At 38.6% G+C, this 72,089-nt stretch overlaps 3 protein-coding genes across 3 annotated transcripts in view; all 3 read left to right on the top strand.

The window, feature by feature from the left end:
• Window positions 1–41,095: 41,095 nt before the first annotated feature.
• LOC145140379 (uncharacterized) lies at window positions 41,096–41,638 on the top strand. The gene has a single exon (XM_079073890.1). The coding sequence runs from the start codon at window positions 41,096–41,098 to the stop codon at window positions 41,636–41,638; it is 543 nt and encodes a 180-aa protein (XP_078930016.1).
• A 24,862-nt stretch (window positions 41,639–66,500) lies between these two features.
• LOC145140378 (uncharacterized) lies at window positions 66,501–66,893 on the top strand. The gene has a single exon (XM_079073889.1). It carries the CDS (start codon window positions 66,501–66,503, stop codon window positions 66,891–66,893), a length of 393 nt encoding a protein of 130 aa, XP_078930015.1.
• A 5,172-nt stretch (window positions 66,894–72,065) lies between these two features.
• Window positions 72,066–72,089, top strand: part of LOC145137597 (zinc finger (Ran-binding) family protein) — a 3,350-nt gene continuing 3,326 nt past the window's right edge. The window contains exon 1 of the mRNA XM_079071725.1: window positions 72,066–72,089. This exon is cut by the window's right edge and continues 867 nt beyond it. The gene's annotated coding sequence lies outside the window, so the exon portion shown is untranslated.

Here is a 72,089-nt window from a genome sequence, read left to right as displayed (position 1 = left end):
ATGAATTGATAGCCCTGTTTGATGAAACGGTATGTTGTCGTTGCTAGTATTGTTGTTGCTGCAACCGTTGTTGTTGCAACCCCGTATAGAGAAAAGGAAATGCCATATCGACAATTTAATAACACCAAACCTCTCGATTTTGTTGGTATTAGGGATCCAATTGTTTCCATGAGGTGAATATCGGATATGAAAGGATGATTTTACACTTGTGCTTATCCGGCGAACCTAAAGTTAATATATGCACAAAATCTTCTAAGTTTAGGAGCAAAGGACCGGTGGAACTTCTTCACTAAGAACTATTCACCGGTTGAGAAGAGTGCGGTGACTTGGGAGCAGTTTGTTGAGAAGTTCAAGGTAGAGTATGTTCTACTAGTAGAGAGGGAGCGACTCACTCAAAAATATCTGTCACTCAAACAAACCACTAAATCAGTAATTGGGATTACCAAAATATTCACTGAAAGGGCCATGTTTTTCCCAGAGTATGCTCAAGACTGATATCAGGGAGTCTGTATCAAACAATTTATACAAGAACCTATCAGAGATGCAGGAGCATGCTAGAAGAAGAGAAATTGAGTTGGAAACTCAGCAGAAGGAAAAGAGGCAGAACCCATCTTCGTCTCATCCAACATCCAAGAGATCCAAGCACGACAAATCATGGTATGTGGGACAGAGGGGTCCTCGATGTAACAAATATAGGAAGTCCCACAGGGGAGTTTTTCATGCTTTTATATGCTACAAGTGTGGCCAGGAGGGACATTACACAGAGACTGTAAGAAGGGAGTTCAAGGAGAGCGTATATGTTTCCATTGCAACCACATGGGACACATCAAGGCCAATTGTCCTCTTCTGAATCTAACAGGTGCAATACAAGCTCCAGCACCTGCAACTTTAAGGATAACTGAAGGAAAACTGGTCTTAGTTGAAGCTTCAAGGGCCAAAGGGTGAGCCTTTCAACTCACAGAAGAGGAAGTAAGGGAAGCACCAGAGTTCATATCTAGTTGTTCTTTTGATCGGGGAGAAGCTCTAGCATAAATGTTATCACGTCGAAGAAATTAATAAGTACTTTTAGACTCTAATTAAAACCCTATGTAATAAATGTATGACGATGATAAAGTTATAATAAACGGGAATGTTAACTTTATGTTGTTGCTAGTATTAAGTTAGTACATTTCAAGACAACATTGTGCTTATCACGATCTTATCTTGTTTTAGTCGTGCTATGTGAAAATCACTTGCATTGGGGACAAGTAAGTAGTACTTCGATAGGAATATCGAAGGTCAATGGATATGACAAACATGAGTTTCTCCAAAGTAAAAAAAAAAAGCTATAGATTGCATAGGCAAAGCCAGCTTGGGATTTGATTAGTGACAAGTAGCAACAAATAATGATCAAACCTAGGTGGGGTAGAACCGACCCATAAGACGAAAGTGCAAAGAGAAGTTCGAATTTTGGTCTCTACGTTGAAGACCAGGAGGGTGCAAAACAAGTAGATAGAAGTTCTTCGTTTAGTTTTAGTTATTCAGGGTAAAAGAAGAAGAAAGTCTTATGCTAAGATTACATATAGGCTATGAGTTTCTTGATTCTCAAGGAAAGGTTGGTCTCCCCCCCCCCCAAGCGTCTGATGGGGTTGAGAAATTGACCGAATTCCCGGGTGCGACTCAGGTAGCCAAGAGAACCCAATAGGTTGATACCCTCAATTATATGGGATTTATCTTGGCAACATAGGAACTGCTAGACAAGGAATCCAATAGGTTGCATAGTTCGCAAATAGAAAGCGTTAAAGATACAGCTTTGGAGATGCCTTATTGATTGATTATAGCCCAAAAGTTTAAGTAGCAGAGATCTGTTGTGATCAAGGAAGTATGATGACAGGAGAAATCAAGCATTAAAACCCCAGTAGTTGGCTAGTATTACGACGTGTCATGAACAGGTATAGAAACAAATTACTCGAGCAATAGTCACACCTTGACACAGGTAAAGTAGTTAAAGCCCTGCGAGAAGCTATTGGTGGCTTAGTGTTCATTATAATCTAGTAAGTTGAAAGAGGAGAAAGCCTTATAATGAGTCCGTCACCAATATTAGAGTATTGGTTCCAGAGTTACACAACAACAAATCCATTATAGTAGTCTTGGTTAAGTTTTAGGATGTTGGAACACCTTAACTAAGTAGGGAAACTACTTACAATCTAGATTTGTGAGTGTTTAAAGGGATACACCACAAGCCTTTTTAAAGGCATGTTCTGGAAAATTGGATTCCATTAGGATATCGTAAGTAAAGTTGCCTAGTTACTCGCTTCGTAACAAGTCAACTGTTCATTGTATGATATAAATTCTGGAATTCGAGACTGACGAGTTCCCGATTTTAATGACTTCTCAAGGAGTTTCGGAGTACGTTTAAGGTAGAAAATGAAGTTCTACGAGAAATATCGATACGACAATGTCGACTAGATCATAGGTTGATCTCGATAACTTAGATGAGATGACGTGTAGGTGCACTAGGAGTAGGATTTTAGGAACAAAATCTTTATAAGTGGGGGTGAGTTTTAACAACCCGTTTTCATATTCCAATAAAATTTGATATAAATCGTTGTTTTTAAAATTCAAAATAAAATTATATTACTTTTTAGCCAAAGTAATCAGTAGAAACATATATAAAACCTCAATATGATCTCCGTAGATATATAAAACGCTTAAATCTAACTTCGTATGGAGAAGTTATGATTGTTTAAAGTTCTGCGTTCAACCTTATACGACAAAGTGCGTCGTAAAATATGAATAGGAGATAAATTTCTTATTAGCTTAAGTAATCTAAACAAAAGTCGTAGTAGTCATAAAATCGAGAGTGTGCATATAGAGAACGTCTAAATCCGACTTCATATGAGGACGTTATGATTTTTAGAAGTTTCAGCGCAACAGTATGCGACACTGAAATTGAAATGGAAATCGGTCGATGGTTAAACAAAACAATCTAAAAAAGAGTTGAAGATCTAGTAGATACAATTTCATCGATATAAATGCAGATGCGAACATAATTTGTATGGACAAGTTGTGAATTTTATACAGACTTTAACAGTCTAAGCATGTTAAATTTATATCTTTAAAAATAAAGTGAAAATTAGCCAACGGAGTCTAAATGAAAGTTTTAGATCCCGTTGATAGCTACGGGTGGATATAAAGAACGTCGAAAACGGAGCTTGTGTGAAAAAGATATGAATTTTTGAAAAAAAATGAAAATTTGTGCGCGTCGACAAGTCGCACGACGTGCACTGACACTCCACCTAGATTTTTCCACGTGTTGGCCTTCGAATGGATCCACGCCAACTCACTCAATAGGAGGCGTCATGCCTAGACAAGGGGCGCGTCGTGCCCTCCAATACAGCCTATAAATTCTCGCGTATTGCAACAATTTCCTTCACCCATTCACCCCAAATCCTATGGAAATCATTTCGTACCTGTAACCTTGTTACTACCTAGTCCTCGACTACTTTATTGAGGCCCTGCGACATTAGACCGCTGGATAAATAGAAGTGCTCGATATCGATGTCGTGCCTGCACAAATCCTTATTTTTGCTAGAAATTCCTGTAAGTTAAGCCGCAGTTACAACGCTTTAAGTGTAACTTATATTTATATTCATAGTTGTTTTTATGATTGTATAAATAAGATTTATCAGTAATTCCTATTTTAATACCGATTGATTTACTTATGGTAGAGGTTTCTAGAATGGTCATGTTGGCTTGGTTGTTGGATTTCAGAAATGCTATATATCGAAATGGTCATGCCTCCAAACTGTCTTGCCTGGCTGATCCTTATTTGATAGAACTCTCGGTATTCATTGGGATTAGTGTAAGATCTAGCTATCATTACCATATTGTCATAAGGATTAATAAGTAATGGTATTATAGGTTATTACTCGTAACGCTTGTTGCCCGTCAGTGGGATCGTCCAGAGAGCTATTAATCGTCAGAGAAATTGTCCAAGTGTGTTATCTCACTATACTATGTATTACAATATATGTCCTTGTTTATTAGGATAAATAGCTAGTAGATTAGTACTGATAGTATTATATCTATTTACTTAAGTGTAAATGTAATTGAAACTGGTAAATAGTAAGTATAAATGTGCATGTACTAGGAGATTCTAAAGTATAGTCTCTATGTGCGTATGTAGATTTAGTTAGGGGATGATGGTGGAATGACAAAGAGGTCTGGAGGTTATAGGCCCACATGTTGACGAAATGGCATGAAGCCCATAAGTACACATACACCCGTGTTGACGAAATGACATGTAGGGCGTAAGTACACATAGACTCATGTTGACGAAATGACGTGTAGGCTGTAAGTACACATCGACCCGTGTTGACGAAATGACCTGTATGCTATAAGTACACGTATTATTGTTATATCGTGAGGCATTAATTGTATGCATGTATTTGTATTGTAGTATATGGTATTTTGGGGACCTCACTAAGCTTAGTACCTACCCATTTGATTATAAATATTTTAGGTGCTTCATTGATTTGTGTGAAGGGGAAGGTTCGACTGTACACATGTGTATTTGCAATATGTTTCCAATTAATGTAATTATACCTTGGTATATTTGCATAAATAAAAATGAAAATTTGGGTTGAAAAAAGAGACGTTACATTCAGGTAACCATTTCTTGACAATTTCGACTTTTGGGTGATATTGACTTTTATTAGGTCATACATGTGGTGTGGGTCTAAACTTGAACGGGCTTATTGTTGGATTAAGTGTATATTAATCTATTATATGATAATCATAATTAATTTAATTATTAATTTTGGATTAATTAGAATTAATTAAGGGTGAAATGGTTAGAATGTAATTGTTCAATATTTGAACAAGGGAAACATTCTAGAACTTACGAAGGGGGTGGGGGGACGGTTTTAGGAGCCCTCTTTAGGGTTTCTAGAAGCCTCCATTTGTTGATATGGTAACTGGTTTGTATTAGGTTAAAATATTATTATTTTAATATTCAAATCCAGGTTTCCTACAACTATAAATAAGGACCATTAAATGGCTTGCAAAACCCTAGCAATTCTAAGAGAATTTGTAACACTCCGTTTTCACATTCCAATAGAATTCAATATAAACTATTGTTTATAAAATTCAAAGTGTATATATATATATATATATATATATATATATTACTTTAAGTCAAAGTAATTATCATACACATTTAGGAAACATCAATACGATTTATGTAGATATATAGAACACTTGAATCTGACTTCGTATGGAGAAGTTATGATTATTTGAAGAATTGCATTCAACCCTATACGAAAAAGTGCATCATAAAATACAAATCAGAGATAGATTGCTTATCAGCCTTACTGATCTAAACAAAAGTCGTAGAAGTCATAAAATTGAGAGTGTGCATATAAAGAACGCCTAAATCTGACTTCATATGAGGAAGTTATGATTTTTCAAAGTTTCAGCGCTGCAATTTGTGACAGAAAATCGAAAATAGAGAATGTTTGATTGTTAGGAAAAACAATCTAAACGAGAGTTGAAGATCTCGTCAATACCTATCTATCTATATAAAGACATTCGAGAACTGATATCGTATGGAAAAGTTATGATTTTTATACGGACTTTAACAGTCCAAGCCTATTAAAAATATAACTTTGAATATGAAATGAAAATTATCCAACGGAGTCTAAATGAAAGTTGTAGATCTCGTCGATAACTACGTGTGGATATAAAGAACGTCATAAACGGAGCTCGTATGAAGAAGATATGATTTTTCAAAAAATCATAAATCCACACGCCTACACATGTGTGGGGCCGCGCACATGCCTTTCATGAAGCTAAGACACGGCCCACCCCTTTGCTGACATGTGGATCCTGCCAACTGTCAACACCGAGTGTGCGACATGCCTCCCTTGAGTGTGTGGCGCACCTCTTAGCTATAGAAAGGGGTCTCGGGTTTCATTTATTCCTCACTCAAATTTCTCATATCTCTCTCTATAGTTTGGATTTCCCTTGGTATTCTTGGGGTTCTAAAGAATTTTGATTTCACAAAGATTTGGGTATCTAGGCTCGACTAGTAGAAGCTCTCGGGTCAAAATTCTGCATGCACAATTTCCTGGTTTTCGCTAAAATCTCTGTTAATCCCCATTGGCGTGTTGCTTGCGAGTGGAATTGACCATATAACTGTCAATATTCTGAATAGTTGTCCAAGCGAGTTAGCTCATTGTACTTTGTATTACCATACATATCCATATGTGTTAGGTTATAAGAGGTATTAGAGTAGAGTCGTTAATATAGTCTTTATGTGCTCAACGTTTGTGTACTCGAAGTTAGTAGAATAGGAAGTATATCCTCTATTTCCTGTATTAGTAGAACCTCAAATTATAGTCCTTATATGTGTAATATGGTTATGTATGTTGGATGGGGCCCACCATGTATATTGGGCGGGGCTCTTACGTATATTGGGTGGGGCCCATTATGTAGTTTGGGTGGGGCCCATTTATATGCTCATTGGGAGGAGCTCATTAATATGCTTATTGGGCGGGGCCGATATATGTATTGTTGTATATGGTATTCTAGGAACTCAGTAAGCTTCGTGCTTACCCAGTTAAATATAAATGTTTTTCATGTACTTCGTTGGTTCGGGAGAAGGGCAAAGTTTGACTGTACACACGCGCATTCACAACATGTTTCTGCTTAATGTAATTATACTCTGATATATTTTAATAAATAAAAATGAAAATATAGGTTAAATATCAGGACGTAACAGAGTTTTTGAAAACCCTCTTCTCATCTCTCTAGAATTTTCAATCCTAGGTTTTACCTTGGGTTTGGGTGTGACACATTAGAGGATACCACATTATTTGAGCTAGCCTTTCCAAGGAGATCTACAATAAGGTTTCTAGTATTTAATCGTTTGTTGCTAAAGGTATGTTTATTATCCTTATTTTCGATTCTATTAGGGTTTAGAAATTTTTCATAAAGTATGTTGTTATAATAGTAAAAGACCATAGAAGTTCTAAGTTGCATATGCCCATAAGAGTTTATGTTAAAAAAATCCATTGTAAAAATCATAATCTTGTAACATAGAAAACCCATCAGTGTTATCAGGGTCTATGATTTTCAGTTATTGTGCATATTATGAAACTAGAAATTTAAACCTAAAATCGAAAATAAAGAAACCTGATGATCGTAGGGCGCAGCGTGCCCCTCTCCTGGCACAACACGTTTTCGGCTATAACAGGGTTTCAGAAATTACTTTCCTTTTTCGAATTATAGGATAATTATTAGCTCTTAATGGTTATTTTAATGGATTACAATCACAACCTTAAGACTAGATAATTATGAAACCCTAATTTGAAAAATGAAGAAGTAATAAAATGAAATAATATTATTTAATTATAAGATAATTAACATAATTGATTAATCCTTACAAGAATTAATATAATTAACTAATTGTTTAATTAAAAAGATAAATATTCAAACCAAAGGGTTTAAAAGATTAAATAATTGAATGATAAGATAATTAAATTTAAACCATGTATTTTCAGAAGGTTTTAAAATACACCATATATATATATATATATATATATATATATATATATATATATATATATATATATATATATATATATATATATATATATATAACATAAAAGTCAATCAAATTGTAGTAGGGCTCATTCATGAAGCCACAATATAAGAGAGGTATAAATAAACCTATAAAATGACCATTGAATGGGTGTCTTTTTCACCCATGGCTTCTTTGTGTGGTGGATGGTCGTTAGCTAAAACGGTTTAATAGGATATTAATCACATTAAAGGTATAATGTATAAGTACTAGAACATTCCATGAAAATCTCACTCTAGTTACTTAGGAAAAATGTGAAATTGTATGCTAATCCATGAAAACACACATTGGTTCTTTGTGAGTCGTTAGTGTAGAGTGCGTGGCTAACCGGCCCGCTAATGTCGGACTACAAAGATAAAACGGTGGTACAAACTTGAAATTTATGATTGTTTATGGAGCGTATATGGTTAACCGGTACATCAATGTGATATCATAAACGACCTTGAGGTTGTCATGCGGGTTTGCGTGGTTGTTCACATCTTGTTTGTGATTCTCGGCATCCCAGTCACAAATCGAAGAGCATAATCTGAGATTAAACATGTCATTCAATAGTTCAATGAATCTCGAAAGATCTAGGAATTTCATAATAGGCTGAAATTGGTAAAGTGTTTTACCTACCTAAAATAAATTCGCAATTAGATTACGGCATCCCTCTTCTTAATTTCGAATTGTATTTATGGATCCTAGCCTTGAATATTAATTTGGGTTAAAATATTAAGGATTGAATCAACTAACTAAAAGTTTATCTCTTATTTTACACGTCTGGAAATGGTGATCTTCCTTCGCTGTCTCCCCCTCATCCACTAACTCACAACTTCACTCTATTGTCGATCCTCTCAAAAGAGAAGCTTACTGGTCTAAAATATATGGAATGGATGCGGAATTTGAAGATGACACTTCACTACGAGAACAAATATATGTTCACGAGAATCCACTTTCATAAATTTATTATGCAACTACCACTCCTAAGGAACTCTTTGATTATAACCAACATGTTGACGGCGCCACTAAGGTCGCATGCATTATGATTGTCACCATGACACCTGATCTTTAAAAGTCCTATGAGGACTATTAGCCATAGAAAATGAACTTGGATCTTGCCCAATTGTTCCAGAAGAAAGTGATTTAATAACGTTATGATGTCGTCAAGCCCCTAATGACGTGCAAATTGAAAGAAGGGGAATTTGTGTGTGCTCATGTCCAAAACATGCAAAGACACGTAGAAATATTGAAGAAGCTTAATGTGAATTTCAACAATGAGATTTCCATTGACATGGTGCTCAACTGCTTGCCAAGTAGTTATGATCAATTTATCTTAACTTATCATTTGAACAATGCTGAAACCACATTGACTGAGCTTCGTGAATAGTTAAATCTAGAATGAAGAAGTCTCATTCAAACAGTTCTGCAAGTGCCCCAGTCATGGCTATTCAACAAGTAAAAAGTAAGAAGAGGACGACCTATTTCCAACCCAAGTGGAAAGGGAAAGCCTACATTGGACAGTCCAGTGGGTCAATGGGAAAGGTGAACTTTGATGCTCCTCATGTCGGTGATTTGAAGGAAGTTGTGTGCTTTTATTGTGGCAAAAAGGGACATTTGAAGAGAAGCTACCCCAAGTGCCTACAATAAGTGAAAGAAGCAAAATGCAAGTTTGTCACACCCTCTGCAGGCGGCGGAAACGTCGGGCTGTGTGACGTTAGGGATGTTGGATCTGGAGGCAAGCATATTGAACAGTACATAGTATTATAACACAAATACTTCTTTTATTCATTATTAATAAAGGGGTTACATTTTTTTTTATGTCCAAGCACATGTCCCAAATTATAACTAAACAATAGCAAATAAAAGCTTCCATCAGCCAGGTGACGACTTCCTTCAACACTCTAATTCCACTACAACTCATTTCCCTAAGAATACATTGGTTTTGAAAACGTTAACAAAATGTTGGTGAGTTCACAGGTTTTTAAGGCTTTATACTTTTTAGAATATTTTTATCGTATTTTAAAAGGTTTCTATTCTTGTTTTCCAAGGATAAATTAGTCTTTTAGAATTTATCCTATGACCTTTCCTTCATAAATTTATATTCTTTTTTCTTATCTTTTCATACTTTAACTACTTTCTAGGCATTTTCCTCTAGGTAGTTTATTTAATTTAGGTTGGTAATCAATGTTACAATGAGTTCCTATAATCGAGCTATATGACTTGATATTTCCCTGCCATGATGCTTCATCAGACGTCGAAACACTATACAGTTATGCCTGCTGAGGTTGTAGCTAGCATCCGCATGTGGGGGTGTCAACCCCGAATAGATCTATATATACCTTTAACGCTCACTTAAGATTAACGACTATAGGTCCGGGGTTAGCTGAATATTAATCGGCTAAAGGATGAATAATAAGTCTCATTTAACAACTTTCTTTGATAAACCTTTAAAGTATGATTATTTATCTTTATTATTCTTTCCTTTAGTTTTTCCTTTAAAATGTTTTCCTTACATAATTATACACACACACACACATATATATATATATATATATATATATATATATATATATATATATATATATATATATATATATATATATATATGGTTAAGTGTATATATGTGTATAATTATGTAAGGAAAACATATTAAAGGAAAAACTAAAGGAAAGAATAATATATATATATATATATATATATATATATATATATATATATATATATAATTATATAATTATCTTTATATTAATATTCTTTGCTAGGATATTAGGACATAGTACAAATAAGTACGTTGTCTATCCTTAAGTTTTCCTTTAGTATAGTTTTATTCCATAATTATTCTGATATGTTTGTGTATGTGTTTGTGTGTGTGTGTATATACATATATATATACATATATATATATATATATATACATAAATACATACAAAAAATAATTATAATGTTTTTGATATTGATAAGACATTAGGACAGAGTAACAACTAGGTACAATGTTTATCCTTAATTTTGACCAGTATATCTACTAGAAACTCGGTTATTCTGGGGAATAGCCCTGCATAACAACTAGGTACAATTTTTTTAGTGTAAGTTTAGGCACTATAATGACTAATAATAATATCATTTCTAAAGCTTAGGCAAGGTATCTACCGAGCATAATATTATCTTTACATTGCATGAATTTTTAAAAACTATTGATATATTAAAAAATAGTAAAATTTTTGTAAAATCTTTTAATATAGTTTTATAACATATATTTATTGGATTAGATGTCTAAGCCCATAACTATAATTGGTATGTACTTGACCCGAGAGTAGCATGGTTCATTTCGGGTTGCATTCACCAGGGCAATTTGATAGGATGGATATTTGAGAAAGAGGTGATTTGTGATTTATTAATATATTATAAGTATAATATATTAATTAAGGAATCATGTTATTTAATTAGTATTGATCAAGAATTAATTTGGAATTAATTTAGTGATCAAAAGATACTAATTAAATTAACGGGGTCTGATTATGTAAATCAGTGATACATATGGTTTGGGCTATTGATCCATGATGGACTAAGTTTATGTAAGTTTCCATGAAGAGTTAGTCCATATGAGTTATTGGATCATAAGCCTAAGTGTGAGAATTAGGGTTTGCATATGACTCTTAGAATTCTACACTATATATGTATTTCCCTAAGCCTAAAATCGGACCTATGGGTTCAAAGGAAGACCTAGTCGATTTTGTGTCTCCAAACCTCTCTCTCATATTCATCCAATTGTTCATGGTGTGTTGTGAACAGTTTGAGGCATCACACTTGAGGTGCTAAGCTCTTGAAAGGCCAAAATTCTACATGCTACAACTAAGAGGTATTCTTCCAACTAGTTTTATGTTTAAAATATCAAATTGTATGCTAGTTGTAGGCTTCATGCTTTGGATAATTTTATTGCATGTATAACTAGAGAAAACTTAGATCCAAAGCATTAGGGTTGTATGTGCACCACAAGGATGTTAGAGTACATAAAACCCAACAGTGGTATCAGAGCCATGGGTGTTTTCTGTTATTTGATGCAATTGTTGTTTGTTCAAAGTTGAAAAAATCATTTTTTTGGCCTCTGCCTGATCACCACGAGGTGGTGACGGGTCTCGCAGATTTTCCGGATTTCTTGGCTTAATTTGGATTTGGATAATTACTATAAGTTGTTTTGTTGATCAAAATTCAATTTTTATGTCATGAAAATAATTATCCTTATCTAAATTAAAAGATAAATTGTCAAATTATAAAATAATTACTAGATTATATGTTAAACTAATTATTTGTATCATTTGATTTATCTACATGAATTGTAATTAGGTCAAATTGGTAAAAGATAATATGATTATTTTTATTGGTTAAAATTTGATCTAAATGTTTTTGAAGAGTTAAAAAACTTGTCATCAAGTTTTGGAACTCAAAAGTTTTTAAGGAGTTACAAAATTAAGTCCATAAGTTATGGAATCCAAAGGTTTTCAAGAGTTTCATAACTTGCCCTCAAGTTATGGAATATGAAAAGTCTAATTCATGAAAACATTAACTCTTGTAATTGAAAGGTTTCAAAAGATGCAACTCTTAGGTTCATAACTTAAAAATTAATTAAATAGTTTTTCATTTTGAATTTTTATATTTAGCACCTTGATGTTTTGAATAATTCAAATTACATCTTTATGGATTTCATTAAATTAATTAAATGTTTAATTAAAAGAGAAGATTAATAAATCCATAATCACATGGCTTAAGGTTAATTAAATTAAGAGTATAGTTTAATTAATAGATTAAACCACAAAGTATTTTAAAAGTTTAAAATACACCCTTATATTATATAAAATTAAAAGTTTAATAAGTTTAATATATTATATATGTGTAAGTAAAAAGTCAGTCTTACCGTTAGTAGGCCTCATTCACGAAGTTGGTCTATAAGGGGTGTTTAAGGAAGTGGCCTGTAAAATGACCGCCATTAGGTATCCACTCTTACCCACCGCGCCCTTGACCAGTGGAGGGTCGTTAGCCGAACGGATTTGACAGGACACTTAAATCCTCATTAAAAGTATAATGAAATACAAAGTAACTAAACACTTTATAAATTCCCAATCTTAGTTACTTTAGGAAAATGTGAATTTGATGCTAACCCATGAAATTGCACATTGCACCTTATTGGTCAGTTAGTGGAGCGTGTGTGGTTAATCGGCACACTAATGTGGACTAATGAAGGGTGGCAATGGGTTTCTCATAAATTATCATTGATCAATGGAGCGTGTGTGGTTAACCGGCACATTGATTAGGTGATGAATGACATCGAGAGTACCAAGCTAATTTGCATGGTTATTCACACCTTGTTTGTGATCCTCGGTATCCCAGTCACAAACTTGAAGGGCATAATCGAGATTAAACATGTCATTGAAAAGTTCAATGAACCTAAAAAAATCTAAGAGTTTCATTTAAAACTTAATTCGTTTTAAAAAAAATCGTTTTCATGGTGGAATTGGTAAATTGTCATTTACCTACCGACAAATAGTTCACAACTGGATTACGGCATCCCTCTTCCGAATTATGAATTATTGTGTTGGGTCCTAGCCTTAATATTTTATGTGGGTGTTATATTAAGGACTTAAATCATCTAAACTTGAATTTCTCCCTTGTAGATGTCTAGTTCTAACAACTATGGTCTTCCCGAGTCTTTTGGAAAAAGCTTTCCTCATGAAGGTGATGTTCCTAGAAATCATACTTCACTTCCTCCACCTCCTCCAATTATTTTCCCTGACCCACGTGTTCGAAGACTTGAAAATTTCAAGGTCACTCAAGCTCTATTGGCAAGCAAACACGAAGATGGAAAGTATGTATGTGCTCACGTCTTGGAGATGAAGTTGCATATTGACAGGCTGGGATTGTTAGGTGTCCATGTCTCCAGGAAGCTGGCTGCTGACTTGGTTCTTCAGTCACTCCCTGAGTCATATAGTGAGTTCATTAAGGACTAGTATATGACAGAACACAACACGACCCTTATCGATCTTACCTATTTGCTAATTGCTGTTGAATCAGAAATGATTTGGCGCACTGGTAATGAAAATTTGATTGGAAGATCTGCTTGCCGAAATTCCATGGACATTGACAATGGAAACATTGGAAGTCCAGAAAATATTTCTTTTCCCAAGGGAAAGGGAAATGCTAAGTCTGAGATTGTCCCGTGTGTCATTCCAAAAAGAATATGTTTGTTTCTACTGCCAAGAGAAGGGGCATTGGTTACGAAGATGCCTTATCTACCTGAAGATCATAAGGATGGTAAACTCGGAGTGTATAACTCTGCTTCAGGTAAGTCCACTATCTAACTCTATTAAGTTCCTATTTGTAGATTCTTAATACATGATGTGATAAGATCGCATTTTTGATCTTTTGTAGGATCGAAGAAGAAAAAGGAAGCTTAAAGGAAGAGTAAGTTGAGTCTGATCGCGAAGAGATGGATTTCAATCGCATGGTTCGATGATCGGATTTTTGAGCTTCTACCTAAGAGTTATGATAGATTGCTTAGAAATAAGTAGTAACATAGTTTTCATTTGTAATTGCATTGTAAGGACAAGTTTTTCCGCAATTTTATAAATAAAGGAAATTTTGATTTTATCTTATTTTATAATTCCTTGCAATGACATTTGTGAAAATTGATGTTTGTATGTTTCTATTTTTAGCAATATGGATTTGATTCTTTTGTTTGTGGTAGTATCTAAATTTACCAAATAAGGAAAGATTCTCATCACCAAGTTTCAATTGGACAGAAACTTGGAATCATGCGACTTGTATTGTATGATGAATGAGAACCTTCATCTTTGGGAAATTAAGACTAATTCCTTGTTCACATGTATATGTGAGTCAAGTGAAGGACTAGGGGATCGAGTACACTTGGTTGTGCACTGGTCAGGACCACCACAAAGATAGATAAGACTATTCGTCATGATTTACTAAAAGTTTAGTAAATATGGTTATGCTTACAAGATTAAGTGTAATTCTGAATCATTGACAAAGTTTCAATGTATGGCAGAACGAATAAGAAGAATCAATTAGGAAAAAAGATAAAAAGTTTCTCCAATCTGAAAGGAAAGGAAAGTACTTTAGTATCGTGTTTTATGACCATCTTAATGATTATGAAAACCATATCACAATTGATCCTATAAGGACACCTTTGTGCACTTGTATGGCTGAGAACATGAATCGGGAATTGTTGAAATGATTAAATCAATTAAGGTGAGTCATACTTCGTTCCAAAATCAAGTCTTAGAGTCATACTCCAAGATTGTTCCTTGAGTGACATATCTTAAGTAGGTGTATAACACATTTAGAATTGGTAGTTGCGATGTCTTTAAGACAAAGACCAACTAAGACCAATTATATGAAGTGTTTTTCCTTGATAAGAATCCGCACTAACTCTTGAATATTTGTTTGTCAAGGAGTGTTTCTTGACAAGAGAATATGATATGTCAAGAAGTCAGTGGGAGTCTTAAATATCTAGAAAAGTTTCAGGAACTAATCAACAATAAACCTATTGTGTATCGCTAGCTCACGACTTGAGGTTTGTAACCTATCGTGTTGACATATTCTTGTTTATGTGCCCATTCCAGTTAAAAGTTGACTATGCATGTGAGTTCTATGAGTTCTCAGTTGTTTGCATAAGGCAATGCACCTTGATCAGTGAAAGTTCATTGATCAGTAAGGGTGAACTGTTAAGCAACTTGGAAAACATGGTAGGCACTTGTGCTGCCAGGTGGCAAGAAATTAAGATTGAACAAGTTCAGTCCATATAAGTTTGAATTTTTCATAGACCTTGTCTTATGATAATGGTTGGAAATGACATATTCACATGGATAGGAACACATACACCATTAAATCTAAGTGGTAAGGTTTCTCTCCAATTCATGAAAATGATTGTGAGGAAACGCTTTCACTATGTAGATTTCAAAGAATTAGCAATTGTGATATTTGCATCTCAAATTCGATTATGATTACGACATCCCTCTTCATAGTTCGAATTGTGAGAAATGGCAAAAAGTTTGAACATTCGGGACTTACTGCCGTAAGTTCTGAAATAGTTTAGACACGCGTATGAGCTTCCTTATAAAAGGTGTATGAGCTTAGATAAAGGATTATCGAAGCATCTCGAATCAGAAATCTGAACTATGGAAAGAAATTCAATAAATATTGATTTCTGGAAGTCCAGCTGATTTCTGGATACATGTCAAAGCTAGTGGGAGCATAAGTGTTATGATAGTAAGATAATAATTATTATGCTAGTGGGAGCATAATTATTATGGTAAGTGTCTCAAGTTAGCAATACTATTTATAGGAAACAAAGTTCTAATTTGCAAAGTTGCAAAGGTTGAAAAGTTGTTTCACTATAGTAAGGGAGAGGATACTTATAGTTTGTTTCGAATCTAAAAGTTTAGATTGAAGTATTAATCGAACTTAGTCATGGATATATATGAATACCATGTTGAAATATTTCAACATTGGAAATTCTATATATAGAAATATTATAGCAAAAGACTGGTCAAGTATCATGTCTTTGTGTAAGACATTATGAATCGTGTCCCATATGCTTCGGGTATAGGATCGATTTCATATGCTATAATATTCACCTGTTCTAATTTTCCAAATGCCTGGGGCATTAAGAGGGAAAAAAGACTAGAACCGGATATGACTAAAGTGGTTAAACAACTGTCAAGGACAATCTAAGGTTCGCTAAGGATTGGTTGCTTAAGGACATTTGGAAGTATAGTAATGGATGGACCATATTGACATTATTATGAATAGACTAATTCTATTAATAATGCATTGTCATATGGCAAATATGGAAATGTTTTCATAATGGGAGTTGGATATTAAGAATCTATGTGTAGGTTAGAAACTTTTATGCAAGAAGGATGTTCAAAGGAATGTACTTTGAATTTGAGACTTCGCTTCCTTGGAATTGTTTTGTTATCAATCTCCGGTGGAAAGTTTTGTAATATTGTTGGCAAAGTCTCTGTGACTTTGGTACCTCGACATTACAAAAGGAATCATTGCATGATAATTTAGAATCTAACACATTCTTATAGTGGCAATAATTAGGTGTTCTTACACTTAGTAATAAGGATTTGGAATTGTGAAATGAGCATCATTGAAATGTTTTCAATTGATCTATTTCACAAAGTGAGGACCATATATAAACATAGTGTGCATGATTGGAGCATGGGATAACTATTGTTTTAATTCAAGTATTAAGTTGATTAATCGAAACATTATACAATGAATAATGTGTAATCAATAAGGTGATTAAATAAAAGGTGTTTTATTTACATTCAAAAGTTTTGAGACCGTATTGAATTCGATTATTCTTGTGTTTCACTTTGCATGTTTTGACTTCCCGAATAATAAGATTATTCAAACTATCCACAGTCGATCATACTTTGGAAGTAGGTATCGAGGTAAGACTGTCATGAATCCGTTTGTAGATTGTCTAGGTGTTTAGACATATCACAAGTTTGCTACAGTATTCATGAGTACTCCTGTAATAAGATTTGAGTATTAGATTAAACCCACGCTCATCTAAATCACTTCATGGATTTCATCACAAGTGATTGTGAGACGATAATATCTTATATTCTTGAAACGGAAACATATAGTTGTAGTTTACAAGTCGGTTGCACATTGATGATATGTAAACGCACCAGTAACTTGGTGTTATAAAACGTATTGTTGTGTGTGATTTGATGAGTAAATAGAGCAAGCATATGAGTCGAAGTTTATCCGTTCCTTTTACCCTAAGAGGGATAAAAGCGATATCTGTGGGCCCCTCGATGATTTAGTGATGACACCCTAAGCGCTTAGCCAAGCCTGGACTGATTTGATTTATTCAATTAGTCAGTTGTCATAAATCGGAAATCGGGAAACAACATATGGACAGAGAGAATGATTATAATCCATGTCTCAGTCCATACGATATCTAGAATGGAGGAATATATGATCCCTTATCTAATGGACACGTCAGAGTTCGACATCAACTTTTAAGAGCTACGATTGCTAATCGGTTTTAAGTCGTACTTGCAGTTATAGTTATTAGACTTATCCAAGTGGGAGCTATTGGATTAGGGGTCTAAGCCCATAACTATAATTGGTATGTACTTGACCCGAGAGTAGCATGGTCCATTTTGGGTTGCATTCACCAGGGCAATTTGATAGGATGGATATTTGACAAAGAGGTTATTTGTGATTTATTAATATATTATAAGTATAATATATTAATTGAGGAATCATGTTATTTAATTAGTATTGATCAAGAATTAATTTGGAATTAATTTAGTGATCAAAAGATACTAATTAAATTAACGGGGACTGATTATGTAAATCAGTGATACATATGGTTTGGGCTATTGATCTATGATGGACTAAGTTTATGTAAGTTTCCATGAAGAGTTAGTCCATATGAGTTATTGGATCATAAGCGTAAGTGTGAGAATTAGGGTTTGCATATGACTCTTGGAATTCTACACTATATATGTATTTTCCTAAGCCTAAAATCGGACCTATGAGTTCAAAGGAACCTAGTTGATTTTGTGTCTCCAAACCTCTCTCTCATATTCATCCAATTGTTCATGGTGTGTTGTGAACCGTTTGAGGCATCACACTTGAGGTGCTAAGCTCTTGAAAGGCCAAAATTCTACATGCTACAACTAAGAGGTATTCTTCCAACTAGTTTTATGTTTCAAATATCAAATTGTACGCTAGTTGTAGGCTTCATGCTTTGGATAATTTTATTGTATGTATAACTAGAGAAAACTTAGATCCAGAGCATTAGGGTTGTATATGCACCATAGGGATGCTAGAGTACATAAAACCCAACATTATTCCCCCCCCCCCCCCCCATAAAACATTTAAAAATTGTAAAAGTAGGGCCGTGAAACTCACCCTCGTAGTGTGATTCGTTGATGTAGGGTAGATACGGGTTTTGAAATGTCGGAGATCGCCTCTGGATAGACCACCATGACCATACAGGGAGGGAGAAGTGCTTTAGAAAGTATGCAGAATGGGGTCTACGGACACCCTAATTTATAAAAGATTTTTTGAGTGCTCATCACGCTTGAGCTTTGTAGCTCCATCCAGGAGTCGCCATGTGTCACTCTGTCACACCCCGGTCGGCGGCGGAAACACCGGGCAGTGTAACGTCATTTCTTGTATCATAGTTATCAACTTCCTGAAAACACATGCATTTTAAAAATACGTCAACATAAAGTTGGTGAGTTCACAGGTTTTGACTCTGAGTAGAAATAGTACTTTTTCCGAGTTTCGAAAGTATAGAACATAGTTTGAAAATGTCATTTTGACTCTCCAACATTTAGTATATATATTAGGTATAATAGTTTACTTACCAAATAAATATAGTTTTGAAAGTATCATTTTAACTCATACTTGTTTCTAACATATAGTATATATAAATCCTAGGTATAATGGTTTACTTAGTAGTATACCTATAAGTTTCATATACTATGCATATAGGTGTTTGTAATTCCATACAAACAAAGGTTGCTACGTATAAATCTTATTTCAATTCTATACGAGTAAAAAAGACTACGTATAAATCTTATTTCAATTCTATATGAGTATGTAGGCTAGTTATAGTTGTCCACTTAATATACAAGTAGTATACCTACCAGTTTCTTGTACTTAGAGTATAAGTGTTTGGGAAACTTATACTTAACATTAATACTTGTATAACGACAAAGTATAATGTTTCTAACAATTTGCTACATGAGTACGTAACCGCGGCTGTATGACTTAGTTTTATACTTGTGGTTATTGCTACAAGGATCACACCTTGTGGTAGTTACAAGGATCACACCTTGTGGTAGTTTCCACACGCTTCATTGACGTCGGAAGGTAGTAAATTAGGCAAGTTCGTCACCCGCCAAATATTGGTTGTAGCTAAAAACCACGGGTGGGGTTGTCACGCTCACACGGGATTAACGGATACAGGTTAGAGGACTTTCACTAAGATCCCCAATCTTAGTTGATGAATACAATAACTCATGTAGACTTTGTCGACTTCCTATAGCTCTAACAACAAAAGTATTTTAGTGTCTAAAACCCTAAGTTACTAGACTATGCTTTTAAACATTACTCCTAAGTTCATAATAATTTAGGCAGTACAACAGCTATAACTTGAGGAAAACCAGGTTTTATCTTAACATGAAACCAATTAACAACATATAACATACCTAGTTCTATCTTGACATAAAACAAACAATAACAACATATAACATACCTGGTTTTATCTTGACATAAAACCAACAATAACAAGATACTTATCAATTAGCATATAGAACTTCCAAGTATAAGTCTGGAACTATCGCACACAAAATATATATAGAATCTTAAGTATAACTCAAGATCTACATTAGTATACTACTATAACAATAACATGCTAACAAGTTTACGATAGTTGTATAGAAACAAAATAATTATATCCCGATTAACGAACATAATATCATATAAATATAGTATTAACTTGTATTCAATATTTAGCATGTATTTTCCCCCGAAAATATTAAAAAGTGGGGCCGTGAAACTCACTTTAATATCGTGCTTTGACAGAATCTAACTGAAAACAGTCAGCGGTTCGCGATCGTCGGGCTCGGGATGCGAAATGGCCTCATCAAATGAGAGAGAAAGAAGAGAAATGGTGTAAGAAAAGCTTATGACCGAACTTGCTATTTATAGGCTGATTTTTGGCCCTCATGACGTGAGAATGATAGGCTCGATTAGTGTCCTACAGCGTCCTCACGTCGTGAGAAATCCTTCCTCACGTCGTGAGCTTTTGGGTTATCGTTCTGTAGACTTCTAGCTTCAAAATGTGGTGTTTTGACTCCTCACGTCGTGAGTTTTTATGCTCACGTCGTGAGTCCAGTCAGATTAGGGTTTCTGACACGTGTCGTGCTCTCAGACAGCTGTAACTTCGTAAGGTCATAACTTTTGCATACGAACTTCGTTTTTGACGTTCTTTATATCCACGTATAGGTAATTCCGACTACTACAAAATTATTTTAGATTCCAATAGCTAATTATAAGCCTATTATAAATTCCTCTTGTTATATAGATTTTATAGTGATAGAGTTTATCATAACTTCTTCATGCGAAGTCAGATTTAGACGTTCTCTATATTTTTAGAATCGTATGGACGTATACTTTGATTTTTATCATAAAATATGTATGAAAGTTCATATTTGTATTCGAATTTATCATGAACTACACAGTAAGTTTATCACATTACTAGTATAACAAAATCACATTACATTATTGGTATAATCACATTTGATTGTTATTGACCTATTTTTGACTAGTGTTACACACTCTCTTGTTGGGCCACGTCACCCGCAATCTTCTCGAATCCGGGGTCAGAGTGCACGCCGTGTATGGTGTACATGACGCGCGCATAAAATTGATTTTCGAAAAATCATAACTTCTGCATACGAGGTTTGATCTTTACCCTCTCTATATCTATGTGATGGTCTCAAGGAGCACACAACTTTCCTTAAGGTTGTTTTGGCTAGTTTTGACATTCATCTTTTTGGCCTAATGTGGGTATAATTAAATGATTTTATAAAAATCATATCTTCCTCATAAGGGCTCCGTTTTCGACATTCTTTGTCATAATGTTCTCACCTCGAGAAGTACTACGACTTTCCTTTTGGTGACATTAGCCAAAACTCGACCGATTTCTTAATTCTATTTTGACATTAATAATTTTAATTACGCGGTTGATTTCACTTTTTACAAAAAGCATAACTCTTCCAATTGAAGTTAGATTTTTACAAAGCTTATGCCCTTGGAATTACACTGTCGTGTACTTACCGAATATATTAACCAACTTAGAAGATGGTACGACTTTTTGGACACTCATTTTTTAGTCTATGAGTCGATTTACCTCTATATGTAAGAGCATACTCAATCATATTTGTTTATAAAAATTTAAATATTAAATTGATACTCTATTACATTTATTTACCTAAGCTAATTTCTAACGATGGTCAATGACGAAGTTTTTCCCAATTGTCACAAAGGTATCGGGCTTCACATCTGGTGTGTACGGGATGTCATTTCCACATTTGTTTTGATATGAAGGGACTAAGGGAAAGTGAAGAGGCCAAGCATGGGAAGATGAACGTGATCATTGGGAATAGGCGAAAGTTAGTTGTTACCAAGATTGGGACTTATGAGGTTATGTTTGATAGTGTTAGGGTTGATTTGAACAATTGTTGTTATTCGTCATAAATGACTAGAAACATAATTTCTTTTCACACTTTATTTAAACAAGGTTATCATTATGGTTTTTACAATGATGATGGTGCAGTTTTAGTTTATAAAAATGGTTCATTTATTTTTAAAGCTTATCCTTGTAATGGTGTGTATGAAACTGTTGTGTGTATGAATGAACTTAGGAAATTGTGTTTACCGTATTGATTCTTCTGATAGTTCAGACAAGGCATGCCTATGGCATTGTCGTCTTGGGCATATTAACAAGAATCGCATCGCCCAACTCCAAAAGGATGGAGTGTTGGAATCATTTGACCTAAAATTAGATGATGAATGCGAATATTGTCTATTAGGCAAAATGACTAAGTCACCTTTCACTAGTAATTGTTGTAACGCCCGGGTTTCTCGCTAGGAATTAGTAAGATGATTTAATTGTAATGGTAAATGATTTTAACCTTTATTTGAAGTAAATAAGAGAATTATTGATTATTATGTGTTTTATGTGTAGTTATATGTAGCATACGTGCTTAAAGCGATATAATAAAATAAGAAATAAAATATGTGTCTTAAATAGAATAATAACTAGTCCAAATAACCTTGATGAAAGTAGAAGTAGTCATGATAAGGATTCCGGGGATATAAGGAACACTCAAATCGGACTTAGAACAAAGAAGTTACGATTCGTTGAAGTTTCGCATTCGACCTGATACGACGTCGAGTGTCGTAAATAGTGAATCAGAGATATATCGCTTATTAGCCTAAGTGATATAAACGAAAGGCATAGTAATCGTAAGCTCGAGAGAGTGCATATAGAGAACGTCTAAATCTGACTTCATGACACGAAGTTATGATTTTTTTTAATATTTCAGCAAAACTGTGTTAGCAGACAAATCAAATTTTAGATCGGTTGATTTTTAGCCGCAACAATCTAAATGAGAATTGAAGATCTAGTTATAGGAGTCCATCGATATAAAGACATTCGAGAACGGATTTCGGATGAGAGAGTTATGAATTTTTAATGGACTTTAACAGTCTAACCCTGTTAAAAATATAATTTTAAAAATAAAGTCAAAATTAACTGACAGAGTCTAAATGAAAGTTGTAGATCTCATCGATAGTTATGCGTGGATATAAAACGCGTCGAAAACAGAGCTTGTATGAAGAAGATATGAGCTTTCTTAGATTTTATAAAAATCTACGCACATCCACGCGGACATATAAGATGTGCGGCGTGCATATGACATCCACCCAAATCTCGACACGTGGCACCACTCAGAGAACAGCATGTCAGCAACCCGACCATTTTCGCAGTGCGCCCCTACAAAGTGCGTGACGCGAATATATTTTTTTGGCTATAAATACCCATCTTCGTGTGTATCTTACCCCTACACCTCAATCCCTCGAGTTCTCTCTACATGAGATCCAAACTTCCTTAATTTCTAGTATACCGACGAAGCCCGGCGACCCCTGAGTGTCCGACAAGTAATAGCCTTTGAGTAGAAGCTCTGTTAGTGCAATTTCCAGGCTTTTGTCTAGGGAATCTTTGTAAGTTAATTTACACTCTATATTATTTTAGTGTAATTTATATTTAAATTCATAGTCGTTGTTATGAATTTATAAATAAGATTTGTCAGTAAATCCAAAGTCATATTACTTATTGATCTACTTACGGGGATAATGTCTAGGATGGATTTAGTGAGGTGTTTAAAATGGGATTTCCAAATAATATACTTTGTATACCAAATGTACCCTACCTCCGATATGATCCTAGGTGGTTGTCTCTTATCAACTATAGATCAGTAGACATAGGGATTATTGAGGAATCTATACTATCATTAGTCATAAGGAATATTAGACTAAGGCATAGTGATAATTATACTAGGTCACATAAAAGGAAAGGCTAAGTGTTGAAGCGAAGTGTTTTCCATCTTTCCAATCATCCACTTTATCAAGTGAGTACATAGCTACCTTCAGCTTACACACACACACACACACATATATATATATATATATATATATATATATATATATATATATATATATATATATATATATATATATATATATATATATATATATATAAAGTATCTAGATGATTAAATGATATATGTGCTTATCATCTGAATTACTTGATAATGTTTTAGATAAATTATATGATTTTTACTTGATTTAATCATATATGTATTTTCTTATATATTTATATAAAATATATTGGGTAGTGATGGGTGATGAAAATGATGAGATGATGATGAGAAGACTTAACTATTGATGAAACATTCGTCTAGCAGAGTATAGATGACAACCACACATTATTCTAGACAGTTCAGTGGAATGTTGGCACGCTCACAACCTGTAGGTGTTAATGAATTATCTGTTCCTTAGGATAGGTCCCTTGAGATCAGTATTTCAGGATCATTATGTGAGAATAACGGGTATGGGTAATTGGGTAAAAGATTTGATATGAAATATATAATTAAAGAACTTAATTATTGTGGGTTGAAAACCCTATGTGCTTACTAGGCCCCCAATCCCAACCCATTTTGTTTTTTTTTTAAACAGGTAGCGAAATGAAGACACTTGGATGATGAGTTATTTTAGGAGTTTGTTTGCCATTAGTATAATAAGATATTGTAAGGCATATTAATACTTGTTTATGATTATGTCTATGTATTGACGATGACATACCATGGTTTTAAATATAAATGAAATACATTTCCTCGGAATTGCTTTGATAATAATATTATCATGTTTGGGAACAAATTATGCATTTAGTTTTATACTCTGAAATAAATAAAGTATAAATAAAAAGTTTTAAATTGGATGTAATAAATGGGGATGTCATAGTTGGTATCAAAGAATTAGTGTAAGAGAACTAGGAATATTTGAGGATTTCTAGACTTAAACTTAGAATGCTAAGCGATGATTGTGAGGTGAGTGTCTGCTATATAGTATGCCTCAAATGACATATGCACTAGCTTATTTGAGGGACGATGCCTAAATTGCTTTTACGTGATAAAATGATTTATGTTAAAGCATGCTATAGCAATAATATGCCTTAGGATGCTTACCTAGGATGCTATAAATTTAATGGATCTATGGTCTATTGGCGACCATATTTAGAAATTTTATGTGTTTAGATTTCTAAACGTTTAATTACGGTATTAGAATCAAAATGTAACTTTTCGAAGTGACAAGGAGGACTTATGTGTCTATCATAAATAAAACCTTCCTTATCTTGATATTATCATCTCGAACGTCTGCTTTGGTGTATAGATCGACATGGTGAGAACCCGCAGCGGATTAGGAAATGGTAATCAGTAGTCTGATCCCTGTGTGATCGAACGTGCACCTGGAGTGGTGTCAACAGTTGGACCTGTCATGATGGCAGGAGTCCAAGCAATGATTAAGGCTATGATGGCTGAGCAAAGGGAAGAGACGAGACAAATGTTGCAGGAGAATAAGGATGAACCCACTGTACCTTTTATGCAACAAAATCTGAATGAAGAATAGTCTGTGGAGGGAAAATATAGTCGGACTCTCAGTCAAGCTAAGCCATGTGTGGTGAGAAGAAACCATCCAGATGGAGGAAGCGATGGACGTGGATGCAAGTACAAGGACTTCATGGAATCCAAGCCATCGAGTGTTTCTGGAATCCCAACACTCGTGGAAGTCATGGATTAGATCTCCGATATGGAGATGGTGTTTGAGAGTTGTGCCTTTAGCAACAAGCAGAAGACCATTGTTGCGGTCAGATAGTTGAAGAGTGGGATATTAAGTGTAACATCCCAAAATTTAAGGCCAAAAATTTCGTTGAATTAATTAAAAACCACTTAGAAAATCTCGCTCAAACATTTGAAAACATTCCTAATAAAACAGTTATCAGAGTTTTAATCCCAAAGATCATCTATTGCGGAAAACGTAGTGTGATGCGCTGCGATCGCCCCGAGCTCCTTCCTTCGAACAACATTAGTACCTGAAACAAATAGCTGAAAGCCATAAGCACGAAACTTAGTGAGTTCCCCAAACACCACATACCATAGATATCAACTGAGCCATACATGTCATACATACTACGAGCCATACATATCAATCATAACCATAACAAGTAAGGTGCTATGTGCCGAACATAGTCCTGCCATTATGCCACGGGCCGCCACGTGGTCTTTCTTGCCAAGCCTGGGCCACTCCCTGGGTCTTACAGACAAGTGCCAAGGGCCACCCCCTGGTCTTCCATGCAAGCATCACAAAGACAACATACATACTACTCTACGTAGCTAATCAGCATATAGCGTGCCAGGAGCCACCTCCGGGTCCTTCATACATAATAGCATATAGTGTGCCAGGAGCCACCTCCTGGTTTTTCATACATAATGCCTAGGGCTAACCCCCGGGTTTTCCTTACCATACATAATAACATACTGAGTGCCAGGAGCCTCCTCCTGGTCTTTCATGCATAATTCCTAGGGCTAACCCCCAGGTCTTCCTACCATACATAAACAAAATGGGCCGGCATTGTGGCCGTAGACCCATACACACAGTGAGGAGACTCACCTCGTACTGCTGAACTGCTGATAACCCTCTGGCTGCTAACCAACAACTCTCCGAGCTGCTGCTCCTCTGGCTCCCCGAGCTACCAATACCAAATAATAGTAACACTAAGCCTAACTGTCCTCAAGAAGTCAACTAAGTCAACTCTGGTCAAAGTCCTGGTCAAAGTCAACCTTCCAGTTGACTCGACTCGTCGAGTTGTTCTGCCAACTCGCCGAGTCCATGCTCCTCAAATCCCAAACAACCCCGACTCCACTCGTCGAGTCTAGCGAGAACTCGACGAGTTCTCCTTCATCTAACACTTCGGGACAATCTTCAACCGACTCGCCGAGTTCATTCTTGAACTCGTCGAGTTCATCATCATCGTATGAATATCTAGGCCATGACTCGCCGAGTTGTATGAACAACTCGTCGAGTTCATCTTCATAACTAAGAAGATTGTCTTGGACTCGCCGAGTCTGTTCATACACTCGCCGAGTCTTATGATTTCCAGGTCCAAGACAAACCCCTAGCAGGCTGAGTGTTCCTTCCACTCAATCTAAACCATTTCCAGAAGACGTTTTTTTTGGGGGGGGGGGGGGAAGCGTCCCGACTCGCCGAGTCACCCAAGTGACTCGCCGAGTCCCTCTTTGTCCAAAACCATACAGTCGATTACAATGGGTCTCAATGCATCAAAACCATAGATCTGACCTCCTAGGGTCCATTTCTTACGTAAAGTTCCAATCTTGACGTCCATGCATGGGGTTTTTGGCTCGAAAGCCATAAAAGAGGTATATATATAAAGCATGGGTCTCCCATGGCCATAAAGTTGGCACCTTTATGCCATGGGAACCCTCAATGGTTCCAGATCTGAAGTACAAACCCACTTATGCACACAATTCCGACTATAGCTTCACTAAGGCTTAGGAAAAAGGTAGAAAATAGCCCCAAATCAAGATCTAAGCAAAGAATAGTCAAGGTTTCAGCTTTATACCTCAAGTGAGCTGGAATTGGGGCACAACCTCTGGATCTACTAACTTCCACTTGAACTTCCAAGTTTCCTTCTTCTTCTTCAACTTCAAATACACACAAAAGGCACCAAAAGTCTCAAGAACACTCAATAATGGCTTAGGGTTTTGAGTTAGGGTTTCTCTGGGTTGGGAGGAACGATGGAGGTTGGGTTGAGGCAAGAAAAGTTGTTTAAATAGGGTGCAAACTTTGAACATTAGGGTTTTGTCCAGACAGCTCCGACTCATCGAGTCGGTCCCCCGACTCGTCGAGTAGGTTACTAAAACTCCCGCATAATGTCGAGTCTACTCGACGAGTTGGGCCTCCAACTCGCCGAGTCCTAGAGTAATACCAAATTTCTTGAATTTGAATACGTACCAAGAACCGGGTGCTACAAATCTCCCCCACTTATTTTAGACTTCGTCCTCGAAGTCTGCTGCTGAATCCGGAAAAAGCTTCGGGTAGTGCTCTCTCATCCCGTCCCCCGACTCCCAAGTCCATTACGAGCCCTTGCAGTGCCGCCGTTGCACCTTCACCGGCTCCACCCTTTTGTTCCTTAGATCCTTCGACTTCCTGTCGAGGATAGCTACTGGCCGCTCGTTGTTACTCAAGTTGTCACCCTCCTGAATATCCCCTAAAGGCACCACTGCTGAATCGTGCAATTTACACGGACCACCTCCTAAAACCAACAGAACTTCGAGCTTCTGCAAGCCACTTCTGTCTCCCAAAGTCTGAATCCCATGCTGGTCTGTCTCCCCGACGGACCGCCTACGTTCCAAAACTACCATGTCAAAACTTCATCAAGTGACTGACCAATGCACACTCCATAGTGCCAATTTTCCAGACGCTATCATCAGAACAACTCCATGTTCATAACTAGCTGTAGCATACTGATACTTTACAAAGGACTCAGATAATCCTTCGAGTAGCAAATTCATCCCTGTAACGGTTAGACTCATATGAGAGATGTGCTACAGGGTCAAACCATTACTCTGAGATTATTCAGTTCGTCTGTAAGTGACTTAGTGCCTTCGTTTGGTGAGCTAATTCGCGCACCAGGTTCCTCACAGTACTCCCTTCTATCCGATCATCCTGTTGTCTCTTAACCACTATTCGGATGAACTGATACTACCTTGCTCGGCAACTGATCTGACATTACTTGGATTACTGGACTCCCACCGGCTACTAATTCCAAGTACAATCTCTCAGTCGCTTACAGCGACCTCCGACGAAATTCAGCTATCGAAACCCCTCGAACCACACCCTTACTCACGGCTCCAGCATTCATGCTGACCCTCCCGATCGTATTGTTTGACTACTCATTTGCCAGCGAATCTACTACTAAAGGTGAATGCTACCCAAAACCGTTGTAGTCTTACATCACTCCTGGTCTCCAATGACCTACCGCCTTCTGAATCCAATCGTAATGTGGCCTACTCACATCCGAGCGGCCGCCCCGCCCTATCTTAACTATCTGAAAGACCCTGCCAGCGAATCACGCATCTGATACATTCGTACTATCGAATAGGGACCGATGAATGCTACGGGCTACCCCGTAGTCTTACTATACTTGTCCTGCCAACTAGTGAATGCTACGGGCCACCCCCATAGTCTTACAACACTTCTGCGCTACCAGCCAACTAATACTACGGGCCACCCCACAGTCTCACCACACTTCTACACTATCTACTGACTAATGCCACGGCCACCCTGCGGTCTTCCTATACTAATACTACGGGCCACACCGCAGCCTAACTATACTAATGCTATGGGCCACCCCGCAGCCGAACTATACTAATATTCGATTGCTACGGGCCACACCGCAGTCTTACAACTCCCCTACTCTATCTGCTAACTAGTGAATGCTACGGGCCACCCCGCAGTCTCACTACACTTCTCATACTATCTGACCACCGGTGAATGCTACGGCTAACCCATAGTCTTACAACACCTTCCACACTGACTTGACCGCTGACCATGGTCTTTTGCTGACTCCTAATCCGTACACACCCATAATCGAGCATACAAGCACAATCTAGTACCCCAAGCTGTACTCATGTCCTAACTGAAACTCCCAACCGATTCGTCTGAAACCTACTATTGGACACCCCGAGAATGCGACCTCACAATTGGCAAGTTTTCCGAACTTCCAATTCACACTATCCTCAATTCATACAGCCACATGGGCCATCTTTACCCCCTGACAGGAGAGAGAAACTTACCCCAGTTTCAAAACCGCTTCTGCTCCCGTAACATGATTGTTTCTCCCCCACTTAGCCTCGACTAAGTCTTTACGGCACGCGAAAATCTGAGGATTTCCATTCCTTCCTCCCTTACACAATAGGCGTGATAACTACCATCGCCTTAATCTTGCTAGCGATGCGCCACTAGCCCACCCCAAATACCGTATGATTACCAAATACTAGATGAACACCTCCCGCATCCCCGATACTGATAATCCCCTGAGCTCAAACTGACGTCCTTAAGGTACGACTAACTAATGCTCAGAGAAACCTCTTCATTTATAGACCACTTCCCTTGATGCTTCCAAAAGCTATCCCAACCACCAAGACTAGAACCACCGAGCCCTGATGATGGTGGATGCCTACTCCATGGACTCTGCCCACCGGCCTCCACGTAACGCTCCTGAACCGTTTTCGTCCGTAACCGAGATAATACTGGACACTTCGAATCCGAAGTGAAAGATGACCTTACACTAGCTACTAATAGTTTCTGGTATGCAATTGGCATATGACAATTCTGAAAGTACAATCCGAATACAAGCAGAGAGACAACTCACAAATACTATCACCCGAGACTGAGGTAAGAACAATCCTAATACATATAGAATCACAAATAGCCATTTATACATACCTGCGAAATTCCCTGCTGTAATCCAGATCTCCCTCATCCGTCACTGCAAGTCCCTACCCTCTCGCCCATCTACAATCCTCAAAGTCGTTGGGGCAGACGCACTCCCTGCTCCTCCCCTCATCGTCGGGCAGTCGGCCTTCTTGTGGCCCACCTGATTGTAGTGAAAACATAATGGGCTCGCTCCCTGTGGGCAGTCCCTGCTGACGTGACCATCACTGCCACACTTGTAGCAGCCTGAACCCCTGGAACGGCAAACTCCCTCATGCAGTTTCCCGCACGTGCTACACTGGCTTCGCCTCTGCCGACCTACTAATCGTTGATCTGAAGTCTTGGGTCTCTTCCCGGGACCCTCCAAAGTATACATCTGATCCGACCTCCTCTTCGCAATGTGCTCCAAATCAATCTCCCTTTCCCGCGCCCTGACAATCATAGAGTCCAGGGTCGGGCATGCCGAGAAGCTAACATGCTCCCGAATATCAGCTCTCAACATGTCATGATAGCGGGTCCTCCGCATCTCCTCATGCCCTGCATACTGAGGCACCAATAAGGCCCTCTCCCGGAACTTGGCAGTAATCTCCGCCACCGACTCCGTCATATGTCTCATGTCTAGGAACTCCCTGGCCAGCTGCTGAAGCTCCACAGCCGGCGCAAACTCCGCCCTAAACCTGGCCACAAAGTCGGACCAGGTCATAGCCTCAATGGTTGAGGCTCCCAAGGAATCACCAACTGACTCCCACCAGTCTCTAGCTCTGTCCCTCAAGCATCCTGCAGCAAATCGAACCTTCGACCCCTCAGGATAGAAGCTCGTCAACTGTGCAGACTCAATGTCTGCAATCCATCTCCTAGCAATAATGGGGTCCTTCACCCCGTGGAAGTCTGGCGCGCCACTCCTCCTGAAGTCCTTGAAGGACAGTGTGCGCGATCCTGACTGGCTGGATGCCATATCACTCTGGAATGCTCTGAGGCGATCCTCCATCAGCTCAATAATCCCTTCCTTGATCGACCCGAAAATCACCGGGGTCGACTCAAGGATACCTCTCGTGATCTCAGACGCAATGAACTCGCGTAATCCCTCATCCACTGGCTCGGAACCTGTACCCGAACCTGATCCTGATCCTCCCGCTCCGTGTCGCGTAATCATCACCATTCTGAAACGAAACACATGATTGTCAAGGTCGTACGTAACCTCAGAAGGTCTCACATACTACAAGTTTTCCTGGTTCTATCTCGGCCCTCCTTGACTCGAGTACAGATCCTCTGCTTTCAGTAGTACGGGCCCATACTACCTTCCACATGTATCCGTACTTTCCTCAAGGATTGCTTCGACTTTACCAAGTCCCTTCTACTACTGCTGCTCTCTGCTACCCATCTCATCCTATGCTTACCCTAGGGAAATCTCCAATCCCAAACCCAGTCCTCAGCTGCTGAAAGACTCTTCATAATGCCAATTAACCACCACATGAATGCCATCACATGTGACGAGGCTCAGATAATCCTTCGAGTAAAGGACTCATCCCTACAACGGTTAGACTTAGACAAGAGCTGCGCAATAGGGTCAAGTCCAGCACTCTGAGATTATTCAACCCTGATCACATGTGTCTTAACGCATTCATCTAGTAGCTAACTCCCACCACTTAAAGTTCCACAAAGCACAAAGCAAGCAGCATCCAGACAACCGGAAAATCTAACTAAGCAAGCCATTCTATCCTCTTATTAGGAATCTACACTAGCATGCAATTCTACAAGTTCACATAAGCATATAAGGGCATCTCTCCTAGATCCTTAGCCATAATCTAGCATGTGAATCACACATTCATAACATATCACATATCTAACATGTATTGGTATTTTGGGAATCAGTTACTTGAGCTCGGCCGATTGCACACATCACACACCTTATTCTTTTCAAAGTTCCTTTCTCTTTTCAATTCTTTTCGAGTTTCTTTTGAAAATTTTCATATTAAGTCCTCAGTTTGAGTCCAGACACACCCGAGAGTGTGCCTGAATCCCTCAAACCAAGGCTCTGATACCAACTTGTAACATCCCAAAATTTAAGGCCAAAAATTTCGTTGAATTAATTAAAAACCACTTAGTAAATCTCGCTCAAACATTTGAAAACATTCCAAATAAAACACTTATCAGAGTTTTAATCCCAAAGATCATCTATTGCGGAAAACGTAGTGTGATGCGCTGCGATCACCCCGAGCTCCTTCCTTCGAACAACATTAGTACCTGAAACAAATAGCTGAAAGCCATAAGCACGAAACTTAGTGAGTTCCCCAAACACCACATACCATAGATATCAACTGAGCCATACATGTCATACATACTACGAGCCATACATATCAGTCATAACCATAACAAGTAAGGTGCTATGTGCCGAACATAGTCCTGCCATTATGCCACGGGCCGCCACGTGGTCTTTCTTGCCAAGCCTGGGCCACTCCCTGGGTCTTACAGACAAGTGCCAAGGGCCACCCCCTGGTCTTCCATGCAAGCATCACAAAGACAACATACATACTACTCTACGTAGCTAATCAGCATATAGCGTGCCAGGAGCCACCTCCGGGTCCTTCATACATAATAGCATATAGTGTGCCAGGAGCCACCTCCTGGTTTTTCATACATAATGCCTAGGGCTAACCCCCGGGTTTTCCTTACCATACATAATAACATACTGAGTGCCAGGAGCCTCCTCCTGGTCTTTCATGCATAATTCCTAGGGCTAACCCCCAGGTCTTCCTACCATACATAAACAAAATGGGCCGGCATTGTGGTCGTAGACCCATACACACAGTGAGGAGACTCACCTCGTACTGCTGAACTGCTGATAACCCTCTGGCTGCTAACCAAAAACTCTCCGAACTGCTGCTCCTCTGGCTCCCCGAGCTACCAATACCAAATAATAGTAACACTAAGCCTAACTGTCCTCAAGAAGTCAACTAAGTCAACTCTGGTCAAAGTCCTGGTCAAAGTCAACCTTCCAGTTGACTCGACTCGTTGAGTTGTTCTGCCAACTCGCCGAGTCCATGCTCCTCAAATCCCAAACAACCCCGACTCCACTCGTCGAGTCTAGCGAGAACTCGACGAGTTCTCCTTCATCTAACACTTCGGGACAATCTTCAACCGACTCGCCGAGTTCATTCTTGAACTCGTCGAGTTCATCATCATCGTAGGTATGTTCTTCTTCTAGCATTTATGTTTAAAAGTTCCCCATGCTATGCTAGATAGGTTAAGAACCTTGGAAAAATCAAATTTGCATGTATCATAGTAAAACATAGATCCAAGGTTTCTAGGGTTGCATGTACACCATAGGAGTGTTAGAATGCTCAAAACCCTTCAGTGGTATTAGAGCCTAGGCTTGTTTGTTTGATACTTGATACAAACTTGTTGGAAAAACTCAATTTTCTGCACTCTGCAGCATGAACTCGCCGAGTCCATGGGGGGACTCGACGGTCCATGAGTAAATTCATCCTAGTCGTCGAGTAGGTTCGTGCACTCGACGAGTAGGAGCCCCTTAATGCAGATTTTCGAGTTTTGCTGCTGGAAATGGACTAGAAACATTACCCTAAACTGTTTTGGTGTTATAAAACTTGTTTTAAATGGTGTAATCGTTATGCTAATCCATTTTCAATGGCTATTATCAAAATTTCAAGTTTTATATGGTTTATTTATGATTCTTAAAATTGTTGATATGAACATTCATGAACTTATGAGTTTAGAAGATCATAGGAATTATTTGTAACTTGCTTATTAGTTTAATTCTTGATCATTATGTGTTTTAATGGAATCCGTAATTTGTCCTCAAGTTATGGATTACCAAAAGTCATTCTTTTAAAGCCCATTATTAAACACTTAGGTTACATAATATGAAAAGTCTCTCATTTTATTAATCCATTAACTCATAAGTTGTGAAAGATGAAAATTTTTGAAAGTTACAAAACTTGCCCTCAAGTTTTGGAACATGTAAAGTCACTTTAAATACTTTAGTTCCAACCCCTAGAATTTTAAAAAGTTAAAATCCAACCCTTATGTGTTATATTATTATAAGTTTAATAATAATTATATATGTATAAGAACAAGTCGTTTTACCGTTAGTAGGCCTCATTCACGAAGCCGGTCTATAAGGGGGTATAAGGTTGTTGCCTATAAAATGGCAGCTTAATGGGTGTCCACTCTCACCCACCGCTTCCTTGACTGGTGGAGGGTCGTTAGCCGAACGGGTAGGACAAGGACTTTAAATCCTCATTAAAAGTATGATGGAATATAAAGTAACTAAATGTTTTATAAAATTCCCAATCTTAGTTACTTTAGGAAAATGTGAATAAGGTGCTATCCCATGAAATTACACTTTGCACTTTGATTAAGTCGTTAGTGGAGCGTGTGTGGTTAACCGGCACACTAACCTGGTCTTAAAAAGGTAGGTAAAGGGTAACTTAATGTTTATCATAGTATCGACGGAGCGCGTGTGGTTAACCGGCACATCGATTGAGGGGTAAATATTAAGGGTACCAAGTAATTTGCATGGTTACTTCACACCTTGTTTTGTGATCCTTTGCATCCCAGTCACAAAACCTGAAGGGCACACTCGAGATTGAAACATGCCATTGAAAATTTCAATGAATCTCAAAGAATCTAGGAGTTTCAAAACCAATTAAAACCTAATAATTTATTTCGTTTTTCATGGTGGAAATTGGTGAATCGTCATTCACCTACCTTCAAATATTTTATAGCTTGGCATCCCTCTTCTTAGTTATAAAATATTGTGTTGGGCCGTAGCCTTAATATTACATTTGGGTGTCTTATTAAGGACTATATTTATATCTAATCTAAACTTGTCTTTCTTCTTTTCAGATGTCTTCCAACAATGCTGCTTCTGGCTCAAACCCTACTGGATCCTTCTCTCTCATGAACCTTTGTGGGAGAGTCATCTTTGATGGATCCAACTTTATGGATTGGATCAGGAACATCAGGATGGTCACTCGGTATGAGGACAAGGAATATGTCCTCGACAAGGAGCTTAAGGAACTCGATGAGTCATCTGCTAATCCTGAGGAGATCGCTGAATATCAGGCACATGAGAGAGATGCTACCAAAGTGTCATGTATCATGTTGGCCACTATGACAGCCGAGCTCCAAAAGTCCTATGAGGACTACTATCCTTTTAAGATGCACCAGGATTTGATGGACCGCTACCATCAGAGTGCTCGTCAAGAGCGATATGAAATCATCTCCTCTATGATAACAACCAGGATGAAGGATGGTGAACCCATCACAGGCCACATGCAGAAAATGCAAATGTATGTGGACCGTTTGTTGAATGTGAACTTCCCAAAGGAGTTGACAATTGATATCATTTTGCACTCCTTACCTTCGTGTTATGATCAATTTCGCATGACATACCACATGAACAAGGAGGAATTTACACTCAGCAAACTTCAAGGACTTTTGAAGACCGCAGAAAGTGGTCTTAAAGGTAAGTCGGTTATTACTACTCCTACTCCTACCACGGCCCCTGTCTTGGCAATCGATCAAGGCAAAGGAAAGAAGAGGAAGAGCCCTTCGAAGGGTACCAAGGGAAAGTCTCTTGATGGCTCCTCTTCAAGTGGAACCAAGAACGGTTTCGTCACTCCTTCTGCTAACCCTAAAGAGGCTGAATGCTTCTATTGCCATGAAATGTCGCACTTGAAGTGAAACTGCCCAAAGTACCAGCAAGATGTTAAGGATGGGAAAGTAAAACCCAATCATGCAGGTATTTACACTATATTGTCTAATAACTCACCCTATTCTAATTCTTGGGTCCTTGATACAGGTTGTGGTATTCACATATGTTGTGATTTGCAGGGACTAAGAAGAAGTGAGAATGTGGAGCATGGGAAGATAAACTTGATCATGGGAAATAGGAAAGTTACACATGTCACCAAGATTGGAGTTTATTCTTTATTGCTAAGTAGTGGGTTAACATTAGATTTGAATAAATACTGTTATTCGCCTGAAATGGCAAGAAATATTATTTTCTTTCATGGTTTTTACAAACAAGGTTTTACCTTTTCATTTGATAATGATAGTGGTGGTATTAATGCTTTCTTTAATAATGTTCTTTATTTTAAAGCATTACCTTGTGATGGTGTGTATGAAACTGTGTCGGTTGTAGACAACCTAGGAAATAATGTGCTGTGTATCGATTCTTCCACTAGTTTGGATAAAGCATCATTATGGCATTGTCGTCTTGGACATGTAAGCAAGAAACGCATATGCCAACTCCAAAATGATGGAGTCTTGGAATCATTTGACCTAAAGTCAGATGATAGCTGAGTCTTGTTTGCTTGGGAAAAAGACAAAGTCACCCTTCACTGGTATCTGTGCTAGGGGTGAAGGTTTGTTGGATCTTGTACACACTGATGTGTGTGGTCCCTTCAGAACCGCCTTAAGGGATCCTAACCGCTTCTATGTGACTTTTACTGATGATTTTAGTAGATATGGATATGACTACTTAATCAAGCATAAGTCAGAAACCTTTGAAAAGTTCAAAGAGTTTAAACAGGAAGTGGAGAATCAGTTGGGCAGGAACATTAAGATGCTTCGATCCGATCAAGGTGGTGAGTATCTTAGTACAGAGTTCCTTGACCATCTTAAGGAATGTGGGATTGTCTCACAATTGACACCTCCCAGGACACCATAGCTTAATGGTGTGGCTGAGAGGCGCAATCGAACCTTGTTGGATATGGTTCGTTCCATGATGAGTCGAGCTTCGCTACCAATCTCATGTTGGGGGTATGCCTTAGAGACTTCCGCCCATATCCTTAATCTAGTCCCTACCAAAAAGGTTGCCAAAACACCTCATGAGATGTGGACTGGAAAAGTTCCCAATCTGGACCACATCAAGATTTGGGGTTGCGAGGCCTTCGTGAGGCGTGAGACTCATGATAAGCTCGAACCTCGAAGTGAGAGGTGTATTTTCTTTGGCTACCCACAGAGATCCTTTGGTTACCTCTTCTACATACCCAGTGATAATATGGTCTTTGTATCAAGGAGAGGAGTCTTTCGAGAGAGAGAGAGAGAGTTCATAAGCCAAGGAAACAGTGGGAGGCAAATTGACCTTGAAGAAATTCAAGAGTCAAGTGGTGAAGGAACATCAAACCCTAGCAATCAACCTGAGGAGGAAACTCATGTTGATCCGACAGAAGAGTCTGTACCTCTAAGGCGTTCCACGAGAGTTAGGAATGCACCTGAGCATTACTATGGTTTCCATATTACTGCGGAAGGTGATACACTTATCAGTCATAGCACACTGGTAAGTCTGGATGAACCTAACAGCTACACGGAAGCCATGGCAGGCCATGAGGCTGCTAAATGGAAAGAGGCTATGGACAGCCAGATACAGTCCATGTATGACAATCAAGTTTGGAACTTGGTTGACAATGTACCAGGTCGTAAGACAGTCGGGTGCAAATGGATCTTCAAGAAGAAGAACGACATGGATGGTAATGTACATACTTATAAGGCGCGACTGGTTGCAAAGGGCTTTTCTCAAACTCCGGGAGTTGATTATGATGAGACCTTTTCACCAGTAGCAAAGATTAAGTCTATTAGGGTTATGTTAGCCATTTCTGCATTTCATGACTATGAAATATGGCAAATGGATGTCAAAACCGCTTTCCTTAATGGAAAGTTGGCTGAGGATGTTTACATGAGTCAGCTAGAGGGTTTTGTCAGTGTAGAGTACCCTAATAGAGTGTGTAAGCTTGAGAAATCCATCTATGGATTGAAACAAGCCCTTGCAGATGGAATCTTTGTTTCGATGAGAAAGTCAAAGAGTTTGGCTTTTCAAGGAGTGAAGATGAGTCATGTGTATATGTCAAGGCTAGTGGGAGTATAGTCAGTTTTTTGGTACTGTATATGGATGACATACTACTCATAGGAAATGACATCCCAACTCTGCAGGAATTGAAATCCTGGCTTGGGAAGTGTTTCACTATGAAGGACCTTGGTGAAGCTGCCTATATCCTAGGGATAAGAATTTTGAGAGACAGGAGTAAAAGACTAATTGGACTTAGTCAGAGTACCTACTTGGATAAGATGTTGAATAGATTCAGCATGCAGAATTCCAAGAAAGGAGAATTATCGATCCAGAGTAACGCCAGACTGAGTAAGACTCAGAGCCCGAGTATAGAGGCTGAGATAGCTAAGATGAGTCGAGTACCTTATGCTTCCGCTGTAGGCTCGATCATGTATGCTATGACTTGTACTCGTCCTGATGTGGCCTTTGCATTGAGCGTGGTCAGCAAATATCAGGGGAACCCTGGCAAGGCTCACTGGACTACGGTAAAGAACATTCTCAAGTACCTGCGGAGGACTAAGGACTGGGTCCTTACCCTCGGTGGGAGTGATGACTTGAGAGTATTGGGGTATAGTGATGCTAGCTTTCAGACTGATAGGGATAATTTCCGCTCTCAGTCACGCTGGGTCTTTACCTTAAACGGTGGAGCAATTTCTTGGAAAAGTTCCAAACAGGAGACAATGGCTGATTCAACTTGCGAATCAGAGTATATAGCAGCAAACGAGGCAACAAAGGAGGCTATATGGCTAAAGAACTTCATTGGAGACCTTGGAGTTGTACCAGCTATAAAGGAGCCGATAGGGATTTTCTGTGATAGTGAAAGTGCAGTTGCCTTAGCCAAGGAACCAAGGGATCATGGGAGATCCAGACACATCGACAGAAAATACCATTTCATCAAACATCGAATAGAAGAATGAATCCTCGTGGAAAAGAGGGTATCATCGGATGAGAACCCGACAGATCCCCTCACGAAGGCACTGAGCAGGGTTAAGCATCTTCAGCATGCGAGGCACATAGGGCTGAAGGATGATATTAGTTTTAGTAGTTAGATAACTTTGAAATGTGTAAAGTGTAATTGACATTTGATGATGAATAAAAGTTGTGTTTATTTATGAGTAAAGTGTTGTTATCTTTTGTCAATTGTTTACTATCGTTTCATTTTGCATGTTTTGACTTCCAGAATAATTATGTTATTGTATCTTATATTATTCAAATTCTCCACAGTCGGTCATATGTAGGAAGTAGATATGAATCAAGACTGTCATGAGTTGGGTTGTAGATGTCCAAGGTACTGGACATAGCAAAGTGTTGCTACAACACTCATGAGTGCTCATAAGTTCTGAGTATTGGATTCAACCCACGCTCACTGGTATCACTTCATGGAATTTATCTCGAGTGATCGCGAGACGGTAATATCATATAAGTCTTCAAACCTAGAGATATGACTTGTTGCCTATGAGTTGGTTATACATTGATTGTACGAAAACGCATTGGTAACTCGATGTTATAAAATGTACCTTTGTGTATAATTCAACAAGTAGTAGAACAAGCATATGAGTCAAAGTTTATCTGTTCCTTCTTGGATTAGAAGCGATATCTGGACCCCTTGATGATTTTGTGTTGACCCATGTACCGGGCCCGGTCAGAACTAAGTTGATGTGTTCAATTAAGTTCTATGTCAAACAAATCGGAAATCGGGAAACAAACTGTTGGACAATAAGTAAGACATTGTTCCGTATTTGTCCGACTGATATCTAGAACAGAGGATTATATGATCACTTATCTTAAATGGCGTATCATCATCATCTCAATTCCACGAGACCTTGAAAGAGCTACGATTGTTGATCGGTTCCTGAAGTCATACTTGCAGTTATAGTTATTAGACTTATCCAAGTGGGAGACTGTTGGATATAGTGTCTAAGTCCATAACTACATTTGGTATGTATTTGACCCGACCCGGCATGGTCCTTTTGGGTTGCATGGCATTGCAATACTTGGATAGACCAAATTGAGAGAAATGACACTTAAGGTTTATTAATATATTATAAGCTCTAATATATTAATAATATTATTTAATTAGTATTGATCAAAGAATTAATTTGGAATTAATTAAGTGATCAAAAAGAGACTAATCAAATATATGGGGTTGATTGTGTAAATCATCTATTCTTGTATAGTGGGCTAATGATCCATGGTTTGTATGGATTGGGTTAAAACCCATAAGGTGCTCCATGGATAGTCCATGGAGGTTACAAACCCACGGATCATGGAATATGGAAAGCCATGACAATTAGGGTTTACATGGTGTAACCCTACTAGTGCCACAACTATATAAAGGCCCCTAGTCTAGAAAAATCGGAACTACTTCTACAAGATAGAGGGCAATCCGATTTTGAGGTTTAAGTGAAACTTCTCTCAAGGTTATTCCAAGTGTTGTAGTGTTGTGTGAGACATTTGAGGCATAACACTTGAGGTGCTAGGCTCACAAGGTTCTCAAGGAATCCAAACTACAAAAGGTATGTTCTTCTTCTAGCATTTATGTTTAAAAGTTCCCCATGCTATGCTAGATAGGTTAAGAACCTTGGAAAAATCAAATTGATGTATCATAGTAAAACATAGATCCAAGGTTTCTAGAGTTGCATGTACACCATAGGAGTGTTAGAATGCTCAAAACCCTTCACAAACAAGCAACCACTTTGAAGGCCACCATCTGGGCAACCAAGAACGTTGAGACCCAGTTAAGGGAGAAGGGTCTAGAGAAATAGGAAGTAGGAGAAAAGAGAAATTTTGAGGGATCCTCAAGATTCGACAAGAAAAGCAGATTCTTGAAGTCTGGTTCCAAGAAGTTTAGAGGAGGAGGAGGTGAAGCAAAATGGCGTGAGAAGTGCAAAAATAAGCACTTTGGAAAATGTAGTGAGGAGGTGACCTGTTACAAGTATGGAATGATGGGTCACTATGCAAACGGGTGTATATTCAACAAGAGGGTGTGCTACAGTTGTGGAGAGGAAGGGCATGTGTATAAGGATCATCCGAATAAGAAGGAGGTTACAAAGCCGGATGTTTCGCCAAAGCCAAAGGCAAGAGCATTCCAGATGACTCTGGAAGTAGAAAATGAGGAAGAAGATGTCGCTTCAGGTATCTTCCTAGTAAATGATTTGCTTGCCAATATATTGTTTGAATCGGGAGCTACTTACTCCTTTATTTCACATAAATTTGGTAGAAAACTAGCATTGCCTGTAGATAGACTAGATAGTGCTCTAGTAATAGAAGTTGCTAGTGGCAAGTTTGTACCTATTAGTGATTGCATTAGGAACATCGTCAATGACTTGAATGAGAATAAGTTCCATGAGGAGTTAATGCCCATTGAGTTAAATGGGTTTGACATAGTATTAGTAATGGATTGGCTTAGTGAGAACAATGCTGAGATACTCTGTAGAAAGAAGATAGTAAAGATAAACCCTCCTAGAAGAGATTCATTTGTGGCGTAAGGGGACAAATGTCGAGTGAATTCTGGAATCATCTCCCTGATGAAAGCCAGGAAATGTTTGTCCAAAAGATGTAGATCATATCTGGCATTCATAATCGATGCAAAGAAGGAAAAGAAGCAGATGCAAAGGATACCAGTGGTGTGAGACTTTCCAGAAGTCTATCCCGAAGATCTTCCTGGATTGCTCCCTAATAGACAAGTAGAATTCCAAATAGACTTATTACCAGGAACCACACTGATAGCGAAAACACCATACCTATTAGCATCGACAGAGATGAAGGAGCTTATGATGCAACTTCAGGATTTGTTGGACAAAGTTTTCATTAGACCTAGTTCTTCACCCTGGAGAACTTCAGTGTTATTCGTGAAGAAGAAGGATGTGTGCATGAGGATGTGAATAGACTACAGAAAGCTGAATAAAACAACATTGAAGAATAAATACATGTTGCCTATGATAGATGACCTATTCGATCAATTACAAGGCACAAGCTATTTCTCAAAGATTAATCCCAGGTCACGGTATCATCAGCTGAAGGTGCAAGAGCAATATATTGAGAAGGCTGTTGGGTTTTAGTATACTACAACATCCTATGGTGCACATACAACCCTAAATACCTTGGATCTATGTTTTCTCTATTATACATGCAAATGGTTTCCAAGGCATTAAACCTATAACTAGCATGCATTTGACATAAACCATATAATATACTAGTTAGGGAAACATACCTTTTATGTGGCTTGAAGTCGTGATGTATTTGGCCTTAAGAGCTTAGCACCAATAGTATGAAATGCCTCAAATGGAATCACAACACACCTAGGACAAAGGTGGCTCTTGAGAGAGAATTCCATGCACCAAAACACCTCCATATTTCTCTAAGAAAAGAAGTGGTGATTTTGGCTATGGAGTAACCTATTTATATGTAGGATTCCAAGGGTCATGGCTATAACCCATAATCCATACCCATGGGTTTTATGATCCATGGTTCATGTGGCCCAACTCTTTATGTATCCATACATAAACCTGGTCCAACATGGATCATAAGCCCAACACATATAAATATAACTAATTATCATAATTAGTCCCCATAGATTTAATTAGTCTCTTTTGATCACTAAATTAATTCCAAATTAATTCTTAATCGATACTAATTAAAACATATGACTTCATATTAATATATTATAACTTATAATATATTAATAAACCATAAATAACCTTCTCTCAAAAGTCCATCCTAACAAATTGTCCTGATGATATGCAACCCAAATGGACCATGCTACTCTCGGGTCAAGTACATACAAATAATAGTTATGGGCTTAGACATCTAATCCAACAGTCTCCCACTTGGATAAGTCTAAAACTATTATTGCAAGTACGACTTCATAACCCGACTAGCAATCGTAGCTCTTAAAGCCGTTGTCGAACTCTGAACAAATCAATGACGCGTCCATTAGATAAGGGATCATATATTCCTCCATTCTAGATATCATATGGACTGAGACATGGATTATCAATCATTCTCTCTGTCCATTTGTTGTTTCCCGATTTCCGATTTATGATGACTGACTGATTGAACAAATCAAATCAGTCCTGGCTTGGCCAAGCACTCACATGTGTCATCGCTAAATCATCGAGGGGCCCACAGATACCGTTTTTATCCCGAAGGTAAAAGGAATGGATAAACTTCGACTCATATGGCTTGTTCTACTACTTGTTGAATCATACACAAAGGCACGTTTTATAACATCGAGTTACCAATGTGTTTTCGTGCAATCAATGTATAACCAACTCATAGTAACAACTCATATCTCTAGGTTTTAAGAATATAAGATATGATCGTCTCATGATCACTCGTGATAAAATCCATGAAGTGATTCAAATGAGCGTGGGTTGAATCCAATACTCAGAACTTATGAGCACTCATGAGTGTTGTAGCACCGCTTTGTCCAACATCTTAGACCTCTACAAGCCAACCCATGACAGTTTTGATTCATATCTACTTCCAACATATGACTGACTGTGGATAGTTTGAATAACTTAGTCATTCAGGAAGAATGACCTAGTTTATTCTGGAAGTCAAAACATGCAAAATGAAACACAAGAATAAATGAATCAAATATGGTATCAAACCCTATGAATATAAATAGACCACTTTTATTTATCACCATACTGATTACTCATTATTTCATTGTTTCGGTTTTATCAACTTTATACCTGAATTTAAAACACTAGTTGTCCCATGCTCCAAGCATGTACACTATGTTTTTCTAAACAATAGCTTTGCCATACACCAAGTATGCACTCTATGTTTGTCTATGATCCTTACTTTGTGAAATAAACCAATTGAACATAATTTCAATGATTCTAATTTCACACTCCCAAATCCTTATCGAAAAACGTGAGAATTTCAAATTCCTATCATTTATCGAAATCTGTTTAGATTTTAAACTTATATGCACTGACCCTCCTGTAATGAATATGTACAAAGTCACAAAGACTTGTCAACAGTCATTATAAGGTATTCCAATGGAGATCAACTCCATGGAAACTAAGTCTCATATTCAAAGTACATTGCTTTGGACATGTTTCTTGCATTAAGTTTTCTAATCTTACACAGATAACTTCCACCTATGGAGACAACTCCATATTCTCATTTTGACTATCACTTCTGAATAAGAGATGCCGCTTTTCAGAATATGTCAATATGGTCCTTCCAAAATTAGCACTATACTTCCAACTGTCCCTGAGCAACCAATCTTTGGTAAACCTCAGATTGTCCTCGACAATTGCTTAATCATTTTAGTCATATCCAATTCTAGACCTTTTCCCTTCTTAATGCCTCTGGGCATTTGGAAAAATTTAGAAATGACAAATGTTATAGCACATGCATTTGATCCTGTACCCAAAGCAAATGGTACACGATTCATGATGTCTCACATAAAGACATGATTCTAGACCAGTCTTTTGCTACAATATTTTTATTTGCCATGTTTTCAAAATTTGACTATGAAGAGGGATGTCGTAATCATAATCGAATTTTGAGAACGCAATATATAGAATTTCCTTAAGTTGAACCAATCCAACATGAAATTCATATATATATTCTTGACTAAAGATGATTAAGGTCTCAATCTAAGCCTTTAGAACTGAAATGAAGTATATCCTCTCCCTTAATTATAGCAAAACAACTTTTTCAATCCCTGCAGCCTCACGAATTGAAACTTTTGTTTTCTATAATTAACATTGCTAACTTGCAACACTAACAATAATTATCATGCTCCCACTAACATGATGATTATTAGCATAACACTTATGCTCCCACTAGCTTTGACATGTACTCAGAAATCAGCTGGACTTCTAGAAATCAATACTTTATTGACTTTCTTACCAAAGTTCAGATTTCTGATACGAGATGCTTTGATAAAACTTTATCAAAATCATACACCTTTCCTTAGATAGCATGCATGTGTATCTAAACAATTTCAGAACTATGAAAAGGGATGCCGTAATCATAGTCTCAATTGTTTAGACCTTTTGCCACCTGCTTCAAATCTACTTGGTGAAAGTGTTTCCTCACCATCATTTTCATGAATCGGAGAGAAACCTTATGACCCTTAGATTTTATGGTGTATGTGTTCTTATCCATGTGAATCGTCAAAACCATAGTCACAAGACAAGGATAATGACAAATCCAAACTCATATGGACTGAACTTATGCAATCTTAACTTCTTGCCACCTGGCAGTACATGGCCTGCCATTGCTTCCAAGTTGTTATGCAACCAATTGAGAACTTTCAGAACTCCTATGCAAAGCCAACTTTAACTGGAATGGGCACAGAATATGTCAACACGATAGGTTATAAACCTCAAGTCGTGTGCTAGTGAAGAACCTCAGGTTTTATTCTTGATTAGTTCTTGAAATTCTTTTTAGGATCTTTAAGACTCCCACTATCCTCTTGACATATAAGACTATCTTGCCAAATATTCAAGAGATAGTGCGGATTCTTTATCAAGACAAACACTTCACACAATTGGCCTTAGTTGGTCTTTGTTTTATCCAAAACATCACAACTTACCAATTTCAAATGTACAAGAGTAGGACACTTTTACTCTTACATTTGACATGTGTTTTAAACCTTTCTTTAAGATATGTCACTAAAAGTTACAATCTTGGAGTATGACTCTAAGAATTGTTTTGGAACGAAGTATGACTCATCTACCTAATCTAACCATTTCAACAATTCATGACTCCTCTTCTTAGTCATAAGAATGCACTAAAATGACCTTTAGAGGACTAATTGTGATATGATTTCTAAATCATTAAGATGATCACAAACATGATATTAAAGTACTCTCCCATCTTTTCAGATTTGAGAAACTTTTATCTTTCTGCCTAATTTGATTCTTCCCATTCGTTCTGCCATACATTGAGACTTTTCCAATGTTTCAGAATTATACTTAAACTTGTAAGTATAACCATATTTACTAAACTTTAGTAAATCAAATAGTCTTAACGAGCTTTGTGGTGGACATGACCAATGCACAAGATGTGTACTCGATCCCTTTAGTCCTTCACTTGACTCACACATCCATGTGAACAAGTAATTAGTCTTGATTTTCCAATGCTTGAAAGTTCTCATTCATCATACTATTCAACTTGCATGATTCCAAGTTTCGGTCCAATTGAAACTTGGGCGATGAGGAACTTTCCTGATTTGGTAAATTTAGACACTACCACAAATGAAAGAATCAAATCCAGTTTCCAATATTGTTGTGAGTGGAATCATATAAGCAACAATTTTTTTTCCTTTTCACAAATGTCATTGTAAGGATAAAAACAAATTTTTTTTCTTTTATTTTAAAAACTTTGCGGAAAAACTATCCTTACAGTGCAAAAGCACATGAAAAACTTTGTTGTTATCTATTCCTAAGCAATATTTTAAAAACTTTGCGGAAAAACTATCCTTATGAAGTATGACTCATCTTCCTGATCTAACCATTTCAACAATTCATGACTCCTCTTCTTAGTCATAAGAATGCACTAAGATGACCTTTAGAGGACTAATTGTGATATGATTTCTAAATCATTAAGATGATCACAAACATGATACTAAAGTACTCTCCCATCTTTTCAGATTTGAGAAACTTTTATCTTTATGCCTAATTTGATTCTTCCCATTCGTTCTGCCATACATTGAGACTTTCACAATGTTTCAGAATTATACTTAAACTTGTAAGTATAACAATATTTACTAAACTTTAGTAAATCAAATAGTCTTAACGAGCTTTGTGGTGGACATGACCAGTGCACAAGAATGTGTACTCGATCCCTTTAGTCCTTCACTTGACTCACACATCCATGTGAACAAGTAATTAGTCTTGATTCTCCAATGCTTGAAAGTTCTCATTCATCATATTATTCAACTTGCATGATTCCAAGTTTCGGTCCAATTGAAACTTGGGTGATGAGGAACTTTCTTGATTTGGTAAATTTAGACACTACCACAAATGAAAGAATCAAATCCATTTTCCAATATTGCTGTCAGTGGAATCATATAAGCAACAATTTTCCACAAATGCCATTGTAAGGATACTTCAAATAAATAAAATTAAACAATTTTCTTTTATTTTAAAACTTTGCGGAAAAACTTATCCTTACAATCCACATGGAAAATTGTTGTTATCTATTCCTTAGCAATATATCATAACTTCTTAAGCATGTAACACCGGGTTCATGGTATGATTTTATTTAAGTTTTTATTCTTAATTTTGCCATGAACTCGGCGAGTCTGCGTCCCGACTCGCCGAGTAGCAGCAGGGTGGACACGGGTTTTGAGCGGTGAACTCGGCGAGTCGATGCATGGACTCGGCGAGTCCACCTGTCTGGATGAAGCTCTATTTTCAGACATTTCACCCTATGTTACCCATCCTAAAACACCCATTTCGTCCCATTCTCTTCCAGAAGAACTGTAGAGCGAAACCCTAGCCCATTTTGATCCTTGAGAGTGATTTTGGCTTGGTGAAGGAAGTTTGAAGCTTAAGAGAAGAAGGAGGAAGTTGGAAGGTGCAAGGAAGTGTGGTAGATCCGAAATCTACCCTGGGAGAAGCTCCTAACCAGGTAAGAAAGCTCCTTCTTAACCTTTAGTATAATAGATTCCTTTTTTGTCCCTTATATGTGGATTTCAAGACCTTAAACCTCCCAAACTCCGTGTGTTTATACCCTAGGAGCTTAGATTTATGGTTTGGAACCATTGCATGTCTCAGTTTTGGCCAGAATGGGTGAAGAGTCGAAGGGTACTCGGCGAGTGCCAAAGTGCACTCGACGAGTTCCATGAAGATGGCCTTAGACTCGGCGAGTTGGATAAACAACTCGGCGAGTCCTATGAAGATTTCCTGGTACTCGGCGAGTCGTTCTTCAAACTCGGCGAGTCCCTTGAATATAGCCTTGAACTCGACGAGTTGTTCTTCCAACTCGGCGAGTCATATGATCAGTCACTAGGATAAGAAGGGTTTAAGTGTAGGAGGTTCAACCCTCCGTAGTCGCACGTGGAATTGGCAATTTAACGTGTAGCTATAGTCCCAGAATCTCCAAATCTCCAAGGTTGATGTTCTGATGGAAGATTGGAGCGATTTGTAAGATCTGTTCGTCGGACTCGGCGAGTCACCCCCTTGGACTCGGCGAGTCCAGTCGTGGGTTTGTTAGTTGTCCCCGTCTAGCGAGTCAGGCTGACTTGGTGAGTGGAAACAGGGACCCGATGAGTCAGGGTCGGGCTAGACATAGAAGGACTCGGCGAGTCGCCATATGGACTCGGCGAGTCCTGTCAATCAGAAGGTTGACTTTGACCAAGGAGTTGACTTTGACCGGTCATTTGACCTTAGGGGTATTTATGAGTACCTAATCCATGTTTACGGATTTATAGCCGGAGGGATTACCGGTGCGGCAGCCACGCGTAGTCTGAGCAGGTTTTCGGCAGCTACTCTCGAGGTGAGTTTCCTTTCAGTAGGGACGGGTCTAAGGCACCAAGGCCGGCCCGTATAGATGACATGTTAGTATCGGAGTGTGGGCGGGGCCCGTATCTCATAGTCGAGTTTGATTGTGTTATATGCCAGTATGATAGAATTGCTTATACTTGTTGTCTGTGTGATACTTGTATGTTATGGTTTAGTAGCGGAGTGTGGGCGAGGCCCGTATCTCCATGGATAGCAGAGTGTGGGCGAGGCCCGTATCTCTATGGGTGTGGGCGAGGCCCGTATCCCTCAGTTACTCATTATATGATTGCATGGTATGTGGCATTATGGGGGAACTCACTAAGCTTCGTGCTTACGTTTTATAGTTTTGTTTTCAGGTACCTCTTCAGCTAGGGGACAGGAGCCGGCGCGGTAGCGGCATATCACACACTCTCATGTTTTCCGCACTACGGATTTTCTAGGATGTACTCTGAATATTTTACTATGATGTTACCGGTTCTCAGACATCAATTAATATTATGAATGTTTTGTAACGATGTTTTTATGAATTAACCTAATTTAAAAATGAAAATTTTAGCTAGTATTTTTGGGATGTTACAAGTTGGTATCAGAGCCCTGGTTTGAGGGATTCGGACACACCTCCGGGGGTGTCTGGACTCAAATCGAGGGATTAAAAGATTTTTATAAAGAAATGATTTGCTAAAGACTAAGTAAAAGGGATTTCTAAACAGAAAAAGGTGTGTGATGTGCGCGACCGGCCGAGCTCAAGTAAGTTTTCCCCAAAGTGCCCATACAAGTTTACATTATCAGTTCAGTTTCAGTAGAACATCATGCTAGAATAGGACTAAGGATCTAGGAATGATGCCTTATATGCCTGCTTTATGTGTTTCGGCTTTTTGAGAATTGCATGCTAGTACAGATCAGTCAGTATGATAGCCAGAGTAGTATATACTTGATTATGTGTACTCAATGCCCGAATGCTGCTTGCTTTGTGCTATTAGGAGTTCTAGTCGTCTTTCACTAACTAGTGAACGAATATGCTAAGTTACATATTGCAAGGATTAAATAATTTCAGAAGGTTGGGTCTAGCCCTATTTCGCAGCTCTTGTTTGAGTCCAACCGTTGTAGGGTAGGACCTCTCATTCGAATAATTATCTAGTCTGAGTAATATGTAATAGTATTCGCAAGCTAGTTAAGGAAGGAAAGCAGGGACTTCTTGTGCAGCTGATGGCAGAGAGTGGGATGGCGATTACTTAGGGTAAGCCTAGGGCGAGAGTAGCACGAGAACCGCAGTATTAGTAGAAAGGACTTGGTTGAGTTGAGGCAATTCTTGAGGAAAGTACGGATAGACGTGGAAGGTAGTATGGGCCCGTACTACTGAAAGCGGAGGATCCGTACTCGATTCAAAGAGGGTCGAGCCGAGACCGGGGACTAGTGGTATGTATGTGAGCCTCGTTAGTGGAATACCGTTTGATGGTGGTTATGCTATGTTTTTCAGTATGGTGACCACACGACAGGGAGCGGGAGGCTCAGGATCGGGATCGGGTTCGGGTTCAGGGTCCGAACCAATTGATGAGGGTCTACGTGAGTTCATCGCGTCAGAGATTACCAGGGGCATCCTTGAGTCGACTCCCATCATCTTCGGGTCGATCAAGGAGGGTATTGTAGAGTTGATGGAGGATCGTCTCAGGGCGTTCAGGAGTGATATGGCGGCTAGCCAGTCAGGACCACGCACACTGTCCTTTAAGGACTTCAGGGGCAGTGGTGCATCAGATTTCCATGGGGCGAAGGACCCCATTGCTGCCAGGCGATGGATTGCAGACCTTGAGTCTGCACAGCTGATCAGCTTCTGCCCCGAGGGGTCGAAGGTACGATTTGCAGCAGGGTGTCTACGTGACAGAGCTAGAGATTGGTGGGAGTCGGTTTGTGACTCTTTGGGAGCCGCGGCCATTGAGGCTATGACATGGCCGGACTTTGTGACACGATTCAGGGCGGAATTCGCGCCTGCGATGGAGCTCCAGCAGTTGGCACGGAAGTTCTTGGATATGAGGCAGACGACAGAGACAGTGGCGGAGATCACTGCCAAGTTCCGGGAGAGGGCGTTACTGGTGCCCCAGTATGCAGGTGATGAGGATATGAGGAGGACCCGCTACCATGACATGCTGCGAGCCGACATTCGGGAGCATGTCAGTTTTTCAGCTTGCCCTACCCTGGATTCTATGATTGCTAGGGCGAGGGAGAGGGAGATAGATCTGGAGCACATCCGGAAGAGGAAGGCAGAGGAGGGACAGACGATAGGGGCTTCGGGAAAGAAGCCCAAGGGATCAGATGGTAGGCCGAAAGGCCATTCAGGACCGGGCCGCTGCAGGAAGTGCGGCAGGTCGCACGAGGGAGCGTGTAGATCAGGATCGACAGGCTACTACAGGTGCGGCAAGACGGGACACTTCAGCAGGGATTGTACTGCCCCTGCTCCGGTTATTCAGACATCTGAGTTGCTGTGTTTCCACTGCAACCAGAGGGGCCACAAGAGGGCCAACTGCCCCCAGTTGACAGCAGCACCGCCAGTACAGGCGCCAGCTCCAGCGACCCTGCGGATTACAGATGGCCGGCAGGGCAAGGCAGAGGCTCCGGTGGTGAGGAGCCGGGCATTTCAGCTGACAGCCGAGGAGGCACGCGCTGCACCCGATGTGGTGACGGGTATGATTCTTTCCCTCTGACCTATTTATATGAGATTTATGATATTGATATGTGCTCTGTGTATATACGTTTAGGATCGTTCCATGTGAACGGTATTCCGGTCCAGGTGTTGTTTGATTCGGGGGCTACCCGATCCTTTGTTTCTCTTGCACTTAGCAAGAAGTTTCCTGAGTCCTCGGGCATGTTGGATTGCCCTTTAGAGGTCGAGATTGCGGACGACCGGTCGGTGCGAGCATCAGAGGTCTTCCGAGATTGTGTGTTAAGGTTATTCGAAGAGCGGTATTTGGTTGACCTAGTTCCCATTCCATTGCGGGGAAACAAGGTCATTATTGGTATGGATTGGCTGAGTCCCAATGGGGCAGTGATAGATTGCGCGCAACAGTTAGTACGAGTCAGAGCCCTAAGTGGGGGAGAGTTAGTAATTCAGGGTGAGAGATCACAGCGAGGGTCAGCCTTCTGTTCGGCAGCGAGGGCAAGGCGTTACCTTCAACAGGGTTGCGCAGGATATGTCGCATATGTCATGGACACCCGGGAGGCGGGTAAGGCGACGGTGGGCGATGTGCCCGTAGTACGAGAGTTCGCAGATATATTCCCCGAGGAGCTGCCTGGGATACCTCCAGAGCGACAGGTGGAGTTCAGGATCGACCTAGTCCCTGGTGCGGCTCCGATAGCCAAGGCACCGTATCGGTTGGCTCCTCCTGAGATGCAGGAGTTGTCTATACAGCTTCAGGAACTGTTAGACAAGGGTTTCATTAGACCGAGCAGTTCACCCTGGGGAGCCCCGATTCTGTTTGTGAAGAAGAAGGACGGGTCGCATCGGATGTGTATCGATTATAGGGAGCTGAATAAGGTAACGGTGAAGAACCGCTACCCACTCCCGAGGATTGACGACCTCTTTGACCAGCTTCAGGGAGCATCTTGGTTCTCCAAGATAGATTTGCGTTCAGGGTATCACCAGGTGAGGGTCAGAGAGGAGGATGTGCAGAAGACGGCATTTCGGACACGTTATGGCCACTATGAGTTTGTGGTGATGCCTTTCGGGCTCACCAATGCTCCTGCCGCGTTCATGGACCTCATGAACCGCGTGTGTAGACCGATGTTAGACCGGTCGGTGATAGTATTTATTGATGATATCTTGGTTTACTCCAAGACGCGAGAGCAGCATGAGGAGCATTTGCGGGAGGTTTTGGAGACCTTGAGAAGGGAGAACTTGTATGCTAAGTTCTCCAAATGTGAGTTCTGGTTGCGCGAGGTGCAGTTTCTTGGGCACCTTGTCAACCAGAATGGGATTTCGGTGGATCCGGCCAAGGTGGAGGCCGTGATGAGATGGGAGGTTCCGAAGTCTCCATCTGAGATTCGGAGTTTCCTAGGATTAGCTGGCTACTATCGGAGATTCATCCAGGATTTCTCCAAGATATCATTACCCCTAACCAGGTTAACGAGGAAGGCTGTGGTCTTTCGTTGGGGGCCTGAGCAGCAGACAGCATTCGAGACACTGAGACAGAGATTGTGCTAGGCGCCAATCTTAGCCTTGCCAGAGGGTATGGAGGATTTTGTTGTATACTGCGATGCGTCCATCTCAGGTTTGGGCGAGGTATTGATGCAGAGAGGGCATGTCATCGCCTACGCGTCGAGGCAGCTGAAGCCTCACGAGGCGAACTACCCGACGCATGATTTGGAGTTGGGGGCTGTTGTGTTCGCCCTCAAGATTTGGCGTCATTACCTCTATGGGGTTTGCTGTACGATTTACACGGACCACAAGAGTTTGAGGTACCTCATGGACCAGCCAAATCTGAATATGAGGCAGCGTCGGTGGCTTGATGTGGTAAAGGATTATGATTGTGAAATCCTTTATCACCCGGGGAAGGCCAACGTGGTGGCCGATGCGCTTAGCCGCAAGGCGACGCCGATCAGGGATATTTGCATGCGGATGACAGTGGTGACTCTGCTTTTGGAGCGGATCCGGGAGGCTCAGCAGGAGGCTATGAAGGAGGAACATCGGAAGAGTGAGCGGATTGTGGGACAGGTTTCCTCCTTCGACTATGACAGCAGAGGATTATTGACATTACACCGCAGGGTGTGGGTTCCATATCTCGGAGGCGTGCGCCAGGTTCTGATGGAGGAGGCGCACAAATCCCGATTCTCCATTCATCCAGGGGCAACGAAGATGTATAAGGATCTTCGTCTGGACTATTGGTGGCCCTGCATGAAGCGGGATGTAGCATGGTACGTTGAGCGGTGCCTAACCTGCAGGAAGGTCAAGGCCGAACACCAGAGACCACACGGCAAGATGCAGCCGTTGGATATCCCACTGTGGAAATGGGAAGACATCACGATGGATTTCATCACCAAGCTTCCCAGGACCGCGCGGGGAGTGGATTCGATATGGGTCATCGTCGATCGATTGACTAAGAGCGCCCACTTTATCCCGATTCAGGAGAGCATCTCGGCCGAGAAATTGGCCAATATCTACATCAGAGAGGTGGTGGCACGGCACGGGGTGCCAATTTCAGTGATTTCGGATAGGGATGTGTGGTTCACTTCCAGGTTCTGGAAGAAGTTTCATGACGAGCTGGGTACTCGTCTGCATTTTAGTACAGCCTTTCACCCGCAGAAGGATGGCCAGAGCGAGGGGACCATCCAGACTCTGGAGGACATGCTGCGGGCGTGTGTTTTAGACTTCGGTGGTAGTTGGGATACCTATCTTCCTTTAGCCGAGTTTTCATACAATAACAGCTATCACGCGAGTATTGACTGTCCTCCCTTCGAGATGTTGTACGGGAGGAAGTGCAGGACCCCGATATGTTGGGGCGAGGTTGGACAGAGAGTCATGGGAAGCACTGAAGTAGTGCTCAAGACGACAGAGAAGATTCAGCAGGTCCGGAGCAGGCTTCAGACTGCTCAGAGTCGGCAGAAGAGTTATGCCGATAGGCGCTAATCAGACCTGGAGTTCCAGGTCGGGGATATGGTTCTCCTGAAAGTGTCGCCGTGGAAGGGCGTCATCCGATTCAGGAAACGGGGCAAGTTGGGTCCCAGGTATATTGGACCGTTTAGGGTTGCAGCCCGGGTGGGCAAAATGGCATATCAGCTGGACCTGCCAGCCGAACTCAGTCGGATCCACAGCACTTTCCACGTCTCCCAGCTGCGGAAGTGCATGGTGGACGATTCAGCAGTGGTACCTTTGGAGGACATCCAGGTTGATGACAGCCTGAATTATATCGAGCGGCCTGTGGCTATCCTAGACCGGAAGTCGAAGGAACTGAGGAACAAAAGGGTGGAGCTGGTGAAGGTGCAATGGCAGCATCGGAAGGGCTCGGAATGGACTTGGGAGCCTGCGGACGAGATGATGTAGCATTATCCGGAGCTGTTCTGAAAGGGAGCGGCAGACTTCGAGGACGAAGTCTAAAATAAGTGGGGGAGATTTGTAACACCGGGTTCATGGTATGATTTTATTTAAGTTTTTATTCTTAATTTTGCCACGAACTCGGCGAGTCTGCGTCCTGACTCGTCGGGTAGCAGTAGGGTGGACACGGGTTTTGAGCGGTGAACTCGGCGAGTCGATGCATGGACTCGGCGAGTCCACCTGTCTGGATGAAGCTCTATTTTCAGACATTTCACCCTATGTTACCCATCCTAAAACACCCATTTCGTCCCATTCTCTTCCAGAAGAACTGTAGAGCGAAACCCTAGCCCATTTTGATCCTTGAGAGTGATTTTGGCTTGGTGAAGGAAGTTTGAAGCTTAAGAGAAGAAGGAGGAAGTTGGAAGGTGCAAGGAAGTGTGGTAGATCCGAAATCTACCCTGGGAGAAGCTCCTAACCAGGTAAGAAAGCTCCTTCTTAACCTTTAGTATAATAGATTCCCTTTTTGTCCCTTATATGTGGATTTCAAGACCTTAAACCTCCCAAACTCCGTGTGTTTATACCCTAGGAGCTTAGATTTATGGTTTGGAACCATTGCATGTCTCAGTTTTGGCCAGAATGGGTGAAGAGTCGAAGGGTACTCGGCGAGTGCCAAAGTGCACTCGGCGAGTTCCATGAAGATGGCCTTAGACTCGGCGAGTTGGATAAACAACTCGGCGAGTCCTATGAAGATTGCCTGGTACTCGGCGAGTCGTTCTTCAAACTCGGCGAGTCCCTTGATTATAGCCTTGAACTCGACGAGTTGTTCTTCCAACTCGGCGAGTCATATGATCAGTCACTAGGATAAGAAGGGTTTAAGTGTAGGAGGTTCAACCCTCCGTAGTCGCACGTGGAATTGGCAATTTAACGTGTAGCTATAGTCCCATAATCTCCAAATCTCCAAGGTTGATGTTCTGATGGAAGATTGGAGCGATTTGTAAGATCTGTTCGTCGGACTCGGCGAGTCACCCCCTTGGACTCGGCGAGTCCAGTCGCGGGTTTGTTAGTTGTCCCCGTCTAGCGAGTCAGGCTGACTCGGTGAGTGCAAACAGGGACCCGATGAGTCAGGGTCGGGCTAGACATAGAAGGACTCGGCGAGTCACCATATGGACTCGGCGAGTCCAGTCAATCAGAAGGTTGACTTTGACCAAGGAGTTGACTTTGACCGGTCATTTGACCTTAGGGGTATTTATGAGTACCTAATCCATGTTTACGGATTTATAGCCGGAGGGATTACCGGTGCGGCAGCCAGGCGTAGTCTGAGCAGGTTTTCGGCAGCTACTCTCGAGGTGAGTTTCCTTTCAGTAGGGACGGGTCTAAGGCTCCAAGGCCGGCCCGTATAGATGACATGTTAGTATCGGAGTGTGACAACCGTCAAAATTGAGTCAAGTCAAAGTCAAACAAAGTCAACAAGTCAAAACCAATCGACTCAATTAACCCTTGTATATTAGGGTTTACACTATGTAATTACTGTACAATGCAATATTTTAATGAGAGAAACATTATTTGGAAAGTTCGTGTGTTGAATTTCCTAAGTCTCAAATGCAGTAAACATTGAACCAAAACGATAAAAAAATTATTGCACACTCATCGGGAGTGTGTACGACACTAAAACACGGTTTAACGGGGTTTACGAACCTTGCGTTGTGAAGCCGGACACTCAAATTAATCACAAACGAAACCTCTCTAAATCGTTTTCACTCTATCTCTTTCTATTTGAAATCTCTCCCAAATCTCTCTCAAAAGTTACTTTAACTTTTTGTAATCATTCGGGCCATCCCGACCCTTAACCGGGTCAAAAACCACTTGAAACGGGGTAAAAACGGGTAAAATAACCTTAAGGAACCAAAACCCTCCTATTAGAAGCGAAAACTCTCATGAGAAGCCTCTCAGGACCGAAGCCTCTCAGGACCGAAGCCTCTCATGAGAAGCCTCTCAGGACCGAAGCCTCTCAGGACCGAAGCCTCTCATTAGAAGCCTCTCAGGACAGAAGCCTCGCATGAGAAGCCTCTCAGACAGCCCATGCGAGAGGTCTCGCAAACGGCCCCTTTTTACCGGTTTTTCGACTACGACTTCGTTTTAACTCCGTTTTTCATTATTTTAACGTGGGATTTTCACCCAAAACTTTATTTTATAAACTAAGGCCCCAAAATATATAAATCTCCAGGGTTTTTATAAAAATGTATTAAAAGAATTGGTGGTTGGACTAATTATTGAGGGAATATTTGCTTTTCCTTATTTTATGACAAAAGCAAGCCACCACCACCTCACTCTATGATCAGCCATTCTTTCCAACCACCCCTTGTCTCCTTGGGGGACCTTTACACCCTATCTCCAGCTCTTCCCACGTTCTAAGAGCTGGAGGATTGGTCCTCTCTCCTCATTCTCCTTAAAAGCCCTTTCATTCTACACTTAGCAACCAAGAACACTCTCCAAAATTCTCTCATCTTTTCTCTCAACTTCAAGAACTTCAAGGCTTTCTCCAGGGATTTCTTTCTTCAATTAGTAAGTATCTTCATCATTCACATAATTATTAAACTCCATTCTACTCAAATCATTGATATCTTACACAAATTCCATCTTATTCGGTGTTAGATTCTCGAATCATCAGAGTCGCTCCATTCGAAGCTCTTTACGGTCGCAAATGCAGATCACCCCTGTGTTGGGCTGAGGTGGGGGATACACAGCTAGCTAGAGGACAAGTCTCTAATAGCACCCTCACTGGCCCTGAAATCATAAGGGAAAAGAGTCTCGAGATCGGCAAAAGAGTTACGCAGACAAACAACGCAAACCCTTGGAATTCCAGGTGGGTGATCGTGTACTACTAAACGTTTCCCCTTGGAAAGGAATGATACGATTCGGCAAACGCGGGAAACTAAATCCAAGGTACATCGGGCCATTCGAAATCCTTGCTAGGATTGGGCCAGTAGCATACAAACTTCGATTACCTCAGGAACTCGACAAAGTACATCCCACATTTCACGTGTCGAACCTAAAGAAGTGTTTGTCTGGTGAGACACTCGTAATACCACTCGACGAAATCGAAGTTAACAAAAATCTCCACTTCGTGGAGGAACCAGTCAAAATCATGGATCGGGAAATCAAACGAACGAAACAAAGTCGTATTCCCATCGTGAAGGTCCGTCGGAACGCTAAACGAGGGCCTGAGTTCACCTGGGAACGCGAAGATCAAATGAAACAAAAATACCCACATCTTTTCCCAAACTCTTGATGTCCCAGTCAAATGCAAATTTTGGGACGAAATTCCTTCTAACGGGGGGATGATGTGACAACCGTCAAAATTGAGTCAAGTCAAACTCAAACAAAGTCAATAAGTCAAAACCAATCGACTCAATTAACCCTTGTATATTAGGGTTTACACTATGTAATTACTGTACAATGCAATATTTTAATGAGAGAAACATTATTTGGAAAGTTCGTGTGTTGAATTTCCTAAGTCTCAAATGCAGTAAACATTGAACCAAAACGATAAAAAAATTATTGCACACTCATCGGGAGTGTGTACGACACTAAAACACGGTTTAACGGGGTTTACGAACCTTGCGTTGTGAAGCCGGACACTCAAATTAATCACAAACGAAACCTCTCTAAATCGTTTTCACTCTATCTCTTTCTATTTGAAATCTCTCTCAAAAGTTACTTTAACTTTTTGTAATCATTCGGGCCATCCCGATCCTTAACCGGGTCAAAAACCACTTGAAACGGGGTAAAAACGGGTAAAATAACCTTAAGGAACCAAAACCCTCCTATTAGAAGCGAAAACTCTCATGAGAAGCCTCTCATGAGAAGCCTCTCATGAGAAGCCTCTCAGGACCGAAGCCTCTCATTAGAAGCCTCTCAGGACAGAAGCCTCGCATGAGAAGCCTCTCAGACAGCCCATGCGAGAGGTCTCGCAGACGGCCCCTTTTTACCGGTTTTTCGACTACGACTTCGTTTTAACTCCGTTTTTCATTATTTTAACGTGGGATTTTCACCCAAAACTTTATTTTATAAACTAAGGCCCCAAAATATATAAATCTCCAGGGTTTTTATAAAAATGTATTAAAAGAATTGGTGGTTGGACTAATTATTGAGGGAATATTTGCTTTTCCTTATTTTATGACAAAAGCAAGCCACCACCACCTCACTCTATGATCAGCCATTCTTTCCAACCACCCCTTGTCTCCTTGGGGGACCTTTACACCCTATCTCCAGCTCTTCCCATGTTCTAAGAGCTGGAGGATTGGTCCTCTCTCCTCATTCTCCTTAAAAGCCCTTTCATTCTACACTTAGCAACCAAGAACACTCTCCAAAATTCTCTCATCTTTTCTCTCAACTTCAAGAACTTCAAGGCTTTCTCCAGGGATTTCTTTCTTCAATTAGTAAGTATCTTCATCATTCACATAATTATTAAACTCCATTCTACACAAATCATTGATATCTTACACAAATTCCATCTTATTCGGTGTTAGATTCTCGAATCATCAAGACATCTTCTTAGTGTTCTTGGGTTGAACACTTCCTCTATCTCACTTTCATCTACTGAAATCACATAAGGTGAGTTCATACCCCTACATTTACATGTTTTTCTTAAGTTTTAAGGAGGGAATACAAGTAAAATCATCAAGAACACAATTAAACTTTTTCTATCAGATTACATCAGAAAAGATGAACTTCGATCACGGACTGTTTTGGTCAACTTAAATATTTTAGTTTTCAAAACTGTTCCAGGTGCAAGTAGTTCAAACTCTTAGCTTTAAAATGGCTACTTGCACATCTCCATATGATCTTTCTACAATTTATGGTGATTTTTACAAAACTGCCTATCATTTCAAAGGCAAACCCGGACCAGTCTGTGATTATGAACATTTTCACCTCTGTTAGAGATCACTAAAAATCATGATAAAATTTACGAACAAACTAGACTCATATTCCAAACTCTCAGAATTTGCGGATTTGGATTTAGAGCTTTGATGATTTTTCTATAAATTTTCTAAGAACAGTAACAGAAACTGTATACAACAAAAAGTTGCTGTCAATTTCATTTCACCTTGTAACATGTTGAGCAAGGTGTATATCTTTATGTGATTATATGTTATTGCAATATATGACATTTTATCTTAATATTTAGACACACATCAGTTTACAAATGGATTTGGACATATAAAATATAAAGAATAACAAGTGATTATAATCAAAGTACAACCGATACATTCAAACATTTAATAAACTATTTTGAATATAGTTTGCATACATTACTACGTACTACCCTTGGTTGATAAACTATAATAGGTATAATTTATGATACATTACATAATACATACATTTAAAAAGGGTACATTTATACAAAGGATATTTTCATTAAGCAAGGTACGGCCATACGGTACCAAGTTTTCATAACACGAAATTCCGTTAATGACTTTATGAAACATTACATAACACATACATTTAAAAAGGGTACATTTATACAAAGGATATTTTCATTAAGCGAAGTACGGCCATACGGTACCAAGTTTTCATTACACTACACGTAAATTCGTTAATGACTTCTGTGAGACATTCGATTCAATTTATAATAACTCACATGTGGTATTAACAAACATAGAATTTACGGGGATTTCACTAAAATCAAACGAGTTTATGTCGATTTAAACTTGCATTGTTTTACTATAAGGAACGAACACTACTTGTACATTTTGGTCTTTGGGTTTTAAGACTACATTTACACATTAAGGAAAATATTTGATTTTCTGGAACGAACACTACTTTTACAAGAAAAGGCTTTAATAAACTCACATAAAGTATTAATGAATATTGAAATTTACGGGAACTTCATTAAAATTAAACGAGTTTACGTCGATTTAAACTTACATTAGTTATTACAAGTAAGAAAAGTTACTTATACATTTCGGTCTTTGGATTTAAGACTACATATACATTTTAAGGAAAATATTGGATTTTTCTAAAACAAATACTACTTTTACAAACGAAAGGCTTTTAATAATACCAAACAAAAGCTTATGAACTCACCAACCTTTGTGTTGACACTTTTTCAAACAACTTGTATTCTCAGGAAATCATTAAACAGGTAACCAAGTGCTTTTGAGGATGGGACGCTAAGGCGTCTACTATTTCATATTTTGTCAACATATTGTAATTGATTCGTAAACATGTAATTCATACAATGATGTAACTTTTTCAATTATATATATGTTGGTTGAGTTTGCTTGAATTACTATTACAATTGTTGTTATGATACTATACATGAAGTCCTCCACCCCCGGACATTTCCGCCATCCTTGGTTTGGGGGTGTGACACGGAGTGTGGGCGGGGCCCGTATCTCATAGCCGAGTTTGATTATGTTATATGCCAGTATGATAGAATTGCTTATACTTGTTGTCTGTGTGATACTTGTATGTTATGGTTTAGTAGCGGAGTGTGGGCGAGGCCCGTATCTCCATGGATAGCAGAGTGTGGGCGAGGCCCGTATCTCTATGGGTGTGGGCGAGGCCCGTATCCCTCAGTTACTCATTATATGATTGCATGGTATGTGGCATTATGGGGGAACTCACTAAGCTTCGTGCTTACGTTTTATAGTTTTGTTTTCAGGTACCTCTTCAGCTAGGGGACAGGAGCCGGCGCGGTAGCGGCATATCACACACTCTCATGTTTTCCGCACTACGGATTTTCTGGGATGTACTCTGAATATTTTACTATGATGTTACCGGTTCTCAGACATCAATTAATATTATGAATGTTTTGTAACGATGTTTTTATGAATTAACCTAATTTAAAAATGAAAATTTTAGCTGGTATTTTTGGGATGTTACAAAGCAACTGCTCAAAATTCTGATGCGATCGAAATCCACCTTCGCGATCAGAATCAGCATATACTTCCTTTAAGATTTATCTCTATTCTTTGATTCTTAAAACATCAACATGTGACCCAGTCACATCATGTAATGAGGATCTCAAAATAGAACTTAACAGAGTTAGATAATGGGCTCTACCTGATGTAGAGTCAAACTTATTGACTTTAACATCCTTAGGTAAATTTGGCAGCTTCGCAATCAACGCCCCTTCCTTTAGAAAAATAAACATATGGACCCTTTGGTAATAGGACTATCTCAGACTTAGCCTTTCTCTTTACCATTTGGTCAACCGGGTTGACTATGGCCAATCCCTTTCCATTGGGAAGAAAATGCTTTTTCTAGATTTCCAGTGTCACCATTGTCACTGTCCATAAATTTTTTTGGAAGTTGATCTTCTAATCAAATTTGCTTTACTATCGTTCCAAATCATTGCTGATTCAGCAGCACCAAGCAAATAGATATGATCATTAAGGTTCATGTCATAGTCTGTTTCATAGTAGTCCCAAAGGAACTCACTATGTGACTTAGAAAGTGATTGAACATCCAACTTTCTCAAGACTTTGACACCCAACTCTCCCGGCTTGTCAATATGTGACTTCATCTCTAAGATGTGATCACACATAGACCTTGCTTGCCATTAGGGCTTGAGTGACCTTGAACTTGTGGGTTAGGGAGAATAATTGGAGGAGGTGGAGGAAGAGAAGTATGACTTCCATGAGCCAAACTCGGGAAGTCATATTCATTAGGAAAGCTTGGTTTGGGAAGATCATTGTTGTCTAAACCAGACATCAACAATGGGAGAAATTCACGTAAAGTTGATTTAAGTCCTTAATATAACACCCAATATGATATATTAAGGCTAGGACCCAACAAACTATTTTATAACTTGGAAGAGGGATGCCGTAATCCAAGCTATAAAATATTTGAAGGTAGGTGAATGACGATTCACCAATTTCCATCAAGATAAACGAAATGTATTATTAGGTTTTAATTGGTTTTGAAACTCCTAGATTCTTTTGAGATTCATTGAACTTTTCAATGGCATGTTTGAATCTCGAGTGTGCCCTTCAGGTTTTGTGACTGGGATGCCGAGGATCACAAAACAAGGTGTGAAGTAACCATGCAAATATACTTGGTACCCTTAATATTTACCCCTCAATCGATGTGCCGGTTAACCACACACGCTCCAACGATACTATGATAAACATTAAGTTACCCTTTTCCTACCTTGTTAAGTCCAGGTTAGTGTGCCGGTTAACCACACACGCTCCACTAACAGCTTAAACAAAGTGCAAAGTGTAATTTCATGGATTAGCACCTTATTCACATTTTCCTAAGTAACTAAGATTGGGAATTTATAAGTGTTTAGTTACTTAGTATTTATCATTATACTTATAATGAAGGAAGAATTATAGTCCTTGTCCTACCTGTTCGGCTAACGACCCTCCACCGGTCAAGGAAGCGGTGAGTGAGAGTGGACACCCATTAAACTGTCATTTTATAGGCAGTAACCTTATACCCCCCTTATAGACCGGCTTCGTGAATGAGGCCTACTAATGGTAAGACGACTTTATCTTATACATATATATAATTAAAATTATAATAATAGTATAAGGGTTGAATTTTAAACTTTTAAAATTCTAAGGTCTAGTTTGGAATTAAAGTATACATGGGGGGTAACTTTACAAATTCCAAAACTTGAGGACAAGTTTTGAAACCTTTCAAAACTCTTGGATTTTTCATAACTTATGAGTTTAATTAAGGTTTAATGAAAAAAAATTCAAGTTCCATAACTTGAGGACAAGTTATGGAAGACATTAAATCATTTAATGATGACATTAAAAATAGTGACTCTTCTATTTTCATAACCTATGAGACTTAATGACACTTTAAAAAGAAAAACTCTTCACTTTCCATGAGGACAAGTTATGGAGTTCATAAAAACCATTAAGATCAAATATTCCAATTAACACAATAATCAAATAATTTTTCTATGATCTAGATTAAACTCATAAGTAAAGATAATTCACATCAACAATTTTCAAGAAATTAGATAATCATATAAACTAATACAAATCTTGAAACTTTGACAATTATCCTTTGAAGACTCTTGGAATTCATAACCTAAAGAGTTAATAAATGAGACATTTCACATCCATAACTTATGGAAGTTTCAAAACTCTTAAGATCATAACTTTAAAAAAACTTTTGAGTTCCAAAATTTTATGACAAAATTTGTAACTCCTTATAACCATTTAGATCAAACTTTTAAAACAAATAAAATAATCATATCATTCTATCTTTTAATAAATTGACCTAATTCAACTCTTGTAGTAAAGTGACTCAAATTTTATAAATAATTAGTTTTTCATAAAATCAAGTAATTATCATAAAATTTGACAAACTTCATGTTTTTTTTTTCTTTTTTTTTTCCTTCAACTTGAAAAAAAAAATACATTTGCATCAAATATAATAGAAAACAACCCATGTCTCTGATACCACTGTTGGGTTTTAGTATACTACAACATCATATGGTGCACATACAACCCTAAATACCTTGGATCTATGTTTTCTCTATTATACATGCAAATGGTTTCCAAGGCATTAAACCTATAACTAGCATGCATTTGACATAAACCATATAATATACTAGTTAGGGAAACATACCTTTTATGTGGCTTGAAGTCTTGATGTATTTGGCCTTAAGAGCTTAGCACCAATAGTATGAAATGCCTCAAATGGAATCACAACACACCTAGGACAAAGGTGGCTCTTGAGAGAGAATTCCATGCACCAAAACACCTCCATATTTCTCTAAGAAAAGAAGTGGTGATTTTGGCTATGGAGTAACCTATTTATATGTAGGATTCCAAGGGTCATGGCTATAACCCATAATCCATACCCATGGGTTTTATGATCCATGGTTCATGTGGCCCAACTCTTTATGTATCCATACATAAACTTGGTCCAACATGGATCATAAGCCCAACACATATAAATATAACTAATTATCATAATTAGTCCCCATAGATTTAATTAGTCTCTTTTGATCACTAAATTAATTCCAAACTAATTCTTGATCGATACTAATTAAAACATATGATTTTATATTAATATATTATAACTTATAATATATTAATAAACCATAAATAACCTTCTCTCAAAAGTCCATCCTAACAAATTGTCCTGATGATATGCAACCCAAATGGACCATGCTACTCTCGGGTTAAGTACATACCAATAATAGTTATGGGCTTAGACATCTAATCCAACAAAGACAACATTCATAACGAGATATGGATACTATGAAATTTTGGTTAAGTCGTTTGGTCTGACCAGTGCTCTAGCAACATTTATGGATCTGATGAATAGGGTTTGTAAACCTTTCCTTGATAGATCTGTGATAGTGTTCATCGATGACATTTTGATTTACTCGAAAAACAAGCAGGAGCATGGAAAGAACTTGCAAGAAGTATTGGAAGTTCTAAAGAAGGAGAAGTTGTATGCAAAGTTCTCCAAATGTGATTTTTGGATCCAATAGGTGCAATTATTGGGTCATGTAGTTAATCAAGAAGGAATAATGGTTGACCCAACACAGATCAAAGTAGTAATGAAGTGGGAACGACTAAAAAGTCCCACTGAGATTCGTAGCTTTTACGGATTGGTTGAATATTACAGAAGGTTTATCCAAGGCTTTTCTTCAATAGCTGATCCATTAACATCTTTGAACCATAAAGGATTTACCTACACATGGAGTGAAAAAATGAATAATCTTTCGAGAAGCTAAAGAAGCGATTGTGTGAAGCATTAATCCTTGCTTTACCCAATGGAGTCAAATACTTCACAGTTTATAGTGATGCATCAGCAGTTGGGTTAGGTTGTGTTCTGACCCATAGAGATAAAGTGATAACATATGCATCTAGAAAACTGAAAGATCACGAGAAGAACTACCCCAATCATGATTTGGAGTTGGCAGCGGTGATTTTTGCGCTAAAGATATAGATGCATTATCTTTATGGCACAAAGTGTAAACTTTTCACCGATCATAAGAGTCTCAATTATCTCTTTAATTAGAAGGAGTTGAACATGAGACAAAAGCTTTGGCTAGAATTACTCAAGGACTATGACTACGAGATACTTTACCATCCTGGTACGGCGAATGTCGTAGTATATGCTTTGGGTAGAAAGATAATCCTAGAGAGGAAAAGGCCAAGAGCGTTGAGGATTGAAATCATCTCGACAAATTTGGAAAGAATTAAGAAAGCTTAGGAGGAAGCTTTGGAGGGAGATAACCGAAAGGAGGATCTTTTAGGAAAAACATTAGTGTTCGGTACAAACAGTCAAGGATTGAAGGTATTCCAAAACAGAATTTGGATGCCTAATATGGGAGGAATGAAGGATCTTCTGATGGAAGAAACTCATAAGACCATGTACTCAATTCATCCAGGCAACACCAATATGTATAGGGATTTGAAATCATATTACTGGTGGCCGACGATGAAGCTCGATATTTCTAAGTATGTGGTTGAGTGTGTGACCTGCGCCAAAGTTAAAGTGAAACATCAGAGAGCATATAGAAATCTGAAACCTTTAACAGTACCCATGGGCAAATAGGAAGACATCACCATGGATTTTTTGACCAAATTACCTAGAACGAAGGAAGGTCACGACATGATTTGGGTAATCATTGACTAATTTAAAAAGAGTGTGCATTTCATAGCAGCCAATGAGAGATTATATATGGATAAGCTTGCAAAAGTTTACGTGAAAGAGATAGTGAAAGCTCACGGTGTTCCCTTGACAATTGTGTCAGACCATGACAATTGTTTTAATCCTCGGTTTTGGAGGAGTCTACATGAAGAGATGGGTACAAAACCATGTTTGAGTACTGCTTACCATCCATAGACTGATGGTAAAAGCGAGAGAATGATTCAAGCACTGGAAGATATGTTACGAGCTTGTGCATTGGAGTTTATGGGTAACTGGGATGAGTATCTATCATTGGTGGAATTTTCCTTCAATAACAGTTACCATTCGAGCATTAAGATAACACCTTATCAAGAACTGTACAAACATAAGTGGCGTATGCCATCTTGTTGGCTTGAAGCCAGAGAGAAGCAGTTTATGGATCTCGAGATTGTCCACCAGACTGTTGAGAAGTTGAAAGTGCTTAGAGAAAGGATGCTAGCAACTCAAAATCATCAAAAGAGCTATGAAAATAAGAAGCGACAACCTATTACATTTAAAATCGGAGACCAAGTGTTGCTTAAAGCCTCTCCATGGAAGGGACTTATCAGATTTAGGAAACGAGGAAGCTGAGTCTAAGATTCATTAGACCATTCAAAGTTCTTCAAAGAATTGGAAACCAAGATTACAAGATGGAATTACCAGAAGAACTGGAAGGTATTCATAACACATTTCATGTGTGTTATTTGAGGAAGTTCACGAGAGAAGTTCCCGATGTGATTCCACTTTCGGAGATGAGGATTCATGAGAACAAGAGGTTTATTGAAGAGACCGAAGTGATTATTGACTGAAATACGAAGAAGTTACGACCTAAGATGGTTGATTTTTAGTCGAAACAATCTAATGAGAATCAAAGATCTCGTTAATAGGAGTCCATCGATATAAAGACAGTCGAGAACGGACGTTGAACGAGAGAGTTATGAATTTTTAATGGACTTTAACAGTCTAAGCCTGTTAAAAATATAACTTTAAAAATAAATTGAAAATTAGCTAACAGAGTCTAAATGAAAGTTGTAGGTCTCGTCGATAGCTACATGTGGATATAAAACGCGTCGAAAACAGAGCTCATATGAAGAAAATATGAGTTTTCTAAGACTTTATAGAAATCCGCACGGAACCATGCGAACATACAAGATATGCAGCGTACTTCTAACATCCACCTAAATCTTGACACATGACACCATGTAGAGAATGACATGTCAGCACCCTGACCATTTGCACGGCGTGTGTGACGCATATCTTTTTCGGCTATAAATACCCACCTCCGTATATACTTCTCATATTTCACCCCTACAACTCAATCCCCCGAGTTCTCTCTACATTAGATCCAAATTTCCTTAATTTCTAGTATATTGGAGAAGCCCTACGACCCCTGAGTGCCTGACAAGTAGTAGCCTTTGAGTAGAAGCGTTGTCAATGCAATTTCCAAATTTTGTCTTGGGAATTTCTGTAAGTTAATTTACACTCTATATTATTTTAATGTTATTTATATTTAAATTCATAGTCGTTGTTATGAATTTATAAATAAGATTTGTCAGTTAATCCAACATCATAATACTGATTGATCTACTTACGAAGATGATGTCTAGGCTGGATTTAGTGAGGTGTTTAAAGTGGTATTTCCACACAGTATACGCTGTATACCAAACATACCCTACCTCCAATATGATCCTACCTGGTTGTCCCTTATCAGCTATAGACCAAAAGACATGAGACATTGGGATTATTGAGGAATCTACACTATCATTAGTCATAAGTAATATTAGACTAAGACTTAGTGATAACTATACTAGGTTACATCAAAGGAAAGGCTAAGTGCTGAAATGAAGCATGTTCCAACTTTTCACTCATCCACTTTATCAAGTGAGTACATAGATACCTTCAACTTACATATAGATATAAAGTATCTAGATGATTAAATGCTATGTGTGCCTATTATCTGAATTACCTGATATATGTGTTAGATAAATTATATGATTTTACTTGATTTAATCATATATATATTTTCTTATATATTTATATAAAATATATTGGGTGGTGATGGGTGATAAAATGATGAGATGATGATGAGAGGACTTGAATATTGATGAACCAGTCGTCTAGAAAAGTATAGATGATGACCACAGACTATTCTAGACAGTCCAGTGGAACATTGGCAGACTTGCAACTTGTAGGTGTTAATGAAATATTTGTTCATTTTATGTACTCTATCCCCATATGGTTGCCTTATTGACACATATTGCTATAGGAGTCCCTAAAGCAGTATTGTCTACCCGTTGATGATGATGATCCTTAGGATAGGCCCTTGAGATCAGTATTTTAGGATTAGTATATGTGAATAACGGGAATGGGTAATCGGGTAAAAGATTTGATGTGAAATATATAATTAAAGAACTTAATTATTGTAGGTTGAAAACCCTATGTGCTCACCAGACCCCCAAGCTTGACCTACTCAGTTTCTTTGTATAACAGGTAGCGGTACGGAGACACTTGGATGATGAGTGATTTGAGGAGTTTGTTGGCCGTTAGTATAATAAGATGTTGTAAAGCCTATTAAGACTTTTTTTTCTTCTTATGTCTCTGTATCGACGATGACATCTCATGGTCTTAAATATAAATGATATACATTTCGTCGGAATTGCTTTGATAATAATATTATCATGTTTGGGAACAAATTCCGTATTAAGTTTTATACTCCAAAATAAATAAATCATAAATAAAAAGCTTTAAATTGACTGTAAAAAATGTGGATGTCACACATGTGAAAGATTGTTAGACCTCGTCCATACTGATGTATGTAGTCCTTTCAGAACCACCATAAGGGATCTTAATCGCTAGTACGTGATGTTTACTGATGATTATAATAGAGTTTATGTGAAAAAAATCCGTTGTACAAATCTTAATCTTGTAACCTAAAAAACCCATCACTTATTTCCTTTAGGCTTACATTTTTGGTAAAAGCAATGGCTAACCATTGGGATTAGGGATCATGACCACCTAGTTCCTAGATCGATGATAGGAGACCCATTTAAGTAGACGTTAAAAAGGATATACCCCTCTTCCTAGTGATATAAATATGGGTGAACCACCTTCTCTAACAACTTGAGAGGAGACCTCTCAAGTGTCCATTGCTAGTTTGTAAGATTAGACTTATTAAGATTGACATGGGTTTGAGATAGTAGCATGCATTGCATTTTATATATGATTTGATTTCCAGACGTACCTATTTTTGGAAAAGTATAAACTTATTGTATATTGATTTGAAACTCAAAGTGTTTATCATGTTTTAAAAATAATTTTTGGAGGTTTAATTCAAGTAAGTAGATTGATATCTCTTAATCTAAATGAATCAACCTCAGGTAGCTCACTAGACAATTCTATTTTCTTAACTTATTTTGATGTGTATTTAGATTGCAGAACCTAGTTTAGGTTAGGGATTAGCTTGGACTTTTAGAAGGCCGCAGATTGTGTGGTAAACTTGAACCTTGTTTTGATATGTATATTGTTAACAACATCGATAGTTTTCAACTTTAACTAAGTTTACTATTTTGGGACCAATGTAATTTTCTGCAAACCTAATTTTTGAATATTTTTGGAAATCCTTAACAAAAGAATTTCATAAGTATGATTTCAAATAAGCCCTAACGAGGGGTATTACACAATATACACGTGACTTACCCCAAAGCCAAGAATCTTGAATCTTGTTGAGGTGTAATGGTGTAATGCAATCTCTTGAAATATAACTTTGTCAAAGTTTATATGCAACGTGCTTACAAGGTAATATTTAGTACTTGGATATTTAAATACATTATTTCTTATATATTAATTTTTATTAGTTTCTTATAATATATAATTATAAGAAAAAGGGCCTTAGGCGAACATAGCTATTTGTATGCAAAATCTTCTATAGAGAGGTTCCGACCTTACTGACTTCCATGAGATCAAAGTTGGTAATGGGAAAGTACTAGATTCTGGTTTGATATTTGAGTGGGAATACTCCTCCATGTCAACAATTTCCTAGAGGTTTTACGCTGTGGTCATTACTATTTTTTTGGGTAGTTTGTAAGTTTCACAATTATCTTGCGTTTGGAACGGTTAAACATGGATACTCGACTATTTTTTATGACATAGTTTCTTGGTCTTTTTTATGAATTTTTAATATGAGTAAAAATTGTAAGTTGAACTAGGTTGGTTGGTTGCACAGCATGACCTTAGCTACTATGTCTTTGTAATTTTTATTTTGCCGCTAGCTCATTGCTAATCGCTTAAAATATTCTAGTTGTTTCAAAAAAAACCAAACATATTTTCAAGATATAAAAATTATGGTATTTTATAAAAAATAGGCATAATTTTAGAACTTAGACATAATCACACGTCAAATCATTCATTGTATGTTGAAGAAAAATACATGATATATCTTCTCTTAAAATAAGTTCACTTTAAATGAAAAACCTTGAATGTGACTTAAAAATATACAATATTTTATAAAGGTTTTTGGTAGGTTAAATAGATTTTCACCAAACAAATTGTAATAGTTTATTGATATCCCTATAGAAACAACTACATACCACATTTGCATATGTCCAACCTTGTCCATGACTTATATCTAAAATTCAAGTTTATTGATTTTTTTCCTACTTAAGCCTTTTTATTCACATATCGTTCACACCAATAAGTGTAAGTAAGCCTTTTTATTCACATATTGTTCACACAAATAAGTGCAAGGAAGCATTGTTCAAAGATTATATTCTATCATTGCAATCTCTAACCTTAATTCCCGTAAAAAGTTTTATCATAACCTTAATTCCCGTAAAAAGTTTTAGGCACAACAATTTTGTAAAATTTTTGGACAAATAATTTATGGCATTGACTTTTTCAATATCAATATTGCATTTCGTAAATTATCTTATAGCAAAATATGCCTAAATATATGAGTGCAAACAATGACGGAACCAGAAACTTTCAATAGTAGTGACACAAAAAAAAATTCCAATATTTATTTATGTTGGACCTAATAGTAGTTGCATAATAGTTTTTGTAGTTGCACAAAAATACAAAAAAAAAAAAAAAATACTCTTCAGAGACGAATTCGAGTAGTGGCGTGGGACCCCGGGACACATACATTCTGCCACTTAATGCAAATGATATTAAAATTATAACAAAATATTAATCTTTGTAGAGTACTTCAAATTGGTTAAATTTTGTTTAAAACATTGTTGATAACCCAAATAGACATGCATATTTAGACCGATAGTCCTAACGGTCTAAACTTTCAGACATAAGAGAGTGTCGTGACATGAAAACCTAGAATTACCTTCACTCATAAACAAAGAACCACAATTTTTACGTTTTTTGCAACCTAAAACTCATTTCAACCAACTCAAAAGTCTATCAAATTATCGATCCATCGATGGGAGTTTGCCAAACACATACAGTCATACACCAATATCGTTCGGAATTGGAACCATTATTTTGAATTAAGCTCTTTTCTTTTGAGTGTGATAACACTATCCCAACCATCATCTTTTTATACTATTTTCAGAAGGATAAAATGGTCCAAATGCTCACACTCCTATTTATGAACCATGCACTTCCAACCTAACTCGGCCATTTATGAAATCCCCAAATTCCAACCTAACTCAGACATTTATGAAATCAACCAACTCCTACCTACAACCTATCTAAACAACTCTTTATGAATCTGAACTAAAAAGTTGACCCCAAAATCAAAACGGAAAAACCCGAAAGAGAACGAAAAGATTGCAAGAC

The sequence above is a fragment of the Lactuca virosa genome, chromosome 9 (assembly GCF_052849685.1).
Source record: "Lactuca virosa cultivar CGN04683 chromosome 9, Lactuca_virosa_CGN04683_v6, whole genome shotgun sequence".
In the NCBI taxonomy this organism is placed as follows: Eukaryota; Viridiplantae; Streptophyta; class Magnoliopsida; order Asterales; family Asteraceae; genus Lactuca; species Lactuca virosa.
Note: the sequence above shows the minus strand (reverse complement) of the source record. Positions and strands in the feature narration are given on the sequence as shown.

Excerpts from the sequence above, each read along its gene's own strand:
- LOC145140379 (XM_079073890.1), top strand. The coding sequence starts at position 41,096 with ATGGGTCACTATGCAAACGGGTGTATATTCAACAAGAGGGTGTGCTAC.
- LOC145140378 (XM_079073889.1), top strand. The coding sequence starts at position 66,501 with ATGATTCAAGCACTGGAAGATATGTTACGAGCTTGTGCATTGGAGTTT.